The sequence below is a fragment of the Rana temporaria genome, chromosome 2 (assembly GCF_905171775.1).
Source record: "Rana temporaria chromosome 2, aRanTem1.1, whole genome shotgun sequence".
In the NCBI taxonomy this organism is placed as follows: Eukaryota; Metazoa; Chordata; class Amphibia; order Anura; family Ranidae; genus Rana; species Rana temporaria.
In genome coordinates this window covers 533,623,510-533,695,598 of record NC_053490.1, presented here as the reverse complement: position 1 = coordinate 533,695,598, position 72,089 = coordinate 533,623,510, and the positions used below count along the sequence as shown (strand labels likewise).

The following is a 72,089-nucleotide window of genomic DNA, read 5'->3' as shown; positions in this document are numbered from 1 at the left end:
CTTTGTTTCCCCAAAATTGTAAGCAAAATGCAATACCTGGCTCCATGGGTCACAATCTGGGTCCTCCAGGAACTCTGGCTCTTCCTCAGAGCTTGGCTGCTCTTGCCTGCAGGGAAGACTGGAGGATTGACTGCAGGGAAGACCGGAGCTACCTCTTGGGGGAAGGGTAGAAAGGGATGTCCATGACTCAATGTGGTCATCCAGGAACTGCAGCTGACTATAGTACCACAGGTTTGGCCTAGAGATGCTGCCAGCTGCAGCTCAAGATGCCATTGAGGCCAGGACTAGTGAGCGTTGGGTCCTGTAGGTGCCCCTAATGGTTGAAATTTTTTTGCTCACAGTTGTGGTTGTTGCATGGGGGACCCTTGTCTTTACAAATACCAGCAGGGTCTCCAGTGCTTTCTTCCTGGCCTCTTCATTTTTATTTTGTTTGTTGTTAGTTTGCCACAGTATAGGCAGATCCTTCCATCTTTGCACAAATTCTGTGAAGAATTCAGGGTCTTTGAAAATTATTTCTGCAAGTCAAAATGAAGCAAAAAATCCTAATGTCAGTCAAGCCTCTACTACTAATAAGCTTTCTCCCCATATCTAGCACACAAACTCAGCCACTGATCACTAATAACGTCCAAAATCAAGTTACGTACCGTCGTATGACACGTCGTTCCATCCGCCTTCTTCCACAGATTGTGAACGCCGTTTTCACTCACGCGGTATCCCTTTATACACTGCGCATGCGTGACGCTCCGCACGTTTCCCCGCCCCTGACGTTCGTTCTAGTAATGTCCCCGCCCCTTCTCGCTCGTCTTTTATTAATAGTGATCGAATGAACGACGACTCCTACGACCAATTATTGTGACCACAAACATGAAACTTGCAACATCTTGATCTATTTATGTGAGACCAATTTTGGAATTAATGTAGATGTGTTCTTAACTAGATTTTACAAATCAAAATTCAGTCAATATACAGTAAAAGGAGAGTATGCTCAGCAGTTGGTTACACATATGGACTCAGTACAGCACAAGTGTTGGCCACAAGAACAACCTATTTAGGGTGTCACACAGAGGTGATCCAGTGGATACTTGGTGTGTTTCCATATAGTAAACTTGGCCAAAGATAGAGAAATGCAGCAGCTTTGGTAATGGATAAAATCCTGTGTTTAGCTTAGAAGGATTGTAAAAAACAGACAATTGTACCACACTTTATAAAAAGAATGATTCATATTCCTCTTTCAGGCCTCTAATCTTTTGAAATCATTTTCCCTTTTCTTCAATCTCGTAGGGCGCAATCAAGCTTCAAGCCAGGAGCAGAGAAACACCACACAAGCCCCACCCCTGCGGGATGTGCAGGAAGTGGAAACTGCCACCACATCAGGTCAGTGTCATACACCGCTTCAGGTAATAGATGGAGGCCTGCATAATTTTAAAACATGGTTTGTTTCCAAATTTCAGGAGCTTTTCGTGCTGGTGACGGGTTGGACACCTACAGCGCCCAGCTGTTGATTGGAGAGGTGTTGGCCTGCAGGGCTGACATCGAAGACATACATATCTCTTTACGGCAGATGAGAGAAAAAACAAAAAGGGTGGAACGTAGACTTAAAAATTTGATGGATGTTCTGGGGAGGGTTTAACATTTAATTTTAATGTTGTATGTGTTTTTCTATGCATGTTTGGTTTTACGATTTAAAAAAAAAAAAGATTTTTTATGTATGAAAAAAAACAACAAAAAAAACCTGATTTTCAATGTATGAAAAAAAAAAAAAAAAACAGATTTTTTATGTATGAAAAAAAAAAAAAAAACAACAAAAGCCAGGAAAAAAAATGACTTTTTATGTATATAAAAAAAACAGATTTTCTATGTATGAAAAAAAAAACAAAAAAAAAATGATTTTCTATGTATGAAAAAACAAAAAAAAAAAAAAAAGTTTTTTTATGTATGAAAAAAAAAAAAAATGTTATGTGAAAGAATAAAGATCTTTGGATACTCAACAATGTGTGGCTTATTATTATTATATCAATGCTGACTAAAATAACTAATCTAGATTTGTGGTGTTTACATTGACAATGATTGGTATTTAGTATAGGAAAATAAACATGGCGCTATGATAACCTAGGACAGTGATGGTGAACCTTGGCACCCCAGATGTTTTGGAACTACATTTCCCATGATGCTCATCTAGACAGCAGAGTGCATGAGCATCATGGAAAATGTAGTTCCAAAACATCTGGGGTGCCCAGGTTCACCATTACTGACCTAGGAGAAAGCTACAATAAACACAAATTAGAAATTAATCAAACAAGGAAAATTAACAACAGACTTTTTCTTTCCGAAAAAAATATTTTATTCAGCCAAGATCTGGCATTGGAATGGCCCCCCTGCCCATAAAATACTCAACATATTTTTGCCGCACAGCACAGGCGCTTTGGGGGGCCAAGCCTGTATGGCTAGCCTCACGGGCCGCCACCAGAGCATCAGCAATGGCCTCATCAGGCACAAGTGTCATGTAGTTACAAGAATGTCTCTTAAAGCGGGGGTTCCGCTGGGTTTTTTTTTTTTTGCAATGCATCTCCCGCTCTTACCTGCTTCAAAAATGTACCCGTGTCTCCCAGTTTTTCTGCCCGCAGCATTGCACTTGTCCCGAAAAAGAGATGTTTTAAAATCTAAAGATGGACGTTTCCATCTTTACTGTGGGCACCGTGAAGCCCAGCAGCTTGTCCTTCCGGGATACGGTGAATAAAATGGAGAATTCGTCGCCGCCCACGTCACATGACCTGCTTGCCGAGTCACGTGACCCGCGAGATATCGTGGGATTACAGCACAGCGCATCTCCTGGGATTCTAATGACTCACTCCCAGGAGACATAGCGCTGGTCGGGGGAAATGAGATACACGCCCACTCCCGCAGGGAAAAGTGAGTGACAGCCCAGAAAATGCAGGATTAATAAGGTAAAGAACGCGATTTAAAAAAAAAAAAAAACGGATTATGTTTTATCAATGGGTAGTGGTTAAAAGCAGCAAAAGTCAAAATTTTGGGTGAACCTCCGCTTTAAGATAATTGTGCAATATGCAGCAGCACAGAATTACATGGTTCCATTTGTATTCTGCCAGGTTAATTGCTGTAAAAAATAAATGGAATCAGCTGGCCATGGTGCCAAAGAAGTACTCGACCACCCTTCTGGCTCTGGCCAGCCGATAATTAAACACCCTCCTCTCAGGGGTGAGGGTGCGTTGGAGAAAAGGCCTCATGAGGTGGGGACCCAAGGCAAATGCCTCATCTGCAACAAATACGAAGGGCAGCCCATCTTCGTTCTCCTCCACAGGTGGCAATCCTAGGTCCTCCGAATGAAGCCGTTGGGTGAACTCAGTCTGAGCAAAGACCCCGCCATCCGACATCCGCCCATTTTTTCCAACATCAAGATATAAAAACTCATAGTTGGCCGACACCACCGCCATCAGCACTACACTGTGGAACCCCTTGTAGTTATAGAAATGGGATCCCGAACGGGGTGGTGGCACGATGCGGATGTGCTTGCCATCAATGGCTGCTCCACAATTTGGAAAGTTCCAACGCTGCGCGAAGTCCGCTGCCACAGTCTGCCATTCCTGTGGCGTGGTGGGGAACTGTAGAGAAAATAAAAAAATAATTTACTAATATTGGTATTGGGACATCTCTATTTAATCTAAGAGCAATGTATAAAATAATTGTGCTCTCTCCTGGATTTGAACCCACAAAATATCAAACACAAGTCAGTTACTCGTTGAGCTATTTCTCAAGCAATACAACTGTATTGATTTTTATGTGTAATATGGGGTTCATTCTGTGTAAGAATTAGTCCAGACATGTAATTGCCATGATCAAGCCGTTCTGAACAAAGACGCACATTGTGCTCACAATTCTCTCATCTTGGGGCAACAGTGTAATGTTTCCTAAAAGTTGGGGTGCATTGTGTTCTGTTATCTATGGAAGCTGTGTCATCACCCCCCCCCCCCCCCCCACACACACACACACAATACACTCGTTTTCAGCATCCCTCTTTATGTTAGAGCAAATGACAGCAAACTGAGGAACTATTAATACAGTAGAGCAGTGGTCATCAACCCTGTCCTCAGGGCCCACTAACAGGCCAGGTTTTATGTATTACCTTGGGGGAGATGTAGACTAGAATTCTGCAATCACTGAGCAGCAAATGATATCACCTGTGATGTATTTCAGTTATCCTGCAAACTTGCCCTGTTAGTGGGCCCTGAGGACAGGGTTGATCAGTGGCGGCCCGTCCATAGGGGGCGCCCGGGTGCCGCCCCCCATCCCCCAGTCAGTAAAAAAAAAAAAAAAAAATTTTTTTTTTTAAACCTGCCCCTTTAAAAAAAAAAAAAAATCCAAAAAAGGGCCTTATATGTGCACTGTGTCCGTGCGCCGGGCGCCGGGCACAGTGCTGAAAGAGTAGCGCCACGTCTGTGCAATCACGGGATTGCAGACGCGGCGCTACATTGGAAGCCAAAATATGGCATTGTGGCGTTCTCCATCGCGCCACTTGCTTCCGGCGCGATGGACAGTATTGTTTTCGCCGAGCGGGTGCACACACTTTCAGTGTACACCCGCTCGTCTCTGTGCTCGTTCCGAAAAACCGGAAGTGACGTCGGGACTGCTGGAGCTCCGTGCGCCCGACCGAGGAACAGGTAAGCTGAGCTATGCCTGCCTGCCTGCCATGATGTTGTATGGAACAACACCCCACACAACACAACACCAGCTTGCTTACTATGCCTCGGTGACAGCATCCACCCCCCCCCCCCCCGCTTATTCAACACTTTTTTTTTATTCGACGGCCGCACCACCCCCCCCCCCCCTCCGCTTATTGAAAGAAGTTTTATGTAAATATTCGGCGGACCCCCCCTCCCACCCCCCGCTTATTTAAAAAAAAAAGTTTTAGCATTTAATATTCGGCTGCTGGCATCCAACCTCCAGTCCCCCCAACCCCCTGCTTAATCCATTTTTTTTTTTTATATTGAATATTCAGCAAAAATAAGTGTTAATAAGTGGGTAAATGAATTATAAAACAAAAACTTTTTTTATAATTCATTTACCCACTTATTAACAACACTTATTGTCTATGTAAAAATTCATTACAGCACAAATAGCGGCCGGTAACACTACCCCACTAGACCACCCCCCCCCAATTATTAAAAAAAAAAAAAAACTTTTCATACTTAATGTGCAGGGAAAATATCGGCCGTCAACACCACACCACCCCCCGCTTGCAAATTGTCCTGCGACTTGAGACTGGAAAGTTGCAGGATGAGTTGGACCCGATGATTTCCAATGAGAACTGTTCATATCTGTGCAACTTTGAAGTAGTCCCTGCATTACTTTTGTCCCACTTTGATGTGACTTGAGTCCATAGACCTCCAGAATACATAGGCATTGCTTCAAGTCGCTGCAAAATCGCACCAAAAAATTGTGGCAGAATCTTGCGACTTTCAGGCTAATGCAGTCTGAAAGTTGCACAATTCTACTGCAATTTTGATGCGATTTAAAGCAATGCCTGTGTATTGTGGAGGTCTATGGACCTCAAGTTGCATCAAAGTGGGACCAAAGTAATGCAGGGACTACTTTGAAGTCGCACAGATATGAACGGTTCTCATTGGAAATCATGGGGTATGACTTGTCATGCAACGTTTAAGTCCCAAGTCGCAGGACAAGTAATGCCTGCAGTCTCTGGTAATCTTGTGCAGTATGTCCGCAGTCTCTGGTAATCTTCTGCAGTATGTCCGCAGTCTCTGGTAATCTTCTGCAGTATGTCCGCAGTCTCTGGTAATCTCCTGCAGTATGTCCGCAGTCGCTGGTAATCTCCTGCAGTATGTCCACAGTCTCTGGTAATCTCCTGCAGTATGTCCGCAGTCTCTGGTAATCTCCTGCAGTATGTCCGCAGTCTCTGGTAATCTCCTGCAGTATGTCCGCAGTCTCTGGTAATCTCCTGCAGTATGTCCGCAGTCTCTGGTAATCTCCTGCAGTATGTCCGCAGTCTCTGGTAATCTCCTGCAGTATGTCTGCAGTCTCTGGTAATCTCATGCAGTATGTCTGCAGTCTCTGGTAATCTTCTGCAGTATGTCCGCAGTCTCTGGTAATCTCATGCAGTATGTCTGCAGTCTCTGGTAATCTTTTGCAGTATGTCTGCAGTCTCTGGTAATCTCCTGCAGTATGTCCGCAGTCTCTGGTAATCTCCTGCAGTATGTCCGCAGTCTCTGGTAATCTTTTGAAGTATGTCTGCAGTCTCTGGTAATCTCCTGCAGTATGTCCGCAGTTTCTGATAATCTCCTGCAGTATGTCCGCAGTCTCTGATAATCTCATGCAGCATGTCCGCAGTCTCTGGTAATCTCCTGCCCATTTTGAGTCCTTCATTACTAACAGTGTCATATTTTAGTTTGTTTGCACCGATCTGTAAGGCTGCGCTATATACCATGATTTGTGATGCTGGGGCTGTATACTCTGTGCTGTGACGCTGAGCTGTATACTCCTGACATTGAGTGGAAGCAAGTGGAATACAGGGGACGGAGCGGTGGATTCTATAAGGGGTGTGGCTTATGAGAAGTGGGAGGGACCAAATGTGGAAGGGCGGGGTTTTGCGCCCCCCCCCATCCTAAAATTTCACCAGCCGCCACTGGGGTTGATGACCACTGCCGTAGAGGAACCAGAGAGCCCAGACTGCCTGCTTCCCCATACTGTATCCTGTAACTAAGATATATTTACAGATCCATATATAGCGCACAAGACTTGTATGTCTGCAGAATGATGGTCTATGGGTGTTACTACATTATTGCTAATTGCTCCTAAAATCCTCCTAATAGAGACTCAGACTAATATATTTAGAAACTCAGAATTCTGTCTTTTAATCTCAGAATTCTGACTTTGAAACTCAGAATTTTGTATTTTTTTTTATATGATGGCCCCAGGGCTCTTCCATACAATATAACACAATCAGAAACCCAAGCAACCTTCATAAAATAAGTAAAAGAAAAAAAAACAATAGAAGACCATATAGGTTTCATAGACACCATACATAGATTGTAGTTCGACCATATACTAAAAGGTGTATTCCCTAGAAGCTTATACTTACAGCCATGGATATCATATTTCTTCGCAAGAAAGGAGGCAGGTGAGAGGTGGAGGCATCCCTCTTCTAATGCCTCGTACACACGACCGGTTTTCCCTACAGGAAAACTGCCAGGAGAGCTTTTGGCTGTGAATCCCGGCAGTGTGTATGCTCCATCGCAGTTTTCCCGACAAGAAAAACGCCGGGAATCCCGGCATGAAAAATAAGATCATGTTCTCCTTTTTCCCTCCAGGATTCCCGGCGGTTTTTAAGCCGGAAGTTTTCCTATGGGGAAACACTGCGATGGAGCATGCACACGGCCGGGTTTCCCGGCCAAAAGCTCTCATGGCAGTTTTCCTGCCGGGAAACCCAGCTGTGTGTAGGGGGAAAAAGCTACCAAGCAGGTTTTCCCCTCGGTTTTCCCGGCTGACTTTTTACTGCTGGGAAAACCAAACGTGTGTACTAGGCATAGGAGTTGTAAATGGAAAAAAAAATTCACCTTAATGCAATCTATGCATTAAGGTGAAAAAACATCTGGTGTTGCCGCCGCCCCCCCCCCCCCCCCGAGCCCCCGTTTTACTTACCTGACCTTTCAAAAGTCCCGCACGGTCCCGATATCCTCTTCGCCGCTCAGCCTGGCCGCTGATTGGCTAGAGCGGATGGATTGAGAGCAGCGCAGCCATTGGCTGGCGCTGCTGTCAATCACATCCAGTGACGCGGCGCGCGCCGAGGGGCGGGGCCGAGTGATACAGTGAGCGGCTAAGGCAGCTCGCTGTATCACGGGAGCGCGCCCGCAATTACTGACCACCATGCAAGCTCTCGCATGACTGTGGTGAGTAATTGCGGGGAGGACAGAGACAGCTGCCGAGGGACCCCAGAAGACATGGATCAGGGCCACTCTGTGCAAAACTAACTGCACAGTGGAGGTACATTTTTCCTTTACTAACCCTTTAATCTAGAGGTTGCCAGGGAATCCTGCCTAATCCACGTTCCTCGTGCCCCACACCCCTATTTCTCTCCCTCCAGCTCCCCTGGCAACCCCTCTCTTGGTGCCTTGGTGAAGCAAACCAGAAGAAAGAAAAAAATAGGAAAAACAAAAAAAACACAGAAAACAAAACAGAGCAGAAGCTGGATTAATCATCCGGCTCAAATGTACGATCTCCTCTTGCTTCATCCTGCCCAGTTGGAAGGCGGTGAGGCTGATTCCATCCTCTTCAGATGGAAGCTCCCAATATATCCACAGATGTATAAACTGGTCACCTCCTACATGGATCTGAGGAGGACGAAACAAGGAAAATAGAGGATCACACCAATAACTGTTCTATCTTACACATTGCATTACTGAATCTTGTATTCGGAGAAGACTATTTTGGCTTTTCATTTTCCCCACTCATATCCGGGTCATTGTAAAGCTCATACAGGGGAATATACAGCAAGTAGATGTTAATACAATCACTAAAACCGCATATAAGTTTTAACGCGTTCATGTGATTTCAAAAAGATGTTGTCCATCTGCAGATTTAATTTAAAGACTACATGGTGATCCCACCATAAAAGTTCTTGCTCAGGAATTTCCTGTTACGTGGTGACAACTGTCTCTGAATAGCGCTCCTGAGGTGTCACCTTGTCACAAGTGTCCCTGTTGGAGGTTTACCAGCCACCATGCCCACTGTTGTCACTTGAAAAAAGAGGGAAAAGGCGCGTGATTCAATGCATGGATCAAATGGATACAGTTTATTAAAACCAAGTAGATAAATAAATGAATAAAAAGAAATTACTACATTTTCATACAGACTAGGTTATAAATTGTTCATTTAAAAAGAGTGGTGCCCATGCAAGGGCAGATGCTTAATGGTAAGCTGACGTATTTCGAGGGGTTCCCTCTTCATCAGAGCCTTGGAGAATGAGAACAAAGGTCTGTGTAGCGCTACCCCCGAAGGAGCCGCTGGTTGAATTTGGGGTTTGGCCTATTAAGTTACCCTGGCGTTGTCTAGGGGTGCAATTGTAGAGACAAACAGTGAGCGAAGGTCCAGACAGTGAATAAAGGGTTTTTCCAATGCTTTATTTTCCAGGCTCAACACGGCCAACATCAACATCAATTGGGAAGGACAAAGTTGATGAATAGAGAGAGAGGAAGAACCTTGCAGTATCAGGCCTGGATATTAAATGGAGCAGTCAGTACTGCCCTGTATAGTACCAATTTGTAACACATCGCCACTCCAACTGAGTGGGTAAAGTGCCCCCGGACAGACCCTTTTTTACCGGCCTGGCAGCCGAGGTGTCACTTAGGATTTCTGGGAGGAACAGGCCTCTCTCACAGACCCGGCTCGGGCCTCTGCCACAGGCCAATTACAATAACGGAGCTAGATAGATAGATGGAGTGAATCCTACCAGTAGATTTCTGCATCGGTCACCAGATGACAGCAACATACCTGTCAGTACTCTGGTCACCGGATCCCCAATTGGCTTGTTTAGGCTCTGTTGGACGACCTGCCTGCGGGTCCTCCTCAAACCGACTCCCCAATCGAACGGCACCCAGCCTGGGATCCCTTCAATAGAACCGGGAACCCAGCAAGTCACTGGGGTCCCCTTGTACCTCCGGGGGAGGTCCCAAGTAGTCTGCAATTATGGCCAGGTGGGCCAAGCCGGCGGGGTACATGGATGCGCGCACCCTGAAGGTGGATGCCGCACCTGGAACGGGGACCCCGCAAAGATTTTAGAACACATGACACCTGTCACAGATATACTCCTCTCCAGCACGCCCCCGCGAGGGAAAAAGCTCCTCTGATTGGCTGCTGGAGAAACTTACTCTGCCAGAACCCCTCTGGCGCCAACTGCTGGCCAGGGATGACATTGCATCCCTGGACCCCAGACTGACCCAGTGGACATTTCTGGAATGACAGAAGTTCCAAATTTAAACAAATAGTGAATGGGAGCAAGGTAACTCTCCCATTCCCCACTAACTTTAGCGTAGTGCCCATACTGAAAATAAGGGGGCGCTACATCTGCATAGTGTAATAAATGCATAGATTTATACATAGAAGAGCAGCTGATTGGGAGTTGTATCGCATAATTCAGGGCTCAAAATTTCAAGCCCTGAGCTACTAGCCAGGCCTCAAGAGGTACTCGCCACCAGTTGCCCCACCTAATTCATACACTGCTCCATGCCTAATTGCGCCCCTAAACACTCCCTCATAGATTATCTCATGGAATGACACTGTTAAATGTTTTATGCAAAATCAAGTTACACAATTAAATATTACCAAAAACAACTTTAACAAAATGGGACAGGGCACTGGGAGAAGACCAGAGGGACAGGGCACTGGGGGCAGACCAGAGGGACAGGGCACTGGGAGAAGACCAGAGGGACAGGGCACTGGGGGCAGACCAGAGGGACAGGGCACTGGGGGCAGACCAGAGGGACAGGGCACTGGGGGCAGACCAGAGGGACAGGGCACTAGAACTGGATCTCTTCCCCATTCTCTTGCTGTCTCCTCTGCAACTCCCATCCATCCATCTTCTCTCTCTTTCCCATTCATCTCATCATCAGGAGCCTGTGTGTGCGGCTCCACGCTTGCATGTCCCCACTTCCCCCTTTTATTCAGGCTGGCAGTGAGGAGAGGAGAGGAGCTGCAGCACAGCGGGAGGGAGTACAACCCAGCGCCGAGATCCACACAACTGCACAGCCCTTGACACCATAGCACAGCGCACACTGACACCGCACAGCACACATTGAGACCAGTCTGCTCACAGTGCTCAGGCTGAACACCTACATAGAGCACAAGGAGAAGAAAACTGCACAAACTGGAAGGCTGCCACTCTCATGTCAGGGCAACTTTCAGTGAGCGCTGCACTGCCTACCTGGGACACCCAGAGTGGTAATTTTCGCAATCCTCCACCTGACTCATTACTTCCTGCTCCCTGCTCTCTGCTCTTCAGCTACATTGGTCGGGGGAGGGGGGCAGGCTCAAAGAGGTCATACTGTTAGGTCTCATGGCTTAATGAGAATTGTAAGTAGAGCACCTGTGTACTGCTCTGCCTGTGCGCGGCTCACCAGACTACTTTTCCCGAGCATGCACCTTTCCTCTTCGGCCGCCAATCGCATCGGGGCTCTAAGTGTAGGCACAGATTGAAGGGACATTGGTCATGCAGCCCTGTCATCACTCGCCCCCAGCTTAAATCCACTCGCCAATTGCTAGCAGGCGAGTGGAAATTTTGAGGGCTGGCATAATGGATGTTAAATTCTCCTTGCTTAAAAGGTGTCCACATCCCAGCGCTCTACACACCATGGAGTAGATAGTTTGTTTGCTGTTGGTTTTTGATCAACAACAACAAACAAACTTTCTACTCCATGGTGTGTAGAGCGCTGGGATGTGGACACCTTTTAAGCAAAGGAGAATTTAACATCTATTATGTGATACAACTCCCAATCAGCCGCTCTTCTATGCGTCAGCTTACCATTGAGCACCTGTCCTTGCATGGGCACCACTCATTTTAAATGAACAATTTGTAACCTAGTCTCTATGAAAACATACCGCATATACTCGAGTATAAGCCAAGTTTTTCCAGCACATTTTTTTGGTGCCAAAAATGCCCCCCTCGGCTTATACTCGAGTCCCCTTTTTGCGCCTGATCTCCCGGACTTTGGGGACCCGGTACCAGCCGACCGCCAGGCACCCCTTCCTTAGACTCCCATGTTAAACGGTTATTTCTCTGGTGACTTTGGGGACCTGGTACCGGCCATTTGTAGGTCCCCTGGAACCGGAACTCGGCACACATGTAGCCCCATTTCTCTTCTATAAGTGTGCAAAGTTTGTTGTCTGGGGAACCTACAGCTAGGGAGCACCCCTTCCATAGTCTCCCATGTTAAACATCAGTCTAGTCATGGACACAGTGAGGCATGGACACAGTGAGGCATGGACACAGTGAGGCATGGACACAGTGAGGCATGGGCACAGTGAGGCATGGGCACAGTGAGGCATGGGCACAGTGAGGCATGGGCACAGTGAGGAATGCACATGGACACAGTGAGGCAAAGTGAGGCACAGTGAGGCATGCAGATGGACACCCTAGGCTTATACTCAAGTCAATAAGTTTTCCCATTTTTTTGTGGTAAAATTAGGTGCCTCGGCTTATATTCGGGTCGGATTATAGTGGAGTTACATAGTTAGTCAGGTTGAAAAAAGACACAAGTCCATCCAGTTCAACCACAAAAAACAAAAAAACTAAATAAAAAACACAGTAAAATCCTATACACCCAACTCCATACCCACAGTTGATCCAGAGGAAGGCAAAAAACCCCAGCGGAGCATGGAGTATATACGATAGTAATTTCTTTTTATTAATTTACCGTATTTTCCGGCATATAAGACGACTGGGCGTATAAGACGACCCCCTAATTTTCCAGGAAAGAATTTGATTTTGGGATATACTCACTGTATAAGACTACCCCCTTCTTACTAGTCTTTCTGGAAGCTGAGGGGGAGCCAGAACCGCTGACAGAAACAGGCTGTGACGGTATCGGTATGATATCCCCGTCAACGTTCCCTTCTTCCCATAACGAAAATCACCCCAATATTCCACGAGGAGGGATATCCCTGGAATCGCCCAGAAAGCCACACATTAGTCCAGGCTTACTGCTAGAACAAGACACTTTATTGACACAAAAACTCAGCTTATATGTGGTTACAGCCTGTTAGGAACGCCCCCCCTCACACAGTGGGGTTTCCCATACAGATTATAGGAGACAAGTCGGAGCCGACCATGCAGACACGTTTCTTTAGATAAAGACATCACTGGAGTTAATTACTACACTGAAGCAATCAGAATAATTAACATACTACTTCTCTAATCATTTAGCCTGATGATACAATACACATCTTTTAAGGGTAAACACAGATCTTCTTTACACAACACAATAGATTAATTAACCTTTAGAATAGTGAGGGGACATTAGCACGTCAATAACCGGTCAGAGCAATGAATCACACATGAAATTCCTTTCTACCTCTAACCCATATGGCTAGCAGGGAGCAGTACACTGAGACATATAGGCAAATGTATCACAATGGCCCCCCTTTTGCTCCCTGCTCCGGCAAATCCGGTTGGACCTTCCCTGGTCCAGTAGGGTTGACGGGTTCAGAGCTTTTAGTCCGAGGTTAACTCCGTTTGGCATGACTGACCTCCCTTGACAACTGCTTCAGACTCAGGTATGTCACCGGGTCGTCAGATCACACGCCGGTCAGTCCCCAAGTCTTTGTGCGATCTGCAAAGTCACCAGAAGTCAGTGTGAAGCCAGCGAATGGGTCTGTGCGCCGCCGTCTAGGTGTCCCGCTATGGGAGGGGGCAGGTTATGGCTCTGAAGTGACAATCACAGGAGATTCATAAAAAGAAAAAGTTATATTTGTTGAAATGCTGTAGCACTGGTGCTCAGAGTCCGGGGGGGGGGGGGGGAAGGGGACTCAGAGCCCCATAAGGTCAGCCACCCCCTGCTCCCTCCGCAGCCGCCGGTTCTCCTCTTGGAGCTTCTCCAGCTCCATCTCCAGTTCATGGAGCCTGGGGGGGTCAGCCTGCTGTGACCTCAGGTGGTTGTTCTCCTCCTCCATGCGGCTTATGCACTCCTCCAGCTCTATGTACTCACGGATCAGCTCCTGCTTGCTCATGTCCTGCAGGCTCTCCACGTGGTCCTTCATCATCAGGAACTGGGTGGTGGTGTAAGGGGCCACCGGTGGGCCCTTGGCGAACATCTCGGCCCGCATCTGGGGCGCCCGCTGCGATTCCATCTCCTCCAGTCGCTTCTTCTCCTCCCAGGTCCGCTGGTTAAATGACTTCCAGGACCTCTTCTTCTTGGAGGGTAGCTGGCGGTGCCTCTTTCTGCCCAGCTCCCTCCAAGGCCCCTCCGGCTCATGGCTGTCGCCCATGACCAGCTGACAATGGTGTTCCCTGTTGTCCGTAATAACAGATTGTACCATGAGGGCTTCGTAAGGGGTGCCCAATGGTTCTTCCTGACCCAGCTCCTGGGGATCCCAAGCTGAGTCTACACAATGGGCTGCTGCTGGTGGGCGGTACCCAGGTTGAGACCAATTTGACCTGGTGTTGTCATTCATGGGGCAATTCTGCTTGAAGTGACCCAACTGTTTGCACCGGAAGCAGCGTTGTTCGTTGTCCTCCTGGCGTGGGTAGCGAGGGCTATATGTCATCTGTCTGTTAGGCGGTTGGTATCTAGCGGCTGGTGGGTGTGAGGGCGCCGTTGGTTGTGGGGGTTGTACCCGTGGTGTGACCTGGTTTGTCTTGCGAGTATCCGCATATTCATCCGCCAACTTCGCGGCCTCTGGTAGAGTCATGGGCCTGCGATCTCTCACCCAATCCTTGACGTCCGTCTGGATGTGATTGTAAAATTGCTCCAGGAGCATTAGTTGCAAAATGTCCTCTGCGGTGGTGGCCTGGCTGCTGTTAACCCAGTTAGAGGCCGACAGGGACAGCTGGCATGCCCATTCCGCGTAAGAGTCTTTCGTGGTTTTGCGTGAGTCCCTGAACTTCTGTCGGTGGGACTCTGGGGTTACTGCATAACGAGCCAGGAGCGCTTCTTTAACCCTGGCGTAGCTATGGATATCCTGATCTGGCACGGTCCGGAAAGCATCAGAAGCTTTGCCTGACAGTTTGCCTGACAATATTGAAACCCACTCTCCTCTAGCTATTCGGTGCAGGTTACATTGTCGCTCAAAATCCGTCAGGTAGTTATCAATCTCACAGTCCTTTTCATCAAAAGCTTTAAAAGCGCTAAACGGAATCTTCCTTGCGTCTGCTGTGCTGTACTCACTGTTCGTAGAAGGTGCGGCTGCTTGTTGGACTGCTGCCAGTTTTAACTGTAGCTCTGCGTCCCTTATTTGTTTATCCTTCTGTAGCTCTGCGTCCCTTATTTCTTTAGCCTTCTGTAGTTCTGCGTCCCTTATTTCTTTAGCCTTCTGTAGTTCTGCGTCCCTTATTTGTTTATCCTCCTGTAGCTCTGCGTCTCTTATTTGTTTATCCTTCTGTAGCTCTGCGTTTACTAACATGTCCATCACTTTCAGCACCACATCCGGCGTTGGGTTCGGGCCGAACCAAGCTAGCTTCTCTCTCATTAGCTTGTTGGCTGGCGATTCCTCCTCCTGAATCACTGGTGTCTCCATCTCTTGTACTGCTGGCGTTGCTGCAATCCCGTCCTCCTGGTCTAGCTCCATTGATTCTGCTATGATGACCCGCTTGGTTTTGTTGCTAGCAATCCTTCCACGAACTTCCAGTAGTTCTTCCAGTGTCTGCTTGGAATCCGGGTGTAAAGGGGAATAGAAGGGAAGATCCCGCTGCTACCAACCAATTGTGACGGTATCGGTATGATATCCCCGTCAACGTTCCCTTCTTCCCATAACGAAAATCACCCCAATATTCCACGAGGAGGGATATCCCTGGAATCGCCCAGAAAGCCACACATTAGTCCAGGCTTACTGCTAGAACAAGACACTTTATTGACACAAAAACTCAGCTTATATGTGGTTACAGCCTGTTAGGAACGCCCCCCCTCACACAGTGGGGTTTCCCATACAGATTATAGGAGACAAGTCGGAGCCGACCATGCAGACACGTTTCTTTAGATAAAGACATCACTGGAGTTAATTACTACACTGAAGCAATCAGAATAATTAACATACTACTTCTCTAATCATTTAGCCTGATGATACAATACACATCTTTTAAGGGTAAACACAGATCTTCTTTACACAACACAATAGATCAATTAACCTTTAGAATAGTGAGGGGACATTAGCACGTCAATAACCGGTCAGAGCAATGAATCACACATGAAATTCCTTTCTACCTCTAACCCATATGGCTAGCAGGGAGCAGTACACTGAGACATATAGGCAAATGTATCACACAGGCTTTTTCAAATCTCACTGTGCCATTACATTACATTCCTCACTGTGCCATTACATTACATGCCTCACTGTGCCATTACATTACATTACATGCCTCACTGTGCCATTACATTACATGCCCAGACTGTACCATTACATTACATTCCTCACTGTGCCATTACATTACATGCCCAGACTGTGCCATTACATTACATTCCTCACTGTGTCTATACATTACATTCCTCGATGTGTCATTACATTACATGCCCAGACTGTGCCATTACATTACATGCCCAGACTGTGCCATTACATTACATTCCTCACTGTGCCATTACATTACATGCCCCCACATTGCCATCACTTGCACCTCACTTGCCTCTCACTGTGTCATCACTTGCCCCCACTGTGCCTGAACTTGTTGCCCCCCAGTGCAATAACCGCAAACACTCACTTTTTTTTCCAGCGGTGACAGTCTCCATGCTGCGAGTGCGAGCGTCAATGATTTGAAAGCCGCGCCTTCTCTTCAGAGTGTTCTGTGATAGGCGCAGTGGCGGCTGGTGACGTTTTAGGATGGGGGGGCGCAAGACCCCGCCCCTCCACATTTGGTCCCTCCCACTTCGCATAAGCCACACCTCTTATAAAATCCACCCACTCCGTCCCCTGTATTCCACTTGCTTCCACCCATAGTGTCAGGAGTATACATCTCAGCATCACAGGACAGAGTATATAGCCCCAGCATCACAAATCATGGTATACAGCGCAGCCTTACAGATCGGCGCAAACAAACTAAAAAATGACACTGTTAGTAATGAAGGACTCTAAATGGGCAGGAGATTACCAGAGACTGTGGACATACTGCATGAGATTACCAGAGACTGCGGACATACTGCACAAGATTACCAGAGACTGCGAACATACTGCACAAAATTACCAGAGACTGCATTGGGGGGAGGGATATCTCACATATGGATGTAATACACTGCAATGTCCCTGTACTGACATCTCTCATACTGATATAATACACTGCATGTCCCTGTACTGACATCTCTCATACTAATACACTGCAATTCATGTCCCTTACTGACATCTCTCATTATACTGATAAAATACACTAAATTCATGTTCCTGTACTGACATCTCTCATCAGGCATGGACTGGGACAAATAGGCCCAGGCATTTTAGATTGAGCAGCCCAAACCAGGCACGGACTGACAACTCACGGGGCCCCGGGGCAATAAGATCATAGGACTCCTGTGTCCCCACCCACACTCAACGCTGTACTCAAATAAAATCTATGTCCTTTATTTCACACAAATAGAGCTTTCTTTTGGAGGTATTTGATCACCTCTGCGTCACTTTTATTTTAGGGCTATAAACAAAGACAGACAATTTTGAAAATAAAAATATATATATTTATTTTTACTAGTAATGACAGCGATCAGCGACTGTGATATTGCGGCAGACATTTGAACACTAGCTGACACTTTGTGGGAACCAGTGACACTAATACAGTGATAAGTGCTAAAAATATGCACTGTAACTGTACTAATGACACTGGCTGGGAAGATGTTAAACATCTAGGGGCGATCAAAGGGTTAAATGTGTGCCTAGCCTGTGTGTGTGTACTGTGATTGGTGCTTTTACTAAGGGAAGTCATGAATTTTATTCCCCGCTGACAGAACAGAGCTATACCTTGTTTACACAGGCAGGGCTCTGTCCCGTGTAAATTCAAGATGATCGGCGGGTGCACCCGGTGATCGACATCTGCTGTGTTTAGTCACAGTACGGCCGGGTCGCCAGCAGTGTGTATTCCCTACCTGATCTGGAGCAGCGAAGCCACCTTGCCGCCGTATGTCTATGTCTAGGAGGGAAAGAGAGATGGGAAAGTAGGAGAGGGATGGAGGAAGGGGAGAGAGGGAGGGGAAAGAGGGGGTAAACGAGAGAGGGGGATGGAGAAGGAGAGGGTGGGTGAGAGGAGGGGATTTAGGTAGGGGGAGGGAGAGGAGGGGTGGGGGGAGAGAGGTGTAGGAAGAGGGGGGTAGTGAGAGAGGGGGTGTAGGCAGTGGGGGGGGGGTAGTGACAGAGGGAGAGAGGGGGTGTAGAAATAGGGGGGTAGTGAGAGAGGGGGAGAGGTGGTTGGGGGGGTGTAGGAAGAGGGGGAGATGGGTAGTGAGAGAGGGGGGTGTAGGAAGTGGGGGGTAGATAGAGAGGGGGGAAAGGGAGAGAGAAGGAGAGGAGTGTAAGAAGAGGGGGTAGTGACAGAGGGAGAGAGGGGGTGTAGGCATTGGGGGTAGTGAGAGAGGGGGTGTAGAAATAGGGGGGTAGTGAGAGAGGTGGTTGGGGGGTGTAGGAAGAGGGGGTAGTGAGAGAGGGGGAAGAGGGAGAGAGAAGGAGAGGGGTAGTGAGAGAGGGGGTGTAGGCATTGGGGGGTAGTGAGAGAGGGGGGTGTAGGAAGTGGAGGGTAGATAGGGGGGAGAGGGAGAGAGAAGGAGAGGGGTGTAAGAAGAGGGGGTAGTGACAGAGGGAGAGAGGGGGTGTAGGCATTGGGGGTAGTGAGAGAGGGGGTGTAGAAATAGGAGGGTAGTGAGAGAGGGGGAGAGGTGGTTGGGGGATGTAGGAAGAGGGGGTAGTGAGAGAAGAGGGAGAGAGAAGGAGAGGGGTAGTGAGAGAGGGGGTGTAGAAATAGGGGGGTAGTGAGAGAGGTGGCTGGGGGGTGTAGGAAGAGGGGGGTAGTGAGAGAGGGGGTGTAGAAATAGGGGGTAGTGAGAGAGGGGGAGAGGGGGTGTAGGCATTGGGGGTAGTGAGAGAGGGGGTGTAGAAATAGGGGGGTAGTGAGAGAGGGGGAGAGGTGGTTGGGGGGTGTAGGAAGAGGGGGTAGTGAGAGAGGGGGAAGAGGGAGAGAGAGAAGGAGAGGGGTGTAAGAAGAGGGGTGTAGGCATTGGGAATAGATAGAGATGGAGAGAGAAGGAGAGGGGAAGAGGGGGGTAGTGAGAGAGGGGGTGTAGGCATTGGGGGGTAGTGAGAGAGGGGGTGTAGGAAGTGGGGGGTAGATAGAGGGGGAGAGGGAGAGAGAAGGAGAGGGGTGTAAGAAGAGGGGGTAGTGACAGAGGGAGAGAGGGGGTGTAGGCATTGGGGGTAGTGAGAGAGGGGGTGTAGAAATAGGGGGGTAGTGAGAGAGGGGGAGAGGTGGTTGGGGGGTGTAGGAAGAGGGGGTAGTGAGAGAGGGGGAAGAGGGAGAGAGAAGGAGAGGGGTGTAAGAAGAGGGGGGTAGTGAGAGCGGGGTGTAGGCATTGGGGGTAGATAGAGATGGAGAGAGAAGGAGAGGGGGTGTGGAAAGTGGGGGGGGTAGTGAGAGAGGGGGTGTAGAAAGTGTGGGGGGGTAGTGAGAGAGGGGGTGTAGAAAGTGGGGGGGGGCAGGGATGGACTGGCCATAGGGACTACAGGGAGTTTCCCGGTGGGCCGATGGCTCAGTGGGCCGTTTTTTAAAACAGAGATGCTGCTTGGAGGACTTTTTCTAACGCCCTGGCAGCACCCCAGTGTGAAAGCACTCAGGCTTTCACACTGGGACTGCAGCGGAAGAGTTTTTCAGTCGCTTTACAGACGCTATTTTTAGCCCAAAAGTGCCTAAAAAACGCCTCAGTGTAAAAAGTGGTCCTACACTCACCCCCTCTCTTTTACACTTACTCTCTTTTTCTTACACCCACCCCCTCTCTCACCCACCCCCTCTCTCACCCACCCTCTTTCCCTCAACCCTCCCTCTCTCTCTCATTCCCCTCTCTCTCACCCTCTCATGATATACAATAATGGATGTAGGGGCCTTTTGGTGGGCGTGATTTTTCGGGGGGGTGGGGGCAGCATTTTATTGAATTAAAGTGGGCCGGTCTGGATGAAGTCCAGGGCCAAATTTTTGTCCCAGTCCAGCCCTGGGGGGGGGGGGGGCTAGTGAGAGAGGGGGTGTAGAAAGTGGGGGGTAGTGAGAGAGGGGGTGTAGAAAGTGGGGGGGTAGTGAGAGAGGGGGTGTAGAAAGTGGGGGGGTAGTGAGAGAGGGGGTGTAGAAAGTGGGGGGGGGGAATTGAGAGAGGGGGGTGTAGAAAGTGGGGGGGTAGTGAGAGAGGGGGTGTAGAAAGTGGGGGGGGGAATTGAGAGAGGGGGGTGTAGAAAGTGGGGGGGGGTAGTGAGAGGGGGGGTGGAGGATGTAGGAAGATGGGGTAGTGAGAGAGTGGGGAGAGGTGGTGGGGGTGTAGAAAGAGGGGGGTGAGGGGTGTAGCAAGAAGGGGGGTCATGAGAGAGGGGGAGGGAGGTGTAGGAAGTGAGAGAGGGGGAGGGAGATGGAGATGGAGAGGGTGGGTTGATCAGTATATCTGCTATGTCCCACACCATTATACTGTACAGTACATCTCCAACCCACGTGTCTCCTGTCAGAGTGATCTCTCCCCTGTCTGTGTAGAAGAGAACACTCCGGTTCTCAGCTGCTCGTCTGTCCCTCTCCTTCACCACCACATCACTTCACCATCACATTCAGTAACACTTACCCTGTCCAGGAAGTGTCCTCTTCCCCGGGCTTTCTCGGTCCCTCTCCTCTCAGGACCAGGAGCTAGGGGTGCCACCTCATCCCTTTAAAAAGGAACACATCTGAATTACACAGGTTCTGTGGCTAATTAAGGTGGTAATTAGACTCATTTGGTGCCTTACCTGCATTAAATTAACCTCAGAACCTGTGTAATTCATATGTGTTCCTTTTTAAAGGGATGAGGTGGCAACTCTAGCAGGAGCCGACCGCTATTTTCGTCCAAAATAGAATTACAGTAAGAAGTTTAATAAGGGGGGGGGGGCCGGCCGCTAGCTTCACTGAACATTAGGCAGCTAGCTTTGCTGTGAAAACTGCTCTGCTGCTGAGGGGAATGTATAATGCTGCAGACTTACCTTTCCTTCATGCCAGGCTCACGGAGGTGCGTCCCTCTGGGCTGCAGAGTGCCGACGTCACTTCCTGACGTCGGCACAGGCACAGAAATATACTGGGTGCCGTGCACGCGCCCGGCCTCAAGTCCAAGTCAATCGCGCCGGAAGCTGTGGCGCGATGCGCTCCGCCACAAAGGCATTTTTTTTCTGCCAATGTAGCGCCACATCTGCAATCTCGTGATTGCACAGACGTGGCGCTACTCAAACTGCACTTGCCCGGCGCTCGGACACAGTGCACATAAGGACGTTTTTTCGATTTTTTTTTTTTTTTAAAGGGACATGTTTAAATATTTTTTTTTTTTTAACTGACTTGGGGGAGGGGGGCGGCGCCCAGGCGCCCCCTATGGACGGGCCGCCACTGGATAGGTGGAACACAAATTTTCCCAGCAGCGCCTCTGTTCTGTTTTCCGCCTATCACGGACGTCTTCTCATCTCGTCCGAGGATGAGAAGGCATCTGTGATAGGAGGAACACAGAACAGAGGCGCTGCTGGGAAGATTTGTGTTCCTCCTATCACAGAACACTCTGAAGAGAAGGTGCGGCTTTGAAATCATTCACGCTCGCGCTCGCAGCATGGGGGACTGTCACCGCTGGGAAAAAAAAGTGAGTACTGAGACCGTACCCGGCGTATAAGTCGACCACCGCATTTTTTTGCATCCAGAAAGTCGTCTTATACGCCGGAAAATACGGTATTTATCTACTTGGTTTTAATAAACTGTATCCATTTGATCCATGCGTTAGCTCACGCGCCTTCTTCCTCTTTTTTCCACTTGGCTATCTACGGACCACTCCAGGTCAGTCTCGGCAGTGGGATTCGCATGCTTATCCTACACAAACTCACCATCTGAAATTATTACCACTTCACACCAATATCTCCTTTACGAGTGCATGAGCAATATACTTTCTGTTCATACCCACTGTTATCACTATCGGGACACGAATACAGAACAACAACGTGCAGATGACAGTGCAACAAATAAATGGAAGTGGTTGAAAGAATATCGGTAAAAGGATAAACTATAGCGCTGTCACCTGCCTATAGCTCCTGGATCTGGAGGATAATAAGCAGAGGAGAAAAGAGAGAAGGGGGAAAGAAAACCCCCTGGTAAGGTCTGGTAGATGGACAAAGAGTCTAATTAACAAATGCCAAATGGAGTAAATATGGTTCTGCTCCCCTATAACAGTATCCTAATGCACCAATAGACAGTATGGAAGAGGAGAAAGGTAACAGAGCTCTCTGCAGAGACAACCCAATCCATACACCAGGTCCACTCACAGGTGCCGAGGCTCAATGTGTCCCAACACACTCCAATGCAACAGTAGTAAGAAGAGCCGGAAAAACAGTAATCCTTGAAGTGTCGTTTATTGGTACATCAGAGTGACAATAAAACAATAAAACAAAAATTCTGATGCGTAGCTCACGACTAAGGCTATTGCCGAAACGCGTCAGTATTTTTGTTTTATTATCACTCTGATGTACCAATAAACGACACTTTAAGTATTACAGTTTTGTCGACTATTCTTATTACCGATAGACAGTAGACATAATGGCCCAGATTCACATACATTGGCGCATATTTATGCCGGCGTAGCGTATCTAATATATGATACGCCGACGTCGCGCAGAGAGGCAAGCTCCGAATTCTCAAAGCACTTGCCTCCCAAACTGCGCTGGGTTCCCTTGGCGTAAGCCGTCGTAGGTGGAAGTGGGCGTGAGCCATGCTAATGAGGTGTGACCCCATGCAAATGATGGGCCAAGTGCCATACAAGTACTTAAAACGAACGGCACATGCGCCGTCCCGTGGACGTATCCCAGTGCGCATGCTCAGAATCACGTCAGAATTACTCCCTAAGATACGACGGATCACTGCCTACGACATGAACGTAACCTACGCCCAGCCCTATTCACGTACTACGTAAACTATGTAAAATCCGACGGCTGTGCTCCCTGGTCCATACCTTTGCATGAGTTGCGCCTCATATATGGGGAATAACTTTACGCCAGACGTACGACTTACGCAAACCGCGTAAATTATGCACTGGGCGCAAGTACGTTCGTGAATCGGCGTATCTCCCTCATTTGCATATGTGCATAGCAAATCAATAGGAGCGGCAAATGCGCCCAGCGTAAATATGCGCCCACGATACGACGGCGTAGGCAAGTTACGTCGGTCGTAGGAAGCCTATTTTTAGGCGTATCTCAGCTTGTGGGCACGGCGCATAGATACGACGGCGCATAGTTAGACTTACGCGGCGTATCTCGAGACACGTTGGCGTAAGTGCTTTGTGAATCTGGGCCAATAGGTTTAATGAAAGAAGCAAACAAAAAAGTGATGCACTCATTGCATGTGATGTTTGATAGGCATATCAATGGTGTAGAACATGGATATGCAACTAGCGGACCTCCAGCTGTTGCAAAACTATAAGTCCCATCATGCCTCTGCCTCTGGGTGTCATGCTTGTGGCTGTCAGTCTTTCTATGCCTCATGGGACTTGTAGTTCTGCAACAGCTGGAGGTCCGCTAATTGCATATCCCTGGTGTAGAAGATCTCCAAAATGCTGATTTGACCTTTTAGAATTCGGCAGGTAAGCGGCCAGACTGTGTGCAGAGATCAGCAGGCAATGATGTCACTGTGTTGGGGGCGTGGCTAACACATTTCTGGGAATGCCGGGCATATGTCTTGATCACAACAAGCTACTCTACAGGGTACCTCCAAGGACGGCCGCTCTGCCACTCTAATCTCCTGGACCAATCAACTACAGGAGGTGGTAACAAGTCATGTGGTCCCACCCATTCTCTCCCTATATAGTACAAGCTCCCAGCATTACCCCTATCCTTAGCTTTGCTAAATGAGTGGTGCTTGTGCCTTGAAATGCATTAACTATCCCCTCAATGTAGTGATGTCATTAAAGTGACTCTCAGGCCTTGTACACACGAGCGGATCTGTCCGATAGCAGATTTTGGTCTGATGGTTGTACACACCATCAAACCAAAATCCCCGCAGACAGGATACGCGGTGACGTGGCCGCGCCGTTGCGGCGACGATGACGCGGCGACATGCGCAACCCAGGAAGGTCAATGCTTCCACGCATGCGTCGAATCACTTCGACGCATGCGAGGGCTTTCGGCCGAGCGGACATGTCCGGTAAGTCGTACAGACGACCGAACATGTCCGACGGACAGGCTTCCAGCGGACATGTTTCTTAGCATGCTAAGAAACATTTGTCCGCTGGAAACCTGTCCGATCCGCTGGAAAATTGTCCGGTCGGCCGTACACACGACCGAACATGTCCGCGGAAACTGGTCCGTGGACCAGTTTCAGCAGACATGTTCGGTTGTGTGTACGAGGCCTCAAAGATTGCCAAAGCTCCTGGAACCACTCTGCAGCCTGACATTTCCAGCATTACCCTCCAGCTGTTTCCCTGATGATCTCTGCAATTACCAGCCAGTTGCTTGCCGATCTCTGCAAGGTGAAATTAGCATTTTGGAGATCAAACAGCACATGCAGTGAGTGCATTACTTTTTGGTTTGCTTCTTTCAATAAACAGCCTACATTTAAATGAAGGCTGCTCTCTTTTTGTCTATCCAGATGTGGACCATCACCCCGCTTCCAACACAAATGGTCATCCTTCATCGCTATTACACTATCAACGTCTGACCATCCTGGTACCCCATCCCTATTCCTGCAGATTTTGACTCTCCTTAAAGTGGACCTTCAGTAATTTTTTCAAATTTCCATCTATTAAATCTTCTGCCCTTGTTATTGCTTTAATTTTGGATAGTAAAACATTTTTTCCTGATGTCTTCCCTACTCCTCACTCCTTTGACCCCCTCCTTTCTGCCCCTCCCACCGTGCAAAGAAGATGGCTGCTGAAAGTCTGGAATGTTGTCTCGTGACAAGGAACAGTTGTCGACAGGAAAAAGACCATATGCAGATGAACCAATCATATACACACATATGTGATGACAATTGCTTATGTCACTTAGTTTATATAAGGGGCTGTGACCCTGAATAAACCCCTGTTGAGGAGAGAGAGCTCATACTGACTGGTGTGTTCTAGTGTGATCTTTTCTACATGCATGCATATACATCATCATAGATTTGGATCAGCAGCAATAATACAAAATTAGTATCCTGGAACTGGACCAGGGAAAAATCCATTACAATCGTCGTGCTGCTTGATTTTATGTTCATTGTTTTTAGTTATGCCCATCCCCCCTCTTTTCTCCCCCCACTGTTTCACTTTGGGTTATAAAGGATACAGCGCTCATGGTGTTGTATGTATGAGAACGCAGCTCTGTTTTGTTACAACGGTTAAAACGCACACAAGCCCCTCTACTGTCGGGATATAACTTGATGAACTCATATGAAGCTAGATACCGGTATCAATGGTTCCTTTGCTTTTGTAACCCAATGCATCCCTTTGTTTCTCTCTGCGCCCCCTGGGCACTTATTGTTTTTGTCTTGTTTTTGTCTGTTTGTTACTTTGCAAATTTGAATATATAAAATAAAGATTATACAAAAAAAAAAAAACGGGAGCAGTGCCATGTCAAGCTGACCAAGATTTCCTATTGATGCCAATGTTAAAGAGGAGTCCCACCTGGAAAAAAAATAATTTAACCACTTAAGGAGGACCCCCTACCGACGATATACGTCGGCAGAATGGCACGGCTGGGCACATCCACGTACATGTATGTGGCTCTTTAAGCCCGTGGGGTCATGTGTGCGCGCCGTGGGCACGTGCATGCGACCCAGTCCGAAGTTCCGTGACCGTGGCCGCGGGACTCGCGGACCCGATCGCCGCTGGAGTCCCGCGATCAGTCCCCGGAGCTGAAGAACAGGGAGAGCTGTGTGTAAACACAGCTTCCCCGTTCTTCACTGTGGCGCTGTCATCAATTGTGTGTTCCCTTTTATAGGGAATCCCAATCGATGACGTCACACCTACAGCCACACCCCCCTACAGTTAGAGACACACATGAGGTCACACATAACCCCTTCAGTGCCCCCTTGTGGTTAACTCCCAAACTGCAACTGTCATTTTCACAGTAAACAATGCATTTTTATAGCATTTTTTGCTGTGAAAATGACAATGGTCCCAAAAATGTGTCAAAATTGTCCGATGTGTCTTCGCCATAATGTCGTAGTCATGAAAAAATTGCATTTTTTTCAAAATTGTCGCTCTATTATTGTTTATAGCGCAAAAAATAAAAACCGCAGTGGTGATCAAATACCACCAAAAGAAAGCTATATTTATGTGAAAAAAAGGACGCAGTGCCGAATCGCAAAAACTGGCCGGGTCCTTTAGCTGCCTAAAGGTCCGGGTCTTAAGTGGTTAATATAAGGACACTTACCTGCCCAGGTAGCCCACAATGTTGGCACCCCAGCTGATTTTCAGATCGGCTATCGGGTGATGCTGCTGCCGCCGCCACTGAGGGAAACCGGCAGTAAAGCCCTTCGGCTTTACGGGCAGTTGGTTCCCTACTGCGCATGCACAAAGCATGCTGCGTTTTATAATTGGCCCAGTGGCGGGGAAGGAGGAGGGGGGAAGCCGTCTCCCGGAAGTGGGGACAGCGACCTGTCAAAAACAGGTACCCGTTCTCCCCTCCCCCTGAAAGGAACCAAATGTGGCACTGGAAATGGGAGGAAGAAAATAAGCAGAGGTTCCACTTTTGGGTGGAACTACACTTTAAAAACTGGGAGCAGCGCCATGTCAAGCTAAACAAGATTTCACAGAGACACCAATGTGTCCATACTCGCAAGTGTAAGTAAAGTGAAGGTACGTAAAGCGGGGTTCGCCTGTTATCACTTAAAGGAGAAGTTCAGCCTAAGCTCCTTTGGCTGGGATTCTCCTAAGGATCACAGGAGTACAAGCAGAGAGCGGTCTGAAGCCCTCTCTCTGCTGACGTCTCCAAGATCAGTCCAGTCACCGCGTCAGTCATCCCGACAATGGGAGACTGGATCCGCCAGGTGCCTGGACTGATATCCATCTCAGACTCTCAGTGAGCCCTCCTCCACAGCCCAGCGCTCCAATGAGCGAGGAGGGAGAAGAGCGGAGAGCAGCTGATTGACAGTCAGCAGCTCTCTGCTCGGGTGTAACAGGCGCCGTCGCGCCACCTATCTTTTGTGAAACAGGCGCTTTCAGTGCTGTATTGCGTTCCATGCTGAAACGCATACGGCGCATGCGCAATGACGTTAACGCCCGGTGCCGTGATGCGTTCCAGCGTGGAACGCGGAAGTACACCGCATGCGCCGCTTTTCTTGAATTAGTGCCATGCACTACAGCTGTTTGCTGGCTATAAAGCCATTCACTAAGCATACAGCCGTTTTCTATTATTGTCAGCCGTAGCTCGGCCTACGCTACAGATATGGATGCCTTTACTCCCCATGCCGGAACAACGCTCCAGCCTCACCTACTACTTTGAATACCATCTACAGCTACTGCTACTTGGAGCCATTGCTGGGGACAACTTCACAGACTGCCCTATTGAACATCCTTCACCACAGGATCCCTTGTACCTATACTGAAGCCTCTAAAATGGATAAGTTACATTTCTGTTACTTGTAGTGTTACCGCAATACCTGCTACTTATATACCAACTATACAATTACTATTGCCTATCATATCTTCTGCTGCTCTACATCTAGGATACTGTTGTGTTATAGGACTGTCTGCTAAAGAATATGTTAAAGGCACAGCTATACGCAAATACCCTGAGCTATTCACCTCTCACATATAACTATTACTATGGCCCGGATTCAGAAAGACTGCCGTAAGTTTAGGCGGGCGTAGCGTATCTCATATACGTTACGCCGCCATAACTTTGAGAGGCAAGTCCTGTATTCAGAAAGAACTTGCGCCCAAAGTTACAGCGGCGTAGCGTTTATGGGCCGGCGTAAGCGCGCCTAATTCAAAATAGGCTGGTAGGGGGCGTGTTGTATGCTAAACAGTCGTGACCCCACGTAATTGACGTTAAAAAAATGAACGGCGCATGCGCCGTCTGTGAAAGTATCCCAGTGCGCATGCTCCAAATTACGCCGCAAATAGTCATTGCTTTAGACGTGAACGTAACTTATGCACAGCCCTATTCATGTACGACTTACGCAAACAACGTAAACGACGCAAAATTCGACGCTGGCCCGTCCATACCTAACATTGGCTACGCCTCATAGAGCAGGGGTAACTATACGCTGAAAAAAGCCTTACGTAAACGACGTAAAAAAATGCGCCGGGCGCATGTACGTTTCTGAATCGTGCGTATCTAGCTCATTACCATATTCAACGCGTAAATCTACAGAAGCGCCACCTAGCGGCCAGCGTAAATATGCAACTAAGATACAACGGCGTAAGAGACTTACACCGCTCGTATCTAGGCAACTGTGAGGCGTATCTGATTCCATGAATCAGGCGCCGAGTTGCGACGGCCCTCATTCGGAGTTACGACGGCGTTTCTGGAGATACGCCGTCGTAACTTCTTTCTGAATCCGGGCCTATATGTACTCTCAAAAGTACCTGAGCTATATTGCCTCTCATATTCAATGAATACTTGTTACTACAAATACAATTTACTACGTGCTTGACAGAAGTATAAAATACTTATAGGCCTTGTCCTTGTTGAACATGTTCACTCTAACTTTTCTATGCTAGGGGTTGATGCTACTTCATAGCATCTCCCCTAGTGGCCTAACACATCCCTATATGCTTAAGGTGATATGATGTAGAAAACCCCCCTGTTGGAGTGACGCCTGGGGTCCCTTACTGATAATCACCTGCATGTAGTGGTGTATTGGGATATTGACCTTGAACTATCATTTTAAACGGTAAGCCTTGGTCGCATGTTGTAATGCGCCCATGCTTAGTAGCTCAACGCCTTTCTTTATGTGACAGAGAGATGATGTAGAGATTAGTGTTGCTCACGAATATTCGCATTGCGAATATTCGACTCGAATATAGCATATTCGAGAAATCGCGCTATATTTCGAATTTCGCGGTGAATATTCGCAATTCCGAATATTCGCATTTTTTCAATTTGATTTTTAAAACAGATCACATCCTATCGACGTCTAAAAGCATTGCTGGTATGATTAGAGACCCTGGGCCGAGTAGCTAAGCTGAGGCGATCCTTTTATGTTGCCAAATTGAAAAAAAAAAACATTGCGATTTTTCGCTATTGCGAATGCGAAAATGATTGCGAATTTTCGATAACTGTGGTAGGAGAACTCTGATTGTCTCTGATGCAAAAGGGGGGGGGGCTTTGTGTATGTTTCTGTTATGAATATTTGTATGTTTGATATTATTTTTTTTTGTAAGAAGGAAAAAATTGCGCATAGCTTAAAAAAAGGGGAGAATACAGCAGCAACTCAAAAATGTTATACAACATAATTTAATACAAGACAGAAAATGGAGTCGCTCTACAAGAATAAAAAATATGTCTAGTGACAAGACATGTGGGCAAATTATAAAATAAGCAAGCGCAAATAACTTGTGAAATACACAGTGAAACAAATATATAAAGAAATATAGTCCCAATAATAGAAAAATAATCTTTCATAAAAATGTCTTTGATATGTGAAGTGAAAAAAAGTCCAAAGCATGCAGCATGAACGTGTTCAATCTTCAAGGTGTTTGATTGACAAACGGCTGTGACAGATGGATAGAGTAAAGAATCACCACCAATGCAAAACACTTTTTATTTTGTATTGTAAAATATCAAGAATATTCTGAGCCAATCAGAGTGCTCCTTCCGCATTTGCCGAATATTCGCAATTATTTTGTATTGTAAAATATCAAGAATATTCTGAGCCAATCAGAGTGCTCCTTCCGCATTTGCCGAATATTCGCAATTATTTTGTATTGTAAAATATCAAGAATATTCTGAGCCAATCAGAGTGCTCCTTCCGCATTTGCCGAATATTCGCAATTATTTTGTATTGTAAAATATCACGAATATTCTGAGCCAATCAGAGTGCTCCTACAGCATTTGTCGAAATTGCGCAGTAAATATCGCATTCGCATGTTGCGATATTTCGATAAAATATCACGAATATTCTGAGCCAATCAGAGCGCTCCTCCAGCATTTCTCGAAATTGCGCAATAAATATCGCATTCGCATGTTGCGATATTTCGATAAAATATCACGAATATTCTGAGCCAATCAGAGTGCTCCTACCGCAGTTATCAAAAAATCGCAATTATTTTCGCATTCGCAATAGCGAAAAATCGCAATCATTTAATTTCGATAAAATATCACGAATATTCGAATTTAGCGAATATATCTCGAATATTCGAATATATATTCGAGATATATCGCGAAATCGAATATGGCATATTCTGCTCAACACTAGTAGAGATCCCCCAAACTCCTGTTGTGAGGAGTGACGCCTGGGGCTAATACTGAGTTGTCGCATAGAGAATCGCATTGAAATCCTTGCTAACCGCAGTTGTGGTTCACTCCGTTCACCAGTGCTGTTACATCGGGGAGCTGTGAGAACAGGGTCATCGGAGATGTTCGATCGCTCAGCTCTCTGTACAGAGGCACCAGGGGACAGATGTAGCATTGTACCGATGCTGTATCCACGAGCTAAGTATAAACCTGCAAAAAAGAATAATCCTTTACTTCTCTTTTAACCTGAACATATATGTGTATATGATACTGGAAATGCTTTAACCACTTCCCGCCCGCCTATAGCAGAATGACGGCCGGGCGGTGGTTCAGTTATGCTGACTGGGCATCATATGGCGTCGAGCAGGATAACAGCCGTCACGTGCCAGTGGGGGCGCGCATCGCGGCGATTGGTGGTGTGGTGTGTAAATCTGACACACGCTACACCGATCTTGGTAAAGAGTCTCTGACGGAGGCTCTTTACCACGTGATCGGCCATGTCCAATCACGGCTGATAACGATGTAAACAGGAAGAGCCGTTGATCGGGTTTTCCTCACTCGCGTCTGATAGACGTGAGTAGAGAAGAGCCGATCGGCTGCTCTGATTGTTTATCAGCGCAGCCCCCCCCCCTCGGATGCCCACCCAGGACCACCAGGATGCCGCCAGGACCACCAGGAAAGGCCACCCACACTGGACCACCAGGTACGCCACCCTGGACCACAAGGGATATGCCAATCGGTGCCCAAACAGCTGCCAATCAATGCCCAGACAGCTGCCAATCAGTGCCTATACACAATGCCTGCCAGTGCCACCAGGGATGCCTATCAGTGCCATCTATCAGTGCCACATATCAGTGCCCAGCAGTGCCGCCGATCAGTGCCACCTATCAGTGCCACCCATTAGTACCCATCATTGCAGCCTTTCAGTGACCATCAGTGTCTCCTATCAGTGCCCACCAGTCCCACCCATGAGTGCCCATCAGTGCCACCTCTTAATGCCCACCAGTGCTGCATATCAGTGTCGACTACCAGTGCCCATCGTGTCCTTCAGTGCCACCTCATTGGTGCCACCTCATCGGTGCCGCCTTATCAGTGCCCATCAGTACAGGAGAAAACTTACTTATTTTCTAAATTTTCTGTATTTTTTATTTGTTTAGCAAAAAATAAAAACCCCAGAGGTGATCAAATACCACCAAAAGAAAACTCTATTTGTGGGAACAAAGTGATAAAAATTCTGTTTGGGTACAGTGTAGCATGACCGCGCAATTGTCATTTAAACAGCGACAGAACTGAAAGCTGAAAACTGGCTTGGGCAGGAAGGGGGTGTAAGTGCCCCCCGGTATTGAAGTGGTTAACAAGCACACTGTGATAAGGATTGCATTGCACAATAAAGCCAAATGCTATAGAATTAGGACCAGGACTGGATCTGCTCAGTGCCTTTGCTTCATTTGAGGCTAGATCAGAGGCGTAACTAGAAACTTCTGGGCCCCGGTGCAAGAAATCGTGAAGGGCCCCCCCCCCCCCCACCCGAAAAGCATGATTTTGATACATTATTTTTTTACACTGTATAACTAAGTAAAACATTTGTTTCTGATTTCAACTTACCATAACTGTCGAGAGGAAGCTTTAGGATAGGACATGGTCACAACAGGTCACAGAAGGAACCTGCAAAATATCATGAAGAACAACCGTAAATCAAAGATATATACATCCATTGGACAAAGTTATAGTCAAAGATCCACATTTATTTATTTATAATATATAAAAAATAACATTTTGAATGAGATTAATTTGGAAAATATAAAACAGTGTACATGTATAGACACACAAACTTACAAAAAAATCTTCAGAGAAAATTGAGTACTGTCCGAGGCTACAATCACATCAAGTAAAAAAATCTTCACAAAGGTAGAACAAAATCTTCAAAAAAGGGTCCACAACAGGGCCAACAATAGCTTCCAACTTTTTTTAGAACTTAAAACTATTCACACATTTAACTTTGTTTCTGTGAAGAAAGACCTGTAATAAAGAAATGTGTATATATATTAGCATGGTTTATTGATAACAGCAAGCATTCAACTCAACTGGTTAGTTTAACTTGGAACCAAGCATGCAAGGTTCAACCATAAAAATGGGTTAGTGTAACTGGTAACAAAACTGAAAAAGTGTTTAGGGCAGCCTTTCTCAACAAAGCTTCAGAGAAACCCTAGTGTTTCCACAGAGGTTGTTAGGGGTTCCATGAGCTGATTGACCTCCTATATGATGGCATTTGCTTTGATCCAGGGCAATTTGATCTATTTAGCCATCTGAAGGGTGGCATTCTGACCACCACTGTAAGAAAGACATTCTTCCCACTGACCACCAATATAGACTTCATTCCTCCCAATGACCCCTAATGGATAGGTTTTAGTAAAAGTTCCCCAAGACCTGAAAATGTATTAAAGGATTCCTCTGGGGTAAAAAGCTTGAGAAAGGCTGGTATAGTGTAACTTATAACAGAACAGATATAACTGCAAACTTACTACGGTCATTAAAAATGACGACGCCTTGCTTTTGCTTCAGCAAAGTCATCTACAATGCTTTCAATGTTGAGTCTTCTAGCTCTCTCATTTTCTATGCTTAACAAAGCAAGTCCAGTGAGTCTTTGTTGAGACATGGTGTTTCTCAAATAACTTTTAATTAGTTTTAATTTAGAAAAAGACCTTTCTGCAGTTGCTACGGTTACTGGGAGTGTGAGGAACAGCAGTAATGCTATGCAGACATCTGGGACAGTAGAAGACAGTGCACTGTTTTCAACAAGTAGTAGGTGAGCAAGATCCTTTACAGTGGAACAACTGCGAACCTCTTGAAGTGCTGAACGGAATGAAAGAAGCTGCCCAGGAAAATCTGGTGATAGATCCTCCTCATAAAATTCATGCAGTTTTGATGCTGCTGCAATCAGATTGTCATCAGATTGAGAAGCAAGAATGGCAGGCTGAACTATCTCAAATCTATGATGGACTGCATTCTTTCCAGTAAATCAGTCTGACAGCTGGTTTATAATCATATCCAAACATCTATAAAATACAGTTGTTTTAAAGCGTTCCTCTGGATCAGATAATCTTTCATCCATACACAGCTCATCAAAGTGGCACTTTACTTTTTTTATTCTTTTATTTGAAAACTTTATTTCAATTCCCCACTTTTCTGCAAGTGTCACTGCAGTTTCTTTGGCTTCTTCGAAATGATCCCTGTAGCTGGAAAGGGCTGTAACCGCATTCTGAATGAGCTTCACTGCTCCAGACAGTTCCATGTCTTTTGATTGCAAGGCTTTTGAAATTGCATTCACATGGTTCAAGATTTTAGTTTGCAGGGCGACAAGAAGCACAAACTCAAAAGATTCAATTTTCTTTTTTAGATTTGCAGCGTCATCTCTTTCTTTTGGTTTTGACGAAAGAAGGATTATTTTTGACAAAGCTTGCATAATGTCTAGAAAACGGAAACGAAGTGCAAGCAGGGAATCATGTCTAGAAGACCACCGTGTAGGGCAGGGATAAGCAATTAGCGGACCTCCAGATGTTGCCAAACTACAAGTCCCATGAGGCATAGCGAGACTCTGACAGCATCAAGCATGACACCCAGAGGCAGAGGCATGATGGGACTTGTAGTTTGGCAACAGCTGGAGGTCCGCTAATTGCTTATCCCCGGTGTAGGGCAAAGCCGTTTCAGTGTGACAGAGGATTCAGATGTGAATGATGAGAGAACGGCCCATCTGCGTATGCTTTCCCCAAAGAAGGTGTATAAATTATGCACCACATCAAAAAACCTAGAAACTTCCGGTATGTCAGAAACAGCATCCTGAATGACGAGATTTAAATTGTGTGCTGCACAATGAACATAGAGGGCATTTTTTTCCATATTTGCTATCCTAGCCTGCACACCAGAATAAACACCACTCATTGTTGCTGCACCATCATACCCCTGACCACGACACTTTGATATTTCAAGGCCCTTGCTCTCGATGCAGGCAACAATATTGCTAGCAATCTGTGCTGCACTCTGATCTTCAATGGCATGGAACCCTAAGAAAGCCTCATTTATGGTTATACTGCAGGCTCGCCGATTCGCATCTCTTTCCACAGACACATATCGAAATATCTGACTCATCTGATCTACTTTGGATATGTCCTGGGTTGTGTCCATTATTATAGAATAAAATTGTGTTTTTTTTATTTCAGAAACAATTCCACTTTGCACTTTATTGGACAGAATTTCTATTAACTCATTTTGTATTTTGGGGCTCAAATATTTAAATGTGCCTTGGGGTAACTGTACAAGTTCCTTTAAAATTGGGTCATATTCGGCAAGTAGCTCTATGATGGAGAGAAAGTTTCCATTGTTAACCTCTCCCAGGCGCTCTCTATGACCACGAAAGGCTAGATTAGCCATTGCCATTGTTAATGTTACATTAACAATTCTTTGTAGGACCTGCCTCCAAAAGTTTTTTTGCTGTCGTATTTTTTTTTCATTTTCCTCATCAATTGTTTTATTACGCCTCCACTGATCATAGAGTACACATGCTTCCATGTGAAGTTGTGAAGACTCATGGATCTGAATTTTAGCAGACAGCCTCTGCCACTTCTGGATCCCTTTTGCCCATGCAGGTTCAAATCCTCCTTTTTTACGGTCTGCAAACAGCCAGCATGGTTCACAGTACGCTGCATTAAGCTTTGGAGAGTAACAAAGCCACATTAAAGGTAGTTTAAGCCCTGTCTTGGTGACTCGCTCATAATAGCTTTCAGAAAAACATCTCTTAGGCCCCATACTCACGACCAAACATGTCTGCTGAAACTGGCCCGCAGGCCAGTTTCAGCAGACATGTTTGGTCGTGTGTGGGCGCGAGCGGGCCGAATTCCAGCAAACATTTGCCCGCCGGGCCTTTTCCCAGCAGACAAATATTCCTGGACTTGTTTTAAAACAGCCCGCTGGAATTCAGCCCGCTCGGACATGTACGGTCGTCAGTACAGACCTACCGTACATGTCCAGCCGCCCGCCGTGCCTCGCATGCGTCGAATGACTTCGACGCATGCGTGGAAGCATTTTAAAGGCGGGCCGCCCACGTCGCCGCGTCATTGTCGCGGCGACACCGCGTCATCGACGCGGCGACACCGCGGACACGCCCCGCGTATTGTTTACGCGCGGACTTCTGTACGATGGTGTGTACAACCATCGTACAGAAGCCCTCTGGCAGACATGTATGGTGAAAACGGTCCGACGGACCGCTTTCACCATACATGTTTGTCCGTGTGTACCCGGCCTTAGTGTCATTATCCCGGGGGAAAGGTCCTGGAGGTCTGCATGGACCATGAGCCAATATAAACCTTTTAACATTCGGATCCGTTATTGTGACTGGGTAATGTCCCCTATCAGTCACATATTTCTCACCAACAATAGTACTTTCAATAGCACCACCTGAAGATGCTCTACTGCTCTCTAAATCGTCATCTTCATTAGTATTTGGGGTGGTGCCAAGAGGTTGGTCTTGTATAAAGCTACAGCCTTCAAGTGGATTACTGCTGTCCTCTCCAGCTCAGCGAAGCTGGCCCCCCTACAATCAGCACAAATAAAAACTCAAGTGTGTTTCTTTAGTGCTACGTTTGTGCTGTTTTGTGCCGCAAAAATTTACGTTTGTGATGCTTTTATTTTGAAGATATTAGCAATTGTTTTTTCCAGACTATGACATCACACAGCCCCCCTACAACCCCAAATGACACAAAACTGGTCTCGTTGGTTAGTGCTACGTTTGTGCTGTTTTGTGCTGCTAATATTTCCGTTCTATCTTTTATCGTTTTTTGCGTTATTAATGACTTATTAAAGGTCACCAAAGGTCACACAGCCCCCCTACAACGCCAAAATGACACGAAACTGGTCTCGTTGGTTAGTGCTACGTTTGTGCTGTTTTGTGCTGCTATTATTTCCGTTCTATCTTTTATCGTTTTTGCGTTATTAATGATTTATTAAAGGTCACCAAAGGTCACACAGCCCCCCTACAACCTCAAAATGACACAAAACTGGTCTCGTTGGTTAGTGCTACGTTTGTGCTGTTTTGTGCTGCAAAAAAAATTATTTGTGCTGTTATGGTTTTAAAGTTATAACAGTTTATTTATTTTTTTCAAACCCCACTCACTTTGCCCACCTTACAATCAGCACAAATAAAAACTCAAGTGTGTTTCTTTAGTGCTATGTTTGTGCTGTTTTGTGCTGTTTAAATTTCCTTTCTATCTTTTATCGTTTTTGCGTTATTAATGACTTATTAAAGGTCACCAAAGGTCACACAGCCCCCCTACAACGCCCAAATGACACAAAACTGGTCTCGTTGGTTAGTGCTACGTTTGTGCTGTTTTGTGCTGTTATTATTTCCGTTCTATCTTTTATCTTTTTTGCGTTATTAATGATTTATTAAAGGTCACCAAAGGTCACACAGCCCCCCTACAACCCCAAATGACACAAAACTGGTCTCGTTGGTTAGTGCTACGTTTGTGCTGTTTTGTGCTGCTATTATTTCCGTTCTATCTTTTATCTTTTTTGCGTTATTAATGATTTATTAAAGGTCACCAAAGGTCACACAGCCCCCCTACAACCCCAAAATGACACAAAACTGGTCTCGTTGGTTAGTGCTACATTTGTGCTGTTTTGTGCTGCAATTTTTTTTATTTGTGCTGTTATGGTTTTAAAGTTATAACAGTTTATGTATTTTTTTCAAACCCCACTCACTTTGCCCACCTTACAATCAGCACAAATAAAAACTCAAGTGTGTTTCTTTAGTGCTATGTTTGTGCTGTTTAAATTTCCTTTCTATCTTTTATCGTTTTGCGTTATTAATGATTTATTAAAGGTCACCAAAGGTCACACAGCCCCCCTACAACGCCCAAATGACGCAAAACTGGTTTTGTTGGTTAGTGCTACACTTGTGCTGGTTTGTGCTGCTAAAAAATGTATTTGTGCTGTTATGGTTTTTAAGTTATAACAGTTTTTTTGTTCTTTTCAAACCCCACTCACTTTGCCCCCCCCCCCCCCGTACAATCTGCACAAATAAAAACTCAAATGTTTTAGTGCTATGTTTGTGCTGCTAATATTTTTATTTGTGCTGCTATGGTTTTTAAGATATAACAGCTTGTTTTTATTTCATAACAACCCACTCACTTTGCACCCCATGTTATTAAATCTTAAAAACAAACATACTATTTGTTAGTGCTACGTTTGTGCTTTTTTGTGCCATAAAAATACAAATTTGTGCTGCTTTTATTTTTAAGATATAAGCAATTAGTTTTTTCCCAGACAATGACACCACCCTGCCCTCCTGTCCCATACCTGGTTAGTGATCTCCTGGTTAGACAGCAGCAATTGGAGCACAGCAAGGTATGGGTGCCTGTGATAAGTCCAATAGACTGCGTGGTGGCAGCAGAACCGGCTGGTGGCATATAAGCTGGCACTGAGCTTGGCTGGCAGCATACTGTGGGTAAGCAGCTGGAAGCAGGAGACAGGTGAGACCTTGCTGGACTGAAGAGCTGTAGCAGGCTTGATGAGCAGGATGCATAATGGTCCATAATGGTCGGACAGATCAGGCATAGACGGCAGACAACAGGATAGTCAGGTCAGAAGCCAAATCAGCAACGGGAGTTAGATCAGGCAAGAACAGAAGGCAGAATCCAGAGACAAGCCATGGTCAGGGCAGGTAGCAGTCAAACTCCATTTTGTTTGTTTGTTTGTTTTTAAGATTTAATAACATGGGGTGCAAAGTGAATGGGTTGTTATCAAATAAAAACAAGCTGCTATATTTTAAAAACCATAACAGCACAAATAAAAATATTAGCAGCACAAACATAGCACTAAAACATTTGAGTTTTTATTTGTGCAGATTGTACAGGGGGGGGGGGCAAAGTGAGTGGGGTTTGAAAAGAACAAAAAAACTGTTATAACTTAAAAAACATAACTAAAAATTTTAGCAGCACAGACCAGCACAAACGTAGCACTAACCAACGAGACCAGTTTTGTGTCCTTTCGGGGTGGTAGGGGGGCTGAGTGACCTTTGGTGACCTTTAATAAATCATTAATAACACAAAAACAATAAAAGATAGAACATAAATTTTAGCAGCACAAAACAGCACAAACGTAGCACTAACCAACGAGACCAGTTTTGTGTCATTTGGGCGTTGTGGGTGGTTGAGTGACCTTTGGTGACCTTAGCGATAAAAGATAGAAAGAAAATTTAAACAGCACAAACGCAGCACTAAAGAAACACACTTGAGTTGTTATTTGTGCTGATTGTAAGGTGGGCAAAGTGAGTGGGGTTTGAAAAAAATAAACTGTTATAACTTTAAAACCATAACAGCCCAAATAATTTTTTTTGCAGCACAAAACAGCACAAACGTAGCACTAACCAACGAGACCAGTTTTGTGTCATTTTGAGGTTGTAGGGGGGCTGTGTGACCTTTGGTGACCTTTAATAAATCATTAATAACACAAAAACAATAAAAGATAGAACATAAATTTTAGCAGCACAAAACAGCACAAGTGTAGCACTAACCAACGAGACCAGTTTTGTGTCATTTGGGCGTTGTGGGTGGTTGAGTGACCTTTGGTGACCTTAACGATAAAAGATAGAAAGAAAATTTAAACAGCACAAACGCAGCACTAAAGAAACACACTTGAGTTGTTATTTGTGCTGATTGTACGGGTGGACAAAGTGAGTGGGGTTTGAAAAAACAAATAAACTGTTATAACTTAAAAACCATAACAGCACAAATAAAATTGTTAGCAGCACAAACCAGCACAAATGTAGCACTAACCAACAAGACCAGTTTTGCGTCATTTGGGCGTTGTAGGGGGGCTGTGTGACCTTTGGTGACCTTTAATAAATCATTAATAACACAAAACGATAAAAGATAGAACATGAATATTAGCAGCACAAAACAGCACAAACGTAGCACTAACCAACTAAACCAGTTTTGTGTCATTTTGGCATTGTAGGGGGGCTGTTTGACCTTTGGTGACCTTTAATAAATTATTAATAACGCAAAAACGATAAAAGATAGAAAGGAAATTTAAACAGCACAAAACAGCACAAACATAGCACTAAAGAAACACACTTGAGTTTTTATTTGTGCTGATTGTAAGGTGGGCAAAGTGAGTGGGGTTTGAAAAAATAAATAAACTGTTATAACTTTAAAACCATAACAGCACAAATAAAAAAAATTGCAGCACAAAACAGCACAAACGTAGCACTAACCAACGAGACCAGTTTTGTGTCATTTTGGGGTTGTAGGGGGGCTGTGTGACCTTTGGTGACCTTTAATAAATCATTAATAACGCAAAAACGATAAAAGATAGAACGGAAATAATAGCAGCACAAAACAGCACAAACGTAGCACTAACCAACGAGACCAGTTTTGTGTCATTTGGGGTTGTAGGGGGGCTGTGTGACCTTTGGTGACCTTTAATAAATCATTAATAACGCAAAAACGATAAAAGATAGAAAGGAACTTTAAACAGCACAAAACAGCACAAACATAGCACTAAAGAAACACACTTGAGTTTTTATTTGTGCTGATTGTAAGGTGGGCAAAGTGAGTGGGGTTTGAAAAAAATAAATAAACTGTTATAACTTTAAAACCATAACAGCACAAATATTTTTTTTGCAGCACAAAACAGCACAAACGTAGCACTAACCAACGAGACCAGTTTCGTGTCATTTTGAGGTTGTAGGGGGGCTGTGTGACCTTTGGTGACCTTTAATAAATCATTAATAACGCAAAAACGATAAAAGATAGAACGGAAATAATAGCAGCACAAAACAGCACAAACGTAGCACTAACCAACGAGACCAGTTTTGTGTCATTTTGAGGTTGTAGGGGGGCTGTGTGACCTTTGGTGACCTTTAATAAATAATTAATAACGCAAAAACGATAAAAGATAGAACGGAAATAATAGCAGCACAAAACAGCACAAACGTAGCACTAACCAACGAGACCAGTTTCGTGTCATTTGGGCGTTGTAGGGGGGCTGTGTGACCTTTGGTGACCTTTAATAAGTCATTAATAACGCAAAAACGATAAAAGATAGAACGGAAATATTAGCAGCACAAAACAGCACAAACGTAGCACTAACCAACGAGACCAGTTTTGTGTCATTTGGGGTTGTAGGGGGGCTGTGTGATGTCATAGTCTGGAAAAAACAATTGCTAATATCTTCAAAATAAAAGCAGCACAAACGTAAATTTTTGCGGCACAAAACAGCACAAACGTAGCACTAAAGAAACACACTTGAGTTTTTATTTGTGCTGATTGTAGGGGGGCCAGCTGTCCTCTCCTAGTGAAAATTCAGTAGAGCAAGTTTCTTCACTGACTGTCACCTCACTGATCCGTGCGATATTTGCACTTTCCTGAATACTTTTTTCAGTTTCCTCACTATCTCTAGAACCTTCAGCCACAGTTTTAGGGGTTGAAAAGAAGCGACTTATTTTAGGCAGTTTTTGAATTTTTATTTGCTCTTCCTTAGCCTTTTTACGTTTCAGAGCACCACTCTTGGACTGTGTGGATGACATTATGATGGAAAGGTTTTTTTGTTTTTTTCTGTAAATAAAAGTATAATAGAGTCATATTATACAAGCTCTTCAGGAAAGGCACTCTATATATAATACCTAGGATTACATGAGATGAACAGATACACATTTTATAGTCTAGCATTGTTCAATATTCACAATGAACAGGGCAACTAGGGTAGTATTAACCGATGTGTTGTAAACTATTATTAACTTTTGTATATAGTCATAATTCAGCCCCAGTACAGCTATATTTCTGGGGCAGCACAAACATTTTGAAAATGTTTTGAAAAATTCAATGTATGGATCCATTAAATCACACTTTCATAGAAGTGACCTGGAATTAGCCTTGGTCATTCCAAGTAAAAACTAGTCGAATTAGACAAAGCTTTATAGTAAATGGACTCCCACCATGGTGCAGCATGACCATTTTCTGGGATTCTATTCCATATTCAGTCTTATGTCCAAGTTAAGTGCTCTATCTTTTTATCTGCAAATTGCCTGAATTTGTGCGATGGTGCATAAACTCTCTAGTTAGGTTTTACTTTGCATAAAAGGAACTAAGCTGTGGTCACTAAAAGCACACAAACACCAAAGAAAAATAATGCTTCAGTATTCAGTATCACATTATTTTTTCCCACAGTACAATGCTAGATAACCATTGTCACTCTATTTTGGATTACCTTTTCCCATAAAGCATGGCTGGCTGAGCATCATGGAGAATACAAACAGTCCACAACTGCCATTGTTTAGTCATTAAATTAAAAAAATATATATTCTGTATAATTTTTTTTGTTTTTTTACTATTTTGGCCCCCCCCCCCCCCAATAAAAAATGAGATATCTATTATCCTTTACTACCTAAATAAAGCCCAATTCATGCTGAAAAAAGGTATAATCCACCTGGATACAGAACGTAGTTGTGATGATATGTACAGTTTTACTAACACATGTCAAAGGTGCAGAATTAGGCATTAAAAAATGTTTCCCCTCAGTCATTAAGGGGTTAAACATATTCATCAACTTTTTGTGTTTCAATTATAAAAGAATTGCTATGCAATTTTTTTATTTCCTATGTCGCCATAATGCAGTATTTTCCTGAAATACACTGTTATGACCACTAGATGGAGCTGATGATCATCAAGGATTAATCAGGTCTTTTAGTAAAGTGGTTGTAAATCCCGTTTGCTGATTTTTACCTACCGATAAGCCTATAAGGCCTATAATAAGGCTTACCTGTAGGTAAAAAGAATATCTCCTAAACCTGTACAGTTTAGTAGATATTCCCCTTGCAATGCACCGCTGACTTCAGTGGTGCATGAGCATCGGGTATTCTTGGCTGAAAGCCCAGCAGACGCCGGACCTTGCTGCAAAGGAGTTGCATGCATGCGGGAGTGACGACATAGCGGCTCCAGCCACTCACAGCGCTGGAGCTGTGATACCCGGAAGACACGCCGAGGCAACATGTCATCTCCCTCGGCGTGGACCGGCTGAGATACCGACGCCTCGTTCTAAGGCATGGGTGCTCAACCTGTGGCCCTCCAGCTGTTGCAGAACTTCAAGTCCCATCATGACTCTGACTTTGGGAGTCATGATTGTAACAATCAGTAGCTTGCAATACCTCATGGGAATTGTAGTTCTGAAACAGCTGGAGGGCCACAGGTTGAGCACCCATGTTCTAAGGTAAGTATTTCATAATGAGCTAGTATGCGGTGCATACTAGCTCATTATGCCTTTTGCCTTACAGGTGTAAAAAAAAAAAAACATGTCAGCGGGTATACAACAGCTTTAAAGTGCAGCTCCACCCTATTTAAAGACATTGGCTTAATCAAAAAACAGACAAGAATGCAGAACAGAACAGAACTTTTTTTTTCTGTTACAGTACCTTTGTTAGCAGCAGCTGTCACTCGGCTTCCTGTCTCTCCTTTGTGGGTTTTCTTCGGGCACAGCGTCATACCCTGCAGAGGTTTCCTCGGAGTTATCGCAGGATTTCCTAAAGCGCGACGCTGGCTCGTCACATCAGGCTCCCCATCACAGATTGATCCGGAAGTGACGTTCCGTCGCCGCCATCTTGCTACACCCCACACTCATGCACAGTAATAATGATAGAGTGAGAAGGGTCAAGCGGTGTAGCAAGATGGCGACGACAACGGGACGTCACTTCCAGAGCAATCTGTGATAGGAGAGTCGAATGTGACGCCCGTTTAGATGGAAATCCGGAAGTCGACGTGCTTGTGGGCTTCACATAGCCCACAGGCAAAATGGAAACTGCATCTATTGCATTTTATAAGTTCTTCTTGTGCACAAAAACAGACAGGGGATATTTACAGACACCAAATAAGTGAGTATTACTTTTCATTGCAAAATACAATTGAATGCCCAAAAAAAAAAGAAGGTATATACTCCTCCTGTGTGCACGTTACTCGTCCCGCCTCCTCCCTGTCCCCTCTGAGGCAGCCAGCCTATATATCTTTTGTGGCCCCGACGCTGGGAGATCGTCAGGGGCCACAAAAGATATATATGTTTAGATACCCAGACGGGCCGTTCAAAACCGGACGGCCCGCGGGCCGGACTTTGGACATGCCTGGCCTAAGAAAAAAGAGTCTATAACATAGTCATATGAATCTGGTACAGATATTGGCTCATCATACCTGCAAAGCTGCCCGTTGCAAGTCTTCAAGCGGCTTGTGAGGGTCCACCAGAAAGGCGAAGCTCTACCTGACCTTCCAGGAATTTTAGACAGAGAGTTGAAGTTGGTTACTTGAGAAAATGTAAACGATCATCTTGTAAAACAACTAGGGGTGCAACGGATCGTCACCGATCCGTGATCCGAACGGGTCACCCCGTTCGGATCGGCACACTAGGCGATCCGCGGAGCGCTCCGGAGCCTCGGCCGTAGGAAAGTCCCCGGCTTCGGCCTAGCTCCGGAGCTTCTTGCTCCACCCCAACCAATCACAGATCGGCTGTGATTGGTTGGATGGGATGTCCGGTCTCTGCACCTGATTGGCCCGCGTGATGAGCTGCCCGGATTGGCTGGCTTACTTGGTGGCGCTCTGGGAATCATCTCTGCTGACATGTGTCTTCATTCCGGTGCCTTGGCTTCCACTGTAAAATACACTGTGACGCACACTCCATGCAATCTGCCTGCACACTGATTAAACTTCTCCTGCAAACAGACCAGGTGGATAGGAAGGATGGCACAGGTCAGTGATGTAGCCCAGGAGCAGTTATAGAGCTTGAAATGAAGCCATAAAAGGTTTTGGGCAATTTTTTTAAAAGAAAATTAAGTTTACAAATTTGCAAAAAAAAAAAATAAAACTGTGTATATTTATATAAAATCTCACATACGTATATACTGTTTACATGTTAAATTTTAAAAGCCGCAGCAAACCTTACATGTTTGCTAATGTGACAGAACACCTCTGATTTTCAAACATGTAAGGTTTGCTGCGGCTTTTAAAATTTAACATGTAAACTATATTTTGTGTTGAAAATAACTGAATCTAAAACTCTGTTGGGTGTAACAAGATTAGTCTTTTTTTTTTCTTTTTTGCTGATCCGAAAAATGATCCGATCCGTGACTCCTGATCCGAGGATCGATCCGATCCGTGAGTTTTTCGATCCGTTGCACCCCTAAAAACAACCCATTCAGTTTAAAATGGAAATGAAAGGCAAAACCTTTGTATATAAAAAAAAAAATCCCCTTTTTTTAACAAAATTATCACATTCCCTCTGTTCTCAACTGCATAAGATCTGAGGAAAGGAGAAGCAAAAGCACATTGATCTTCCCAGTGTATGGCTGTGCGGGGGGGATGTGTCAGGACAATATTGATCATTGGAGGAGAGCACACGCAGTTACCAGCCTAACTAGAGTACTGACCATGCTGTACGCTTGTGCCTAGTGTGGTAAGTTTTTAATAGGAAAACAGAGGGACTGGCCATATCACCAGCGATTTCACGTAAATTAAGCAATACATTGGTTGCTGATCCTATGAAGCAATCATAGGATCAATTAAATCTGACCTGGGGAATGGGATCAGTAACAGTGCTGATGGAGAGGAGGGATGGGATCAGTGGAAGTGCTGGTGTTGAGCCTCTGCATTTTTTTTCTCAGGCTCAGCGGCAAAAGCACGCCCCGCGGCTGAACGAACAGCACGCAGTGAGCACCGCATCAGCCAACAAACGCTGTGTGTGACAGTCACGTGGGCCCCCCGGACTTACAGGGCCTGTTGCGACTATGAATATTCCGCCACTGGGGATCAGTGCTGATGGAGAGGAGGGATGGGATCAGTGGAAGTGCTGGTGTTGAGGGGGGGTGATAGCGGTTGTATTTGAGGGGGGGTGGCTGCGGTGGTGCCATCCTCTCCCACCACCACCTGTGCCTCTTACTGATCCTATCCCCTACCACTGATCTCATCCCTATCACCTCTGTTGTAGAAGTAATAGGGGGATAGGGATGAGATCAGTGGTGGGGGGATAGGATCAGTAAGAGGCACAGGTGGTGGTGGGAGAGGATGGCACCACCACTGCCATCAGCCTCAAGTACCACCACGGCCACACCCCCTCAAGTACCACCTCTACCACCCCTCTTTAAGTACCACTGCTGCCCCCCCCCCCCGGGGCCCCCCTCAAGTATTACCGCTACCAGTGCTGATGGAGAGGAGGGATGGGATCAGTGGAAGTGCTGGTGTTGAGGGGGGGTGATAGCGGTTGTATTTGAGGGGGGGTGGCTGCGGTGGTGCCATCCTCTCCCACCACCACCTGTGCCTCTTACTGATCCTATCCCCTACCACTGATCTCATCCCTATCACCTCTGTTATAGAAGTAATAGGGGGATAGGGATGAGATCAGTGGTGGGGGGATAGGATCAGTAAGAGGCACAGGTGGTGGTGGGAGAGGATGGTGGGAGAGGATGGCACCACCACTGCCATCAGCCTCAAGTACCACCACGGCCACACCCCCTCACCACCGCTACCACCCCTCTTTAAGTACCACTGCAGCTGCTGCCCCCCCCGGGCCCCCCTCAAGTATTACCGCTACCACCCCTGTGACCCCCATCAAGTACCACTTTTGATTTACTTACGAGTGTCACCTTCACTGTGCGTGCGTGCGGCTGTGCTGTGCCTTCTTGCCAGGGACATCGGGTAGGTACACGTGCGCACGAGTCCGCTCCGCCCCGCCTCCTTACATCTGTCTGTGTCTCTGGATAGGCGGAGGCGGAGGCGGGGGCGGGGACGGTCCACATCAGTCAGTGAGAGACGCGGCTGAACGAACAGCACGTAGTGCGCGCCTCACCGCATCAGCCAATGAACACAGTGTGTGACAGTCAGGTGGGCCCCCCGGACTTGCAGGGCCCGGTCGCAGCTGCGACTTTTGCGACTACGAAAATTCCGCCACTGGGCTAGATTATTGCTGCTCAGTAAGTAAAACTGTTAACTGTGTTTCAACATGGCGGAAAGTTGTTCCAGATACGACTCTTACCAGTCAATATGGTGCAGGAAACATTTTATTGGAAAATGTTTAACACAGAGGCCCGGATTCAGATAGATCAGCGGATCTTTAGATCCGCGTAATCTATCTGATTTAAGATACGCTGCCGCAAGTTTTTGAGGCAAGTGGGTAATTCACAAACCACTTACCTCAAAACTTGCGGCGGCGGATCGTAAATCCCCCTGGCGGAATTCAAATTCCGTGGCTAGGGGGAATGTAGTATTTAAATCAGGCGCGCCCCCGTGCCGATTTAAATACGCATGCATCGTCCGCGAATTTTCCCGGCGTGCATTGCTCCCAATGACGTCGCTAGGACGTCATTGGTTTCGGCGTGAGCATAACTTGCGTCCATCGGTTTTGTCAATCGACGTACGCAAACAACGTAAAAAAAAAATATTTGACGCGGGAACGACGGCCATACTTAACATTGGCTGCGCCTCATAGAAGCAGGGGTAACTATACGCCGGGAAAACCCTTACGTAAAAACACTGCGTCGGGCCCGTGTACGTTCGTGAATTGGCGTATCTCGCTGATTTACATATTTTCGCCGTAAATCAGCGAGAACGCCCCCAGCGGCCATTTTTAAATTGCCTTTAAGATCCGACGGTGTAACACAGTTACACCTGTCGGATCTTAGGCATATCTATGCGTAACCTGATTCTATGAATCAGTCGCACAGATACAACGGGCCTAAGTCAGAGATACGACGGCGTATCAGGAGATACACCGTCGTATCTCTATGTGAATCTGGCCCAGAGACTGTAGTTCCACAAGGAAGATCATTACATTATCCATGCATTAAACATAACACACACTGCCACCCAGTGGCAAAACCAGAAATCACAGTATAAAATATGAGATTAGTTGTTGCACCCATGTCTGTATTAACAGCATGCCAACACAATGACACTTCATTATCTGAAGGTCCAGATTGGAGGAAGCACTTCCGCAGAGTGTGACGGCGTTCCGTGACATTCACAACTTATGGTCAGCAAAGAAATAAATTCAAAATTGGCAGGAGAGAGCGAAAGCCGTATTAGTCATCATCAGGCTCAAAGTGGTTGATCTCCTCTTCCTTCGTCTTGCCCATCTGGAAGGCGGTGAGGCTTATTCCGTCCTCTTCAAATGGGAGCTCCCAATATATCCGCAGATGTATATACTGCTCACCTCCCACGTGGACCTGAGGAGGACAACACAAGGAAAATAGAGGATCACACCAATAATTATTGAAGCTTGTATTTGGAGAACACTATTTTCCTTTTTCCCACTCATATCAGGATCATTGTAAAGCTCATCCAGGGGCATTTCAATTAGATGTAAACCCAATCACTAAAATCTCATACACGTTTTAAGAAGTTAATACAATTTCAAAAGATGTTTTCCGGCTTTTAAATATGCAAATTAAAATTAAATAAGATCTGGTGATCCTTCCATAAAGGTACGGTTGCCGCCTCATCCCTTTGAACCTGAACACATATGAATTACACAGGTTCTAAGGCTAATTTAACCACTTAAGGACTGCCGCACGACGATATACGTCGACAGAATGGCACTGCTGGGCACAAGGGTGTCCATGTACATCCCCTTTAAGAGCCCAGCTGTGGGTCGTGAGCGTGCAGGCCGGTGGCGGGCTCGAGACCCGGTTCCGAAGCTCCGTGACTGCGCCCGCAGGACCCGCGGACCCCGATCTCCGCCGATGTCCCATGATCGGGTCACAGGAGCTGAAGAACGGGGAGAGGTGAGTGTAAACAAACCTTCCCTGTTCTTCTCTGTGGCTTGTCACTGATTGTCTGTTCCCTGTCATAGGGAGCTACGATCAGTGATGTCACACGTCTAGCCACGCCCCCCTACAGTAAGAAACACACAATAGGACACACTTAACCCCTTTAGCACCCCCTAGTAATAACCCCTTCACTGCCAGTGTCATTTTCACAGTAATCAGTGCATTTTTATAGCACTGATCGCTGTAAAAATTACAATGGTCGCCAAAAATTGTCAAAAGTGTCCGAAGTGTCCGCCATAATGTCGCAGTCACGATAAAAATCGCAGATCGCCGCCATTACTAGTAAAAAAAAAATATTCATAAAAATGCTATAAAACTACCCCCTATTTTGTAGATGCTACAAGCCAGAAGCTCTAATAGGGTTCAAAAAAAGGGCAGTCTCGGAGCGCAGAGCACTGCGCCCTGATCCCACCCAGTTGTGTGACATTAGCAAATGAATATTCGCTATTGTCACACTGATTCTCCTCCCGAACAATCAGGAAGTTGGTCCTGTTTCCCAATTGGCCGAAAGGAGAAGCGATCCCGTGGCCTCGGAGGAGGGAGGAGATGCATGGCTGCCGTGATGCAGTTGGCCCTCTCTGGCACAGCTCTCAGCCCCTCTGCCTCCTCTCTATCACCGGTGCTGCTCCGGGGGCGGGGGGCGATGTGATCGGATGTGGCAGGAGGCAGAGGATCCCCAACAGCAGACTACCACAAAGGACAGCTGAGTCCACCCCATGTGCACGGACACCAGACATCCTCCTCCCCCTCCTCATCAGACTGATCTCTCTGAAGGGTTAAGTGAGCCAGCGATGGGGGTGGGGGGTGTGGGGGGGGGGGTTGTATGGTGTGTGGTGCGGGTTGGAGCGACAGGGGGGGTTTCTGTGGTCAGGTCTGTCTGCTGCCCCTTGACCGATGGATCACCAGCTGCTACTGGTCAGGCGGTCACTGGTTGGTTCTATAGACACAAAATAAGAGAAATGTTCTGAGCACAGGGAAAAAATTTCTATAGCCCTTAACTGAATTACTGATCACTCACTGTGTTCATTCAGAAAAGCAAGGGGCAGGTAAATATGGAAGGGAGGATAAAACAGCTTTCAGCTGCTGCAGGGAGAGCCACACAAGGGGATTGGTTTCAGTAATTGCCCCCACCCCCACCTGCAGCACTGATCACTCTCCCGGTCCATGATATGATTCTCCCCGGGTCCCACTGCTGAACTGCTTGGACCCGGCCGCTTACAGGAAAGCCAGCTGTTCCCCCTTATCTACAGCCTTGGTATCAAGAGGGAAGTGAAATCAAGCATTTCACACACCTGGAGATGTCGGGTAGCAGAAGAGCACACCTGGAGATGTCGGGTAGCAGAAGAGCCCAAAGCTCTCCAAAGGAGGGAATATTTAACTCGCCATCATTTTAAATATAACAAGACATTAGGTGTATCACTTCGCTCTCTGTATTACCTTGACAAAGAAATTGACACCAGCCACAAGCTGCGTTTTGTACTCAACGGCTTCATAAGTCACAAAGTTCTTCCCAGATTTTTGCTCTATCTCCGCTTTGAACTGGAAGAGAAAACACATCAGTGAGCATCATCATCTCCTTATTTATAGGAGAGCAGACTGTGATCTCACCAGACCATGATGAAATGATCGGGTCACTTGTAACTGAAGAACAGGAGACCTCCAGATTATATACACCTGCCAATCAGATATTGCCCTCCTTTCTATAGCTTGGCTGATATATGTGCCATTACCTTGCCATTGACATTCCACGTCCCACAAGCACCAGGTGATAGACATGGGCACCCCAGTGATCAGGGCCAGATCTAGTCTGGGGGTGCAGTAAAAAAAGTCAGGGGGCATGATGTCAACACTGCGTGTGAGTCACTGACAGTCTATTACACGGTGTCATGACCTGGGAAACACTAGTATGTATTAGGCTGTTATTAGATTAGGAGTGCCCCCTTATATCATGGTCCCCATCAGAGTGCCCCCTTACACCAGGTGTCCCCTTCAGAGTGTCCCCTTATATCATGGTCCCCATCAGAGTGCCCCCTTATATCATGGTCCCCATCAGAGTGCCCCCTTACATCATGGTCCCCATCAGAGTGCCCCCTTATATCATGGTCCCCATCAGAGTGCCCCCTTATATCATGGTCCCCATCAGAGTGCCCCCTTACATCATGGTCCCCATCAGAGTGCCCCCTTATATCATGGTCCCCATCAGAGTGCCCCTTACATCAGGTGGACCCATCAGAGTGCCTCCTTAGTCCTTACATCAACTATCTGCATCATGGATCCGTGCATGCGACTCTCAGAAACCTAGGGGGCACAGCTAAATATGGGGGGGGGGGCACAGCTAAAATAGAGGGGGGGGACACAGCCTGCCCCAGCATCCCCCTAGATCCTGCCCCACCAGTGTTGCCTATATCAGACATTTCCTTCCTTCTACTTACAAGCAGAGTACACTAAAACTATTTGAATTGTAAGTGAATCTGTAGTGCTATAAAATGAGTATTAAAGTGTATGTAATTCCAAGGATCCATAGACCCAGCCTGAGATCTATGACCCCCGAACACTGTGCCAGAACCCAATTAAGACATACCGAAGCCAATTCTTGTTATTTATTTATTTTTCAAGGCCAGTTTGCAAGCATTGGCGAAAAAGGGCATGAGTAGCTGAGCAATTCCATGGCGGAAATATAACAATGAACAAAATAAATTCAATATTGTGTAACAGGGAGCTGGTCAGGAAGTGTGCTACTGGCAGGCCGGGATCACCAGGGAAATATAAAGGAAAGAAAAAATAAGTAAAGCAGCCACCACGTCTATGGCCTGGTATGCTGCAATATATCACATTTTGAGGTTTTAGATATACTTTAATAATGTAGAGCAAGGGTCTTCAAACTACGGCCCTCCAGTTGTTCAGGAACTACAATTCCCATCATGCCGAGTCATGTCTGCGAATGTCAGTGTGTTACAATGCCTCATGGGATGTGTAGTTCCGCAACAGCTGGAGGGCCGTAGTTTGAGGGTCCCTGATGTAGAGCATGTAGAGGAATCGATCCCTCCATGTAGCTGCTGAATGCCCACTTCTCCTCCTCTCTTCCGCAGACATTCAGCGGCTGCAAGAGGGAATAGAGGGCAATGGTTCCTCTACATGGACCTTGCTTTGTACACTGGTGCGCAGTCATGTTGGAACAGGAAGGGGCCGTCCCCAAACTGTTTCCACAAAGATGGGAGCATGAAATTACCCAAAATGTCTTGGTATGCCGATGCCTTAAGAGTTCCTTTCACTGGAAATAAGGGGCCAAGCCCCACCCCTGAAAAACAACCCCACACCATATAATCCCCCCTCCACCAAATGATTTGGACCAGTGCACAAAGCAAGGTCCATAAAGACATGGATGAGCAAGTTTGGGGTAGAGGAACAGAGTCCTGACCTCACAAATGCACTTCTGAAAGAATGGTCAAACATTCCCATAGACACACTCCTAAACCTTGTGAACAGCCTTCTCAGAAGAGCTGAAGCTGTTATAGATGCAACCCCTACGCACTAAGACTGTGATGCCATTAACCTCTTAAGACCCGGACCATTATGCAGGTTAAGGACCTGGCCCCTTTTTGCGATTCGGCACTGCGTCGCTTTAACTGACAATTGCGCGGTCCTGCGACATTGTACCCAAACAAAATTGGCGTCCTTTTTTCCCCACAAATAGAGCTTTCTTTTGGTGGTATTTGATCACCTCTGCGATTTTTATTTTTTGCGCTATAAACAAAAATAGAGCGACAATTTTGAAAAAAATGCAATATTTTTTACTTTTTGCTATAATAAATATTCCCCAAAAAAGATATAAAAAAACATATTTTTCCTCAGTTTAGGCCGATACGTATTCTTCTACATATTTTTGGCAAAAAAAATCGCAATAAGCGTATATTGATTGGTTTCCGCAAAAGTTATAGGCCCAGATTCACAAAGCACTTACGCCGGCGTATAACACGTTACGCCGACGTAAGTGCAAATGTGCGCCAGCGTATGTGTGCGGCAGACCCACAAACCAATATGCGCCTAAAAACAGGCTACACCCCGCCGACGTAGCTTGCACAGGCCGGCGTAGGGTGTGCGCACATTTAGGCTGGGCGCATGGTGCCGCTCCCATTGATTAGCCATTCAAACATGCAAATGAGGGAAATACGGCGATTCACGAACATGCGTGCGCCCGGTACATGCTACGCGAGATGCGCGTAAGTTGTACGTCCGGCGTAAAGTTATTCCCCATAAAGGAGGTGCAACCCGGCAACAGACATGCTCAGGTCTGCACCAGGGGACATGTGTCTGGCTGGGCGTACGTTATGTTCACGGCGTACGCGGTGATCCTGCGTAGCTTAGGCAGTTGTGCTGCCGTGGTTGTGAGCAGGCGCAGGGGGGTGCTGTGCATGCGTCCACGTCACGGCGCATGCGCAGTTCGTGATATGTACCTGTCTGGCGCTCGGCCCATCATTTGCATGGGGTCACGCCTCATTTGCATGGGTTCATGCCCACTTCCACCTACGCCGGCGTGCGCCTTCGAAATCCACACCACGCTGGCGCAGCGTTGGGAGCACTGGCTTGCTGAATGCAATGCTTGCCTCTCCGCGCTGCATACAGTGTTTGCTCTACGGCAGCGTAATGTGCACCTTGCTCTCTGTGAATCTGGGCCTAAGCGTCTACAAAATAGGGGATAACTTTATTGCATTCTTTATTTTTTTATTTATTTTTACTAGTAATGGCGGCGATCTGCGATTTTTATTGTGACCGTGACATTGTGGCAGTCATATCAGACACTTTTGACACATTTTTGGGACCATTTACATTTATACAGCGATTAGTGCTAAAAAAACTGCACTGATTACTGTGTAAATGTGACTGGCAGGGAAGGGGTTAACACTAGGGGTCACTGAAGGGGTTAATATGTTCCCTAATGTGTCATTCTAACTGTAGGGGGAGGGGTTTTACAAGGGGAGGAGACCGATCTGTGTTCCTCTGTACTGGGAACACACATCGGTCTCCTCACCTCTAACAGGCCCTGGACTTTTGTGCTTACACACACAGATCCACAGTCCTGCAATCGCGGGTGCCCGGCAGACATCATGCACACCGCGGTCCCGCACGATGCCGCAGGTGCGCGCACCCCCTAGACGATCAGGAATCCCAGGACGTCATATGACGTCCACCCAGGATGGGAGATACCATCTGTGGACGTCATATGACTATGGGCAGTAGGGAAGTGGTTAAGAGTTCTCTTCACTGGAACTAATGGGCCAAGCCCAACCCCTGAAAAACAACCCCCACACCAAAATCCCCCCTCCCCCCCACCAAATGATTTGGACCAGTGCACAAAGCAAGGTCCATAAAGACATGAATGAGTGAGTTTGGGGTGGAGGAGTCCTGACCTCACAAATGCTCTTCTGGAAGAATGGTCAAACATTCCCATAGACACACTCCTAAACCTTGTGAACAGCCTTCTCAGAAGAGGTGAAGCTGTTATAGATGCAACCCCTACGCACTGGGATGCCATTTAAGAGGAAGTAAACCTTCTCTAAAAAAAAAAACACCCAGCAAGACAAGGGCATAATGAGCTAGTATGCATAGCATTATGAATTACTTACCTGAGATCAAAGCCCCCGCAGCGGTCCTCGATCACCTCCTCCGTCACCGCCATCTCTCCCAGAGTGACTTCCAGGTGACTGGCCGGAGCAGCGATGACATCACTCCCGCACATGCGCGCGGGAGCGGGCAGTGACGGCATGATCACCTTCACTAACGGCACGCTCAGTGCGCCTGCGCTGTTGTCTATGGTGCCCATTTTTTGGAAAATATCTCCTTAACCGTGGAAGTTTAGGAGATATTTCTTGCACTTACAGGTAAGCCTTAATCTAGGCTTACCTGTAGGTAAAAGTGGTCTGTAAGGGTTTACAACCCCTTTAACCGCTTACGGACCGCCGCCTGTACATTTACGTCAGCAGAACGGCACGGATGGGCAAAGGCACGTATATATATATGTCCCCTTTAAGAACCCAGCCATGGGTCGCGTGTGCCGCCGGTGGCATACTCGCGACCTGATATGAAGCTCCATGACCGCGCCCGAGGGACACGTGGACCCGATCGTTGCCAGTGTCCCACGTTCGGGTCACAGAGCTGAAGAACGGGGAGAGGTGAGTGTAAACAAACCTTTCCCCGTTCTTCCTAGTGGCATGTCAGTGATCATCTGTTGCCTGTCATCGGAGCCCCAGCCCCCTACAGTAAACGCAAAAAATAAAAACCGCAGAGGTGATCAAATACCACCAAAAGAAAGCTCTATTTGTGGGGAAAAGAGGACATCAATTTTGTTTGGGAGCCACGTCGCACGACCGCGCAATTGTCAGTTAAAGCGACATAGTGCCGAATCGCAAAATGGGGCCTGGTCCTTTAGCAACAAAATGGTCCGGGCTGAAGTGGTTAAAGTTCATCAGAAAGAGTTAAGCCGGCGTATCAGTAGATACGCCGGCGTAACTCTGAATCTGCGCCGTCGTATATTTAAGTGTGTTCTCAAATTGAGATACAATTAAATCTAGCTAAGATACGACGGCCTGCGCCGCGTATCTTAGCTTTCTATTTAGGCCGGCCGCTAGGGGCGTGTACACTGATTTACGCCTAGAATGCATAAATCAGCGAGATACGCCTATTCACGAACGTACGCTTGCCCGTCGCAGTAAAGATACGTTGTTTACGTAAGGCATTTTCCGGCGTAAAGTTATTCCACCAAAAAGATGGCGCAGCCAATGTTACGTATGGACGTTGGAACCGCGTTGAATTTTGAAAATTTTACGTCGTTTGCGTAAGTCGTCCGTGAGTGGGGCTGGACGTAATTTACGTTCACGTCGAAACCAATAAGTCCTTGCAGCGTATTTTGGAGCATGCGCACTGTGATATGTCCACGGACGGCGCATGCGCCTATTCGTAAAAAACGTCAATCACGTCAGGTCACGATTCATTAGCATAAAACACTGCCCACCTCTTCACAATTTGAATAAGGCGCGCTTAGGCCGGCACATTTACGCTACGCCGCCGTAACTTAGGACGCAAGTGCTTTGTGAATACAGCACTTGCCTCTCTAACTTATGGCGGCGTGTCGTATATGCGATACGCTACGCTTGCCTAACGTTACGCCCATCTACGTGAATCCAGCTACATGTGTGTGTAAAGGTAGGTGTTCCAATACTTTTGGTAATATAGTGTACTTAATGGCAGATCTACAGTAAAGGAGATCAGATTGTAACATGTTTGCTGAGCTTTAGAAAAAAGGATACTTTGCATCCAAATAGTTACAAATGTTTTTATGAGGAAAATATAAATGTTACTTTTATAATAACACAGGGAACTAATTTGAAACATTATACTTGTTGAGGATGTGAAATAAGAAGAGGTGTAGTTTGAGATACAGTGTGACCATATTGGTTACATGTGTGGTTAGTTGATCTCTAAGGCCTAGATTCACGTACCCCGGCGTAAGTGTGGTCGGGCATAGCGTATCGTATTTACGCTACGCCGCCGCAACTTAGAGAGGCAAGTGCTGTAATCACAAAGCACTTGCGTCCTAAGTTACGGCGGCGTAGCGTAAATGTGCCGGCGTAAGCGCGCCTAATTCAAATTGGGAAGAGGTGGGCGTGTTTTATGCAAATAAAGCATGACACCACGTAAATGACGTTTTGAACGTACGGCGCATGCGCCGTCCGTGGACTTATCCCAGTGCGCATGCGTCGGATAGAATGCCTAAGATATGGCAAACACTGCCTACGACGTGAACGTAACTTACGCACAGCCCTATTCGCGTACGACTTACGCAAACGACGTAAAAAGAGACGCTTGTTCCGACGTCCATACTTTGCATGGGCTACGCCACCTAGAGACCTGCTTTATCTTTACGCCGGCGTATGTCTTACGTAAACGGCGTAACTAATTGCGACGGGCGTACGTACGTTCATGGATCAGCGTATCTTGCTCATTTGCATATTTGACGCGGAAAACAATGGAAGCGCCACCTAGCGGCCAGCGTAAATATGCACCCTAAGATACGACGGCGTAGGAGACTTACGCCGCTCGTATCTTAGCCAAATTTAACCACTTAAGGACCGCCTCCTGCACATATACGTCGGCAGAATGGCACGGCTGGGCACAAGCACGTATATATACGTCCTGTACTTGTACCCAGCCGTGGTCCGAAGCTCCGGGACCGCGGGTCCTGCGGACCCGATCGCCGCTCGAGTGCGGCGATCGGTCCCCGGAGCTGAAGAACGGGGAGAGCCGTGTGTAAACACGGCTTCCCCGTGCTTCACTGTGGCGGCGTATCGATCGCGTCATCCCCTTTATAGGGGAGACACGATCGATGACGTCACACCTACAGCCACACCCCCCTACAGTTGTAAACACTCACAAAGTGAAGCCTAACCCCTGTGGTTAACTCCCAAACTGCAACTGTCATTTTCACAATAAACAATGCAATTTAAATGCATTTTTTGCTGTGAAAATGACAATGGTCCCAAAAATGTGTCAAAATTGTCCGAAGTGTCCGCCATAATGTCGCAGTCACGAAAAAAATGGCTGATCGCCGCCATTAGTAGTAAAAAAAATAAAAAAAATAAAAATGCAATAAAACTATCCCCTATTTTGTAAACGCTATAAATGTTGCGCAAACCAACCGATAAACGATTTTTGCAATTTGTTTTACCAAAAATAGGTAGAAGAATACGTATCGGCCTACACTGAGGGGGAAAAATATATATATATGTTTTTGGGGGATATTTATTATAGCAAAAAGTAAAAAATATTGCATTTTTTTTAAAATTGTCGCTCTATTTTTGTTTATAGCGCAAAAACGAAAAACCGCAGATGTGATCAAATACCACCAAAAGAAAGCTCTATTTGTGGGGAAAAAAGGACGCCAATTTTGTTTGGGAGCCACGTCGCACGACCGCGCAATTGTCTGTTAAAGGGATGCAGTCCCGAACTGTAAAAACACCTTGGGTCTTTAGCCAGCATATTGGTCCGGGGCTTAAGTGGTTAAGCGTATCTGGTTTTCAGAATGCGCTTAAATATACGACGGCGCAGATTCGGACTTACGACGGCGTATCTACTGATACGCCGACGTAAGTCTCTGAGAATCTGACCCTAAATCTTTGAGGGTTCATGCCCACCACCCCTGTTAAAGTGTTACTAAACCCAGCCAGGAGCCTGCAGTCACTATATCTGGTCTCCCACAGTGCACACAACATGGAAATGCAATTCATTTAGTAAATATAAACTGCTAAATACCTTTTCTTCAGCAGTAAATAGTAGTCTTTCAACTTCTATCAGTGCCTCAGTGCCTGGTTAAAGCTTGCAGGAGGAGTTTTCATTTTCCTTGGGATGCCATTAAAGTTTATGTGCATGTGAAGGCAGGTGTCCCAATACTTTTGGCAAGATAGTGTATATAGACATATAGACATATGCAGATATATATATAGAAGATAGATTGATTGATACATATCTTCTATCGATCTATATATAAACACACACTAGAAAATCATGTAACTCTGACCTGCCCCCCCCCCCCAAATGTATCACTTACCAAATCACAGATGACCTGCACAGCTTGATTGGAGGGTTTAACCTCCCCGAGACCCCCACACATAAACATGGTTGGTTCAGTCTGAGCCCTTCTCCTCAGTACTCAGCCACGGCTCTCTCCTTATATACATGCAGACCATACATCACTGTATAGGGTGGGCCACTGATAGTGGGCCCCAGTAGGACGGCCTGTAATTGTGGAGGATTGCCAAATATTTTCTATAGAAATTAATCACCAGCAGATGACCGCTGACTCGCATTTCCCATTCCGGTACTGCAGAATTTTAGTATCCGAGAAGACCACAGTACAGAATAAAATCACATAAAACTCCATTGGCCAGATTCAGATACAGTTACACCGGCGTATCAGTAGATACGCCGACGTAACTCTGAATCTGCGCCGTCGTAAATTTAAGCGTATTCTGGAAACCAGATACGCTTAAATTAGGCTCAGATACGAGCGGCGTAAGTCTCCTACACCGTCGTATCTTAGGGTGCAATATTTAGGCTGGCCGCTAGGTGGCGCTTCCGTTGAGTTCGGCGTAGAATATGTAAATGCCTACATACGCCGATTCACGAACGTAAGTGCGCCCGTCGCAGTAATGATACACCGTTTACGTAAGGCATTTTCCGGCGTAAAGTTATTCCAACAAATAGCTGGCCTAGTCAATGTTAAATATGGCCGCCGTTCCCGCGTCGAAATTTGAAATTTTTATGTCGTTTGCGTAAGTCGTCCATGAATGGGGCTGGACGTAATTTACGTTCACGTCGAAACCAATGAGTCCTTGCGGCGTTCTTTGGAGCAATGCACACTGGGATATGTACACAGACGGCGCATGCGCCGTTCGTAAAAAACGTAAATCACGTCGGGTCACCAATCATTTACATAAAACACGCCCCCTCATCCTCATTTGAATTAGGAGCGCTTACGCCGGCCCCATTTACACTACGCCGCCGTAAGTTAGGAGGCAAGTGCTTTGTGAATACAGTACTTGCCTCTCTGACTTAAGGCGGCGTAGCGTAAATACGATACGCTACGCCGCCTTAAAGATTCTGCGACCTACTTGAATCTGGCTACATTTCTTTTGGCGCCAAAGGGAATCAGGCAGTGAAGCCGGAGCGCTTCACTTCCTGATTCCCTCACCAAGGATGGCGGTGGGGGCAGCAGAGTGACGAGCGATCGCTCGCCCTCTGCTGCGGACGGCGCTGGACTGCAGGACAGGTAAGTGTCCTAATATTAAAAGTCAGCAGCTGCAGTATTTGTATCTGCTGGCTTTTAATATTTTTTTCCGGCGGAGATCCGCTTTAAGATACCTTTCCATTTCCTGCTGTGATTAAAACTGCATAAAATCAAAATCTTGTATATGGTAACCTAGAGGTGTCCTGTAATCTGTTGGCCAACACCCATGTAGAATTTTTTAATTGATGGATTGTAAGAGAAGTTTTGATAGTACATGTAGCAAGGCATCACTTTATATGTGATTCAAAGACTACCATTTGCAGATATAGAAGGAACTCGGCTCCCTCCGGTGGCCAATTGTTGGATAGCCACATTCTATTTTGTTTTGCACTGATACTACAAGGGATGTTGGGAAACAAAGTACAGGGAGAAAGAGACTCCGGGCCAGATTCACGTATAATCGCGCAAATCTGCGGCAGCGTAACGTATGACATTTACGTTCCGCCGCCGCAAGTTTTACAGGCAAGTGCTTGATTCACAAAGCACTTGCCTGTAAAGTTGCGGCAGCGTAGCGTAAATCCCCCGGCGCAAGCCAGTCTATTTCAAATGATCCGAGTCGGGGGCGTTGATCATTTAAATTAGGCGCGTCCCCGCGCCGAAGTACTGCGCATGCGTCGTCCATAAAATTTCCCGATGTGCATTGCGCTAAATGACGTCGCAAGGATGTCATTGGTTTCGACGTGAACGTAAATGGCGTCCAGCCCCATACACGGACGACTTACGCGAGCGACGTAAAATTTTCAAATTGCGACGCGGGAACGACGGCCATACTTAACATTGGGTACGCCACCTAGGGGGCATGTTTATCTTTACGCCGCGTATCTCTTACGGAAACGGTGTAAATTTACTGCGACGGGCAAGCGTACGTTCGTGAATCGGCGTAACGACTTATTTACATATTCTACGCCGTCCGCAATGGAAGCGCCACCTAGCGGCCAGCGTAAATATTGCACCCTAAGATACGATGGCGCAGGCCGTCGTATCTTAGGCATGTTTAAGTGTATCTCAGTTTGAGAATACATTTAAACATAGGACGGGCTTAGATTCGGAGTTACGTCGGCTCTTTGTGAATCTGGCCCTCCATTCTGTGTTCTAATAAACAGTTTGATGTTCAGCAGCCAAAACGAGTACTGTCTAGTTATTGGTCTTCAATGGTTTGGAATATCTGATATCTATATTCAGACTGGGAGAAAGCGGTACATGACCAAAGCATTCAAGTGGAGTGTGGGATGTTTCGTTACAAAGGCTACAAAACAAGTACAAATCAAAAACGTATAAATCTAAAAGTAAAAGGTCACAAATAAAAAAAAAAAGGATACAAAGTAAATATTCATTCATTATTAATTGTTTTTTTACTTTGTATGTTGATTGAACTTTTACTTTTAGATTTATGACTTTTGTATTTGTACTTGTTTGTAGCCCTGATGAAGGGGGGGGGGGTGTTTGGACCCCAAAATGCATTATATATTTATTTTACTATGAATCCATTTTAACATTAACCACTTTAACCCCGGAAGGGTTTACCCCCTTAAAGCGGCGTTCCACACAACTTTTTTTAAAGTCAGCAGCTACAAATACTGCAGCTGCTGACTTTTAATATTAGGACACCTACCTGTCCTGGGCGCCCGGAATGTCGTCGCCCAAAGCCGATCTGTCCCTCGGCTCTCGGGTGGAGGTGCCGCCATTTCTGGTAAGGGAATCAGGAAGTGAAGCCTTGCGGCTTCACTTCCTGGTTCCCTACTGCGAATGCGCGAGTCACGCTGTGCGATCCCACTGGTTCCTGCTGTCTTCTGGGACCTGTGTGTCTCCCAGAAGACATGGGGGGGGGTGGAGGAGGGGCCAGACATGACGTAGATCTATGCCCAGAAGTGGGAGCAAATACTTGTATTAGACAGGTATCTGCTCATCCCTCCCCCTGAAAGGTGCCAAATGGGGGGAGGATTCCGAAAAGCGTAAGTTCCATTTTTGGGAGCAACTCTGCTTTAATGACCAGGCCATTTTTCCCATTACGGCACTGTATTATTTTTAACTGACAATTGCGCCCAAACAAAATTGTAATTTTTTTCCCCACAAATAGAGCTTTCTTTTGATGGTATTTGATCACCTCTGCGTTTTTATTTTTATTTTGGACCTATAAACAAAAATAGAGCGACAATTTTGAAAAAGAAAACACAATATTTTTTGCTTTCTGCTTAAAAACATATCCAGTAAAAAATCGAATTTCTTCATCAATTTAGACCAATTTGTATTCTGCTACATATTTTTGGTAAAAACAAATTCCAATAAGCATATATTGATTGGTTTGTCCAAAAGTTATCCTGTCTACAAACTATAGGATATTTTTATGGCATTTTATTTTTTATTTTTACTAGTAATAGCAGCAATCAGCAATTTTTAGCGGGACTGCGACATTGCGGCAGACAAATCGGACACTAAGGCCTGGTACACACGATAGGATTGATCCGCGGATACGGTCCGCGAAATCCGCACCGAATTTACACCGCGGTGACGTGTCGCGCCGTCGCCGCGATGCTGACGCGGCGACGTGCGCGACGCTGTCATATAAGCAATTCCACGCATGCGTCGAATCATTACGACGCATGCGAGGGACGGGTTCGGACGGATCGATCCGGTGAGTCTGTACAGACCACGGGATCGATCCGCTGGAGCCGATTCCAGCGGATAGATTTGTAAGCATGTCTACAAATTTTTATCTGCTGGAAATCGGAAATATCCGCGGATAAATATCCGCTGGAACGTACACACCAGGGGATCTATCCGCTGAAAAATCTCAGCGGATCGGTTTCAGCGGATAGATCCTCTCGTGTGTACGATCCAGCGGATCTGTTTCCGCGGATTTTTGTCCCCGGGGATGGATTTCCAGCGGATCAAAATTTCTTGACATGCTAAGAAATCGATCTGCTGGAATCCAGTCCAACGGATTGATCCGCTGGTCTGTACAGACTCACCGGATCAATCCGTCCGAATCCATCCCCCGCATGCGTCATAATGATTCGACGCATGCGTGGAAATCCTTATATCACAGCGTCGCGCACGTCATCATCGCGGCGAGGGCGTGACACGTCACCGCGGACGGAATTCCGCTGGGATTTTGATCTCATGGTTAGTACAACCATGAGATCAAAATCCGCCAGAGGATTTATCCGCGGAAACGGTCCCCCGGACCGTTTCCGCGGATAAATCCTCTCGTGTGTACTAGGCCTCAGTGATATTTTTTGGGGACCAGTGACACCAATACAGTAATCAGTGCTAAAAAAAAATGCACAGTCACTGTATAAATGACAATGGCAGGGAAGGGGTTAACATCAGGGCCCATCAAAGGGTTAATTGTGCTCCTAGGGAATGCTTTCTAACTGTGTGGGGGACGGACTGACTCGAGGAAAAGACACATCTGTGTTCCTGATTAGCATGAACATAAGATCTATCTGCCTGTCTGACAGAACGACGGTCTGCCTTGTTTACATACTGCCGCTCTGTCTCTCCTCTGAATGATCGCCAGGCCTCAGACTATTTATGGGATCTCTCATCACCTTCTGGGCACACCTTCCCAGGGATTGGCTGGAGTTCCATAAACATTCAGGCTGCCTGCTCTTCTTCCCACTTTACTTCTAAAATCCTCTAGAACCCGGGTCTCCAAACGTTTTAAACAAAGGGCCCGTTTACTGTCCTTCAGACTTTAGGAGGGCCAGTGGCCCACTGTGGTAATTGGGAGTAGAAAATGCCTTGTGCTGGATGGCCAGAGGGAGTAAAAAATATTACATAGCGCCTGTGGTCAGGAGGAGGAGAAATAGTGTCCCATTGTTGGTGTCAGTGAATAATGCCCTATTGTTGGCATCAGTGGAAGAAATAGGCCCCACCATTGGTTTCATAAGGAGGAATAGTGCCCCATAATTGTAGTCAGTGGGAGGAATAGTGCCCCATCATTGTAGTCAGTGGGAGGAATAGTGCTCCATCATTGATATCAGTGGAATAAATCGTGCCCATCATTGATATCAGTGGGAGGTATAGTGCCCCATCATTGATATCAGTGGGAGGTATAGTGCCCCATCATTGATATCAGTGGGGGGAATAGTGCCCCATAACTGGTGTCAGTGGAATGGTATAGTGCTCCATCATTGGTGCCAATGGTAGTAATTGTGCCCCAGTGTTGGTATTAATGGCAGTCATAGTGCCCCATAATTGGTGTCAGTGGAAGGAATAGTGCCCCATCCTTGGTGCCAATGGTAGGAATCATGCCCCATTGTTGGTATAAGTGGGAGTAATATTTCTCCATCTATGATGTCAATGGGAGGAATAGTGTTCCAGGGCCGGATTCAGATAGGAGATACGCCGTCGTATCTCTGAGTGCCGGCCGTCGTATCTATGCGCCTGATTCAGAGAATCAGTTACGCATAGATATTCCTAAGATCAGACTGGTGTAAGTGTCTTACACCGTCGTATCTTAGGCTGCATAATCACGCTGGCCGCTAGGTGGCGCTTCCGTATAGTTACGCGAGGAATATGCTAAATAGGTATTTACGCCGATTCAGAAACGTACGTCCCGCCGGCACATTTTTTTACGTCGTTTGCGTCAGGCTTTTTCCGGCGTATAGTTACCCCTGCTATATGAGGCATAGCTAATGTTAAGTATGGACGTCGTTCCCGCGCCGAGTTTTGAAAATTTTACGTCGTTTGCGTAAGTCGTTCGCGAATAGGGCTGTACGTAAGTTACGTTCACGTTTAATCCAATACGTCCTTGCGGCGTACTTTGGAGAAATGCACACTGGGATATTTCACGGACGGCGCATGCGCCGTTAAAAAAAAACCGTAAAAAACGCGGGGTCAACTAAAATTTAAATAAAACACGCCCACAACATCCCCATTTGAATTAGGCGAGCCGCTAGGTGGCGCTTCCGTCGAATTCCGCGTTGAGTATGCAAATTAGCTAGATACGCGAATTCCCGAACGTACGCCCGGGCCGACGCAGTAAAGTTACGCCGTTTACGTTAGGCTTTTCCCGGCGTATAGTTACCCCTGCTATAAGGTGGCGTAAGTGCGGCGTACCAATGTTAAGTATGACCGTCGTTCCCGCGTCGAAATTTGAAAAAGTTACGTCGTTTGCGTAAGTCGTCCGTGAATGTGGCTGGACGTAATTTACGTTAACGTCGAAACCAATGACGTCCTTGCGGCGTACTTTGGAGCAATGCACACTGGGAAATTCCACGGACGGCGCATTCGCCGTTCAGGAAAAACGTCAATCACGTCGGGTCACATTTACATAAAACACGCCCCCTCATCCAAATTTGAATTAGGCGGGCTTACGCCGGCCGATTTACGCTACGCCGCCGCAACTTACGGAGCAAGTGCTTTGAGAATACAGCACTTGCCCGTCTAAGTTGCGGAGGCGTAACGTAAATCGGATACGTTACGCCGCCGCAAAGATACGCGCTCCTACGAGAATCTGGCCCTGTGATGGCAGACTCCGGGGCTTGCTAATAATATGCAGGTGTAATTCCCGGAGTCGCTGGGCTGAGCGTCCGTTATCCGAAGGGTGAGCGGATCCTGGAAGGAAGATCCGGTCTCTGAGAAGTTGGAGAATCTCCGATTCGGGTTTTGTGTTGAACAGAACAGCAGAATGTGAGAATTGTTGGTTTTCCTCCATATATTCTGAGTTACGTTGTCTCTGGTCACTTTGTCATTGCATCCCTCCAGGCAGTTTATGGTCACCGTATCACCCGTAGAATGTTCTACAATATGGACGGGTGACACCAAACCTGGAATAAGAGAGAGAGAGCCCATATCAGTTTCAGGATCCAGAGGGGGCATCACATTTTTGTTTCTTCTAATAATGTAGCGCCCCCTTTACTTTCAGAAAGGGCACTACGCTAAAGTTAGTGGGAGAATGAGAGAGAAAAGTTGCTCTCATTCTTAATTTTGTTAAATGTGGCTGTTGCTAAATTCTGGATTGTCCTGTGGGTCAGTCTGTGCGTCCAGAGATATAGGCCCGGATTCAGAAACGAGATACGACGGCGTATCTCCTGATACGCCGTCGTATCTCTGAGTGCGGGCCGTCGTATCTATGCGCCTGATTCAGATTCAGTTACGCATAGATATTCCTAAGATCCAACCGGCGTAAGTGTCTTACACCGTCGTATCTTAGGCTGCATATTCACGCTGGCCGCTAGGTGGCGCTTCTGTATAGTTACGCGAGGAATATGCAAATTAGGTATTTACGCCGATTAAGAAACGAACGACCGCCCGGCGCTTTTTTTTTACGTCGTTTGCATTAGGCTTTTTCCAGCGTAAAGTTACCCCTGCTATATGAGGGGTATGTGCGGCGTATCCTATGTTAAGTATGGTCGTCGTTCCCGCGTAGTTTGCATAAGTCATTCGCGAATAGGGCTTTGCGTAAGTTACGTTCACGTCGAAACCAATGAGGCTTTGCGGCGTAATTTCGAGCATGCGCACTGGGATTCTTTCACGAACGGCGCATGCGCCGTTCACAAAAATCATAAAATACGGGGGGGTCAAGTGTAATTTAAATATAACACGCCCACAACATCCCCATTTAAATTACGCGGGCTTACGCCGGACGAGATACTTTACCCCGTCGTAACTAAGGGCGCAAGTTCTTTCTGAATACGGAACTTGCGCTCAAAGTTACAGCGGCGTAACGTATCTAAGATACGTTACGCCCGCAGATAGATAGAGCATTCTATCTGAATCCGGGCCATGGTCTCATCTCTGGACGGCAGATGGCGCCAGAGGGATCCAGGAGGAGCCACTTCTTCCCAGCAGCCAATGAGAGGAGTTGGGCCTCGCTGTGCATGCTGGGAGGGGGTATTTATGTTGCGGAGGCCGTGGTTCTGGGTTCTTCGCGTGTTCCTGGTTCCAGGTGCGGCACCCACCTTTAGGGTGTGCGCACATCACGGACCCCACCACTATGGCCCACCTGGCCTGGGGTCGCGCGCCACGTGGAGTTCCTGACTCTGGGCCCTCCTGGCCTGGAGCAACTGATGCCACAAAGGGGCCCCAGTGACTTACTGGGTCCCCACTTCTACTCAGGAGATCCCAGGCTGTATGCCGTTCGCTGGGGGAATCGGCTTAAGGAAAACCGGAGGCTGGTTATCCAAAAGGGCTTGAACGAACCATCGGGGATCTGGTGACCGGAACATTGACAGGTACACTCCCACTGTCAACCGGTGACCCTGAAGTGATCTATTGGGAGGATTCGCTCTGCTGTTCACATTGTCAGCATTGAGCCTGTGGCAGAGGTTTCATCTGGCGTCCTAATTTAGTCAGAGCCAAGTCGGTGGCAGAGACTTGTTCCTCCCAGCACCCTAAAGTGACACCCTGGCTGCCAGGCCTGTGGCAGAGGTCTGTCCAGTGGTGTATTTAGGTTTTGTGCTGCCCTAGACCTGACGAAACCCGTGCACCCCTATGACCCACCCCTTCCCACCCTTTCCTGTCAAGGCCACACCCCATTTAAGACCCGCCCTGACATTTTCCAGTGGGGACACTACTTCAGAGGGCCTTGGGGGGGCAGTAGAGTCCCATAATTTGCAGGGATTTACTTTGACTTCCTGTTTTGCTATGGAGCTCGTCGGCTGACTTTTTGACAGTTTTTAGCCTCCCGACATGGCACCTGTCTCTCTCTCTAGCTGAGAACTCAGATGGGAGGTCCACTGTTATGATAGGACAGTCAAAACTAGAAGCAACGAAAAACCCACCCCCCCCCCTAGTTGCGGAACACTGCCCACCCACAAAACAACCCATTGGTTGGGGTCTGCCGCCCTAGCCTCCTCCATGTGTATGGGCTGCCCCCCCTGATGGTGGCCCTGCCAGTATTATTATACCGGCAGTAGTGCGGCCGCTTTATGGGGGCACTAGACTGATTTGCCTCCCGGCCTCAGTCCGCCCCAAGACTGGCGCTACACTAAAAGCTACACTAAAAGTGTAGCGCAAGCCACGGGGACTCTTTTCGTGCTGCCCCCCCCCCCCGTCAAAGTGCTGCCCTAGGCCTGGGCCTTGTTGGCCTAGGCCAAGATACAGCATTGGGTCTGTCCGGGGGCACTTCACCCACTCTGGCTAGAGTGGCGACGTATCGTTACAGCTGTAGAGAAGCAGGACTGCGTTTCCTTATCCAAGGCCTGATACCGCAAAGTTCCTTTATTTCATCAACCTTTCCTGTCTACCTCAAGTTGATGTTGGTCGTGTTGGACCAAGAAATAAAGCATTCAGAAAACTTCATCTACCGACTGGACATTCAGTTATTGCTCTACTCACTACCTTCACCCCTAGACAACACATAGAGGTAACTTAATACGCCAATCCCAAAACAACCAGCGGCTCCTGAGGGGGTAGCGCTACAATAAATATAAGAAAAATATAGAAAAATAGATTGATACCTGGAGCCAGGAACAGGTACAGACAGACCACAGTCATACTATTTGGATGTTTCCGACCTCTTCTCCGTAGCTTAAACCATTTAAGCTACAGTTGCCTCTCAGTTGCCGATCCTGACCTCCCTGGGGCCCTAAGCAAAATGACAAATGACATGTCACATTAAAGTTGAGAAGTGGGAGGTGGGCGCTGCCGACAGTGACATCTTACATTAAAGTGAGAAGCGGTGGGTGCTGGCTTCTTACCTCTTCTCCCATGCAGCCAGCGAGTTGAGAAGCGGGGTGAGGGGCCGAAAATTACTTCTCACCAGGCGGGGGCCTCTAGTTTGGGGGGCCCTCTGCAGCTTTACGGGGCCCCAAGTGGCTTGCATAGTGAGCCTATAAGGCGGATCGGCCCTGTTTGTAGTGTAGTGTTTTTTTTATTGACACTTTTTTCCCCAGGTGAATGGGTAGGGGTACGGTGTACCCTTACCCATTCACATAGGGTGGGGGGCTGGGATCTGCCGGAATAAGCCCCCCCGTCCGCAGACCCCGACAACCAACAGCCAGGGTTGTCGGGAAGAGGCCCTTGTCCTCATCAACATGGGGACAAGGTGCTTTGGGGTGAAGGCACAGGCCCCCTGTCCCAAAGCACCAACCCCCCCCATGTTGAGGGAATGTGGCTTGGTACAGTTCAGGAGGAACTGACCTGCTGGGCTGCGAGCTTGGATAAGAGTCTGGTATAGATCTTTGGGGGACCTCCATTTTTTTGGTGTGGGGGTTCCCCTTAAGATCCATACTAGACCAAAGGGTCTGGTATCGTCTTGGTGGGGACCTCACGCAAATTAATTTTTTTAATATTTCACGAGGTTCCCCCCTCAAGATTCTCAGCACACAAGTCGCACACTGCAAGTCGGATCCTCTTGATCTGACTTCTGGTGTGACCTCTATTCAAACCAATGGGCTCCCATAGGGAACCATTGATTTTGAATAAAGACAGAAACGCTGCACGAGGCTTACAAAGTTAAGCTTTGTTAAATAGTGTTTAACACCTTTTGCCGGCGTCTGACGTTTTTACAGCTCTAGTCCTGGGGCCTCAGAATGCCCTGGTCCTGTTTTTTGTTTTTTTTGCAGCTGAAAAACGGCTATACCATTTACAGCTCAATAACGCCATGGTGGGCATGAGGCCATAGGTTAACAAAGAGGGGCGTTTTTAAGCTGCAAAAAAAGCTCATAAAAGCGGCTGTAAAAACGTCTGTGGGCATGACGCCTTAGTATTATTATGTAAACAAGAATGCGCAGACAGGTATTGAATGCGAAATCCTCCAATCCAAATGAATTTCCACAGCAACTTGGTTCCTCCAGAGGGTAATGTTCATTGGATCCCAGAACAGATGACAAAATCCAACAAAGTACCTCCCAAAATGATACAATAATCAGAAGCCCTCAGAGTCCCATTCAAAATACTCAGTCCTTTTCTGTCATCTTCTGACATATCTCAGCTGAATTAACCTTCACTAATATACACCTTTTCCCCATTGACTAGAACAGGGGTCTCCAAACTTTCTAAACAAAGGGGCAATTTACTGTCATTCAGACTTTAGGGGGACCGGACTGTGGCCATTGGGAGTAGAAAACGTCCCGGCATCAGTTGAAGTGAACAATGCCCCATCATTGGTGTCTGTGAGAGGAATTGTGCACCATCATTGGTGTCATTGGGAGGATTTGTGCCCCATCATTGGTAGGAATTGCGCCCCATCATTCATTGGGTCCCATTGTTGGTACCATGCGTATGAATTGTGCACCATCATTGGATTCATTGGTAGGAATTGTGTCCTATCATTGGCGTCATTGGGACCCATTGTTGGTCTCATTGGGACCAATTGTTGGTGTCATTGGGAGGAATTGTGCCCTATCACTGACATCATTGGTAGGAATTGTGCCCCATCATTGGTTTGATTGGTAGGAATTGTGCCCCATCATTGGTTTGATTGGTAGGAATTGTGTCCCATCGTTGGAACCCATTGTTGGTGTCATTGGGAGGAATTGTGCCCTATCACTGACATTTTTAGGAGGAATTGTGCCCCATCATTGATGTTATTGACAGGGCCGCTGATAGAAATCATGGGGCCTTGTACAGCCTACCTGAAGGGTTCCCCTTCAGCTCCACTCCTGGTCCCCCCTTCAGCCCTGCCCCTTGACCCTCCATAACGCCATTGGCAGCATTGGTGGCACTGTCTGCAGCACATTATGGCATTGGCTGCACGAGTGGCACTGTATGCAGCACATTATGGCATTGACGGCATGGGTGTCACTGTCTCTGCAAGCAGCACATGCGTTATGGGCCATAACGCATGTGCTACCTGCAGACAGTGCCACCCATGATGCCAATGCCATATTGTGCTGCATACAGTGCCACTCATGATGCTAATGCCATATATAGTGCTGCAGACAGTGCCACCCATGCCGCCAATGGCATCATTTAGTACTTTGACTGGAGGATTTTTTTTTACATTAATTACTAATCTGTTCAGGTTGCCCGGGCCCCCCTGCCGGCCGGGCTCGGTACAACGGGGCCAGTTGTACTGGCCTATCAGCGGCCCTGTTTATTGGGCACCATTGTTGGTATCACTGGGAGAAACTTTGCCCCATTGTTGGTATCTTTGGTAGGAATCATGCCCCATCATTTGTGTCATTGGGAGGAATTGTGCCCTATCATTGGTTTTATTGGGACCCATTCTTGGTGTAATTGGGAGAAATTGTGCCCCATCATTGGTTTCATTGGTAGGAATTGCATCCCATTCTTGGTGTCATTGGGAGGAATTGTGCCCTATCACTTATGTCATTTGAAAGAATTGAGCCCCACCATTGGTGTCATTGGACCTCATTGTTGACATCATTTGGAGGAACTGTACCCCATTGTTGGTATCTTTGGTAGAAATGATGCCCCATCATTTGTGTCATTAAGAAGAATCATGCCCCTTCGTTGGTCCAAGAGCCGGATAAAAGCAAGCAAAGGGCGACATCTGGCCCCCGGGCCGCAGTTTGGAGACCACTGGACTAGAACATGGTTTCTCAACCAGGTTTCCATGGAACTCTAGGGTTCCTACAGATTCCTAGGGGTTCCTTGAGCAATGTGCAATTCCTTCCTCTCATATAAGTTCCTCACTAACACCATTGATCCTTTTTTATTAATCTGTTATCTGTAAGAAGGTTGTTCTTCCCAATGACCACAAGTGTAAGGAGCATTCTTCCCACTGTCCATCACACTAACCTATCATGACTTGTAGACATATAGCTAGATTCAGAAAGAGTTAAGCTGGCGTATCAGTAGATACGCCGTCGTAACTCGGAATCTGCGCCGTCGTACATTTAAGTGTATTCTCAAATTGATATACACTTACATGTAGCTAAGATACGACAGCCTGCGCCGTCGTATCTTAGCTGTCTAGTTCCGCTGGCCGCTAGGGGCGTGAACGCTGATTTACGCCTAGAATGCGTAAATCAGCGAGATACGCCTATTCACGAACATACGCTTGCCCGTCGCTGTAAGGATACGCCGTTTACGTAAGGCGTTTTCAGGCGTAAAGTTAGTCCAACAAAAAGCTGGCCTAGCCAATGTTAAGTATGGACGTCGTTTCCGCGTCGAATTTAGAAAATTTTACGTCGTTTGCGTAAGTCGTCCGTGAATGGGGCTGGACGTAATTTACGTTCACGTCGAAACCAATAAGTCCTTGCGGCGTACTTTGAAGCAATGCACACTGGGATATATCCACGGACGGCGCATGCGCCGTTCGTTAAAAACGTCAATCACGTCGGGTCATGGTTTATTTACATAAAACACGCCCACCTCTTCACAATTTGAATTAGTCGCGCTTACGCCGGACCATTTACGCTACGCCACCGTAACTTAGGAGACAAGTGCTTTGTGAATACAGCACTTGCCTCTCTGACTTTCGGCGGCGTAGCGTAAATACGATACGCTACGCCGGCTCAAAAATACGCCGCCCTACGTGATTCCAGCTAATAGTCATTATTAGAAGGGGTTCCCTGAGGCCGAAAGGTTATTTCAAGGGTTTTTCTGTGTTGAAAAAGTTGAGAGACTGGAGTAAAATGTGATAGGTTGATTATAGCAATGTAATTCTAAACATTTCCAAATGAACAAAGCCACAAACCAAAAAAAAAGACGTGTATATAATGTGAGGTACAGATGATAAACAGGAAAAATAAAAATAAATAAATAGGTAAAATAAAGAAAAAGAACAATGGTTATAAGGCCAAGTGACATTAGAGCCACCCCCATTTGGAAACAGGAACAGTCACAATGGTGGCCACTCAAACTGGTCCATATAGGAAAAACCTCTAACAGGAAATCCCAGTTGCTAGATCTAGGCCAGCTAAGGCCAATGAAAGTGCTAAAATAATTACAGGATGGCCCAGCAGGCATACATGCCAGGGGAGGGAGGCATAAATTGCCTCCAACTGACCTCCCCCAACACACCACCCGTCCTAGGCCAACCCGTGGTGAACGGTAAACACCAAAGAGGGGAAACAGCGTCACCTTCTGGATAGGTGGTCCCTCCTACAGTTCCATTTTGTTTATTTCACACTGAGCGCAAATACTGTGTATGACAGAGTTGTGTAGATCAACATGGTCAATGGGTTCTGTTTCAGATTTTTTCCATTAGATAACCTTTAA

At 46.6% G+C, this 72,089-nt stretch overlaps 1 long non-coding RNA gene across 1 annotated transcript; it reads right to left on the bottom strand.

Moving 5' to 3' along the window:
* Positions 1–31,895: 31,895 nt before the first annotated feature.
* Positions 31,896–43,619, bottom strand: LOC120928072. Its single transcript, XR_005747168.1, has 3 exons — positions 43,548–43,619; positions 32,155–32,337; positions 31,896–31,983 (listed from the first exon to the last, which is right to left on the bottom strand). It is a non-coding gene; the product is annotated as an uncharacterized LOC120928072 (long non-coding RNA).
* Positions 43,620–72,089: the final 28,470 nt, after the last annotated feature.